Source organism: Hetaerina americana, unplaced genomic scaffold (assembly GCF_022747635.1).
Source record: "Hetaerina americana unplaced genomic scaffold, ioHetAmer1.1.p SCAF_2, whole genome shotgun sequence".
NCBI classification, from domain to species: domain Eukaryota; kingdom Metazoa; phylum Arthropoda; class Insecta; order Odonata; family Calopterygidae; genus Hetaerina; species Hetaerina americana.
The window spans coordinates 66,911,086-66,983,174 of record NW_027286763.1 but is presented as its reverse complement, the minus strand read 5'-3'; the positions used below and the strand labels follow the sequence as shown (position 1 = coordinate 66,983,174).

The 72,089-nt window shown below is 38.4% G+C and overlaps 2 protein-coding genes across 2 annotated transcripts; both read left to right on the top strand.

Annotated features, from left to right (window-relative positions):
- The first annotated feature begins 45,599 nt into the window (after positions 1-45,599).
- Positions 45,600-49,655, top strand: LOC139688132 (uncharacterized). The gene is made up of 2 exons (XM_071585560.1): positions 45,600-45,611; positions 48,267-49,655. Exons 1-2 carry the CDS (start codon positions 45,600-45,602, stop codon positions 49,653-49,655), a joined length of 1,401 nt encoding a protein of 466 aa, XP_071441661.1.
- A 12,095-nt stretch (positions 49,656-61,750) lies between these two features.
- Positions 61,751-63,901, top strand: LOC139688131 (uncharacterized). The gene is made up of 2 exons (XM_071585558.1): positions 61,751-61,765; positions 63,332-63,901. Exons 1-2 carry the CDS (start codon positions 61,751-61,753, stop codon positions 63,899-63,901), a joined length of 585 nt encoding a protein of 194 aa, XP_071441659.1.
- Positions 63,902-72,089: the final 8,188 nt, after the last annotated feature.

The window sequence follows — 72,089 nt, the reverse complement described above, 5'->3', positions numbered from 1 at the left end:
TCAAAGATCCACGTCTCGTCACCCGAAACAACGTTCTCTAAAAAATGTGGATCATTTTTGCAGTGATCCGCAAGTTGTGTCGTGATTTCCAAACGATTGAGTCTTTGATCATCACTGAGCACTTTCGGCACCAACTTTGCACAAATTTTTCGCATCTGTAATTGCTCCCTAATAATCTCGCGAACTGTTGTTTTTGGCACATTACACTGCTCTGCTATCATCCGAACACTAAGACGACGATCAGAGTTCAGTACATCGCGAACTTTTCGCACATTTTCGTCGGTGAGTGTCGTTGATGGGCGTCCAGGCCGTGGTTCGTCGTCGACCTCTTCTCTGCCCTCCACGAACATCTTGTGCCACCGAAAGATCATGTTTATGGACATGGCTGACTCCCCGTAAGCCTGGTTAATCATACCGACAGTTTCGGTAGACGATTTCCCAAGCTTTACCGCAAATTTGATGGAATAACGCTGCTCCAAAAACTTCGGCATCGCGTTCCGTGACGTGGGTCGAGCGTGGAGGTTCGCGTTAACAGAGCTCCTCACTACACCACAGCTCAGAGCCGACTGCCTTTTTCAGCGTCGCTTGCCAACATACCCCCCTCCAATCGCAGCCCGTCAGAGCGGTGCTGGACGCGCCTGGAGCGGCGGGAAAAAATCAGTACAATTATTTTCCGGTCGAACCCTGTAGAGGGTAGATAGAAAGAATGAAGACCAAAGAATGAGTTATTACATCATGTAATGTGGGGTTCAATGATTTTTTTCCCATTATAGTTAGGATTTTGAAGTACAGTGGTATATCACACCTGGGTTATAAACCTACGCTAAACTGGTAGACTTTTATTATTAATCATAAATCGATAACTTTCCGTTTACTTCTGCGTAACCTTCATTTTTCTCCGGCGCGCCCCAAAAGTTTCGGACTTGTGCAAGGTAAAGCGATATCTCATTTGACTCATTGCAGTCGTAATTTGTCCATTAAATATCAGATTCACTTTTCCTAATTTGTGCCTGGATCAAGTTTTTTTGCTGACTCGAGGTGATATCTGAAACCATGGAAAATCTTGTTGCATTATGTTTTCATTTCATACGAGTATTTTTGGAAATTGCTACCAAATTTTTTATTTTTACCTCCACAATGACTAAGAGGGTGTTTTAATTTCCATAATATTAATTGATTTTATTTTAATAAAACTCTAACCAAAATGATTTGCTGATGTGAATTGTCTTACTCAAAAAGGCCTAGGGAAATATACGTCAATGATTCTACAGGAGTGTCCTCAATCGGAGTCAAGTACATTCTCAATATAAGGTTTGGTTTGAAACGTACTGCAGGCTATTCTCTTCTATCCAAATCTCTCTGTACTTTCAAAATTTTGCCGCTGATATCTTACATAATGTTTCTCTTAATTCATTGTTTGGTTTCATGGCTCTTTCCATTGAGCTCTATAGTAAGCTATTCGGCCCCAGAAAATCTCCGGATGGTTGCAAGTAGTTCTCATCCACTTCATGCTAAAGTCTTACTTGTCTTCAATTCCAGTTGTTGTCGCCCTCTCTTAGAAAAACTTCCTAATTAGAAATTTACATATGCAGATTTGAGTTTTGTGTTTCTTTCATAGGTCAATATTTACAACACATTTAACCATATTTTCCTAATTATGACACTATCCCTGTTATCTTAACAAATAAAGAAAAAATGCTACCGTTATTCGAGCTTAATGTATTTATTCCAAATTTTCCATCGTAGAGAAAGGTTTTTCACATTTTGTCTTAATTTTGATGATTACTTTGACTCCGTATACGAAAATAAGTCACCTTCATTTTATTGTTAGGCCACTATCCGAGCTCTTTTTAAATCAATGCTTTGCTCAGTATTGGAATAAACTTGATTTTCAGTTGAAACTTTATTTTACAGGAAAGGATATGTCCAAGGTCGAGAATATGCGTTAAAAAAGTTCGATCTTAAGTCATATCTTCCGTGTCCCGGCAAAAATTTCGGAACAGCTGAGACAGTGACGTCATGTCTCTCTCCCGAATCCATACCGCGCTCCGCCTACTCCCTGCGAATAGGAGACAAATGTCAAAAGGCCACGGCTGTCATCAGCCAAAAATGTGAAACCGGCGCCTCTTTTGCAAATCCCCACCTAGGCAAGCGCCGAGGGATATCCGCCCAGAGAGCGAAAGTGGGAGGAAGGAGAGGATAGATATTAGTTGGGAGCGGAGGGAGGGGGCGTTCCCCGCCACACCTTACCCATTGCATGCAGGTGGGTCCCATTATCACTGGCGGTCGTGGGTGCTCCCCTTGAAATTTCACCGCCGAACCCGAGCTCGAGAGAGAACGAAAAAAAATGAAATGGTAAAATAATTTTCGAAGGGGATGGTGGGCAGGGCTTTGCGAGAGGGAATACCCCACCCCCTCACTCTTCCCACTACGCACAAACACACACCTAACTTCCCCCGCTCCAAAAAAAGAGGGAAAAGAAAGCTCTCGGTTCAACGACCACTCACTCTCAAAGGAGATCGGGTCGTTTGAAATGGCCATCGCTCGGGTTCCTCGCGCGCGCGCCCGCTCGTGGAGCCTGACCCAGTATGGCGAACCGCTTAGCCGGGGGTGAGGTGGGGAGGAAGAGACGGAAGGAGGGAGGGGGAGAAGAAGGGTTTGGCCTTGGTGAGAGTGGTCCCGCGTGGCTCCTGCAAACTGCCTCACCGGACGTATTTGTTGAATGGCGTGTGCGTGTGAGAAAAAGAGAGAAAGTGATTGCTTTTACCAGGGATAGGAGTTGGATATACGAACATTAATGCTACCATCATAAAAGAATTCAAATATAGATATTGAAGGAAAGTTTTCTAATCATTATTTCCCTCTAAGTGGTTGGTGGCGAGTTTTTTCAATGTTAGCCCACTCATGACGAAAAAAGACATGTTTATCACAAAGTTTATGCAATATAGATTCTAATTTGCATCAAAATTCAGCATCCAATGGCACTTGTTACCCGATCCAGCTTGTTTTGAAGGAAGGACCAATCAGTTTACTTCGGTAGCTGTCATTTTGAGTGTAGGATATGAAGCCCTTTGAAACCCTTTGAAGCTGCAATGTTCATAATGCGATCTCGAGAATGGAGATAATCCGGTAAACTCATATATTCCAAAATATTATCGACCCAGCTAAATAAATTAAAAGGCCTAAAGTATAACTTTATGATCACAGAGATAAATATTCCATCCATACTCTTTTCATTACAAAAATGTATTAAATCATCGTCATTTATCTGACATTGTGCAATGCATATTCACACACAATGTCAATAGATCATTCTTCTAACTATGATGAAGAAACTTTTGTTAACAGTTAGTCGCCCTACGACGTAAATGTCCAACGCCCTAGCATCTGTATCACAGAATTTTATAAATCGGTTATTGTAAGCAAATATTATTCGACTTTTACCCACTAAAATACAAAATGGGTTCAACATAGAAATTAAAACTTGTGTACACGTTATAAACCATCATCAGTATATTTAATGAGGTAGCGACGCCAAAACTTATTAGCAAATAATTTTGATACAAATGAATGATATATATACATATATATATATATATATATATATATATATATATATATATATATATATATATATATATATATATATATATATATAAGCCATTATATGTTACATTCGTGGACTTGGAGAAGGCCTTCGAAAACGTCGAATAGAACAAGATGTTCATGATACTAAAAGCGCTCGGATTGGACTACAACGACAGAAGAATTATCTATAACCCCTACAAGAGTCAGGTTACAACAATGCAAACGAAAAATGGAAGAAAAATAGAACCAAGATAAACAAAGGAGCAAGACAAGGATGCAACCTCTCGCCAGCAATATTCAACGTATACCTTGGAAGAGGCAATAAAAGAAACTCGAGAATGGGGTATCAAAGGAGTCAAGGTAAATGGAGAAGAAATAAACATGCTCCGGTTTTCAGATGACTTCGCAGTAGTGGCTGATTACAGATATCACAATTCGAGGAGTATAACTAGAGCAAGTGGGATCCTTCATCTACAAAGGCAGCAGCTTAACATGGGATGGAAGAAGCTCGATCGACATCAAGCGAAGAATAGTCCAAGCTAAGAACGCATTTATGGAGAATAGGCAATGACTATGTTCAAAGAGCCTAAGGCTGGAAATAAGGAAGCAATTCGTCCAGATTTTCGTGTGGAGCATGACGTTCTATGATTCCGAGACTTGGAACATTGGAAAAGTGGAAGAGCGAAGAATAGAAGCCTTTGATACATAGTGCTGGAGGATAACGTTGAAGATTAAATGGACAGACAAATTAATAGAAGAGTAGAAGAGGATGGGACCATATGGCGAACTCTACGGCAAAGAAGAATAAATGGACTGGGTACACATTGAGGCAAAATGGATTGATTAGGAATATAAAAGAAGGAAAAATAGAAGGGAAGATTCCACAAGGAAGACCAAGAGACATGTACATAGGGAAAGTTAAGAAGGACGTAAAACAGAGAGGGTATCAGGGATTTAGGGAATTGACATTAAATAGAGAAGAATGAAGGCTGCAGCAAACCAATCCGAGGATTGAAATACTGATGATGATGATATATATGTATAATTTATACAATGCTAAAACATATCATTGAATAAAATTTTTGCTGTTTTATATAACGGATGCAAACATTGGATCGCCATAATCAACGTCGGATGGTGACTAGGACGTCAATCAAGTAAAGAATATTTTCTGGTAGTGAATTCGTACGTGAGTAGGTGTGAAACACGAACAAGTCAAAACTTCTAGGTGAACCTCTATTTGATTGGACACCCACGTGCAATCGCCACTCAAAATCGTTGATCCACCCTCCCCATCATTTGTTCTGTACCTTTCGAGCATCGCCTGCCCAACGGTAATTGCTCTCGCCGCCATCGGTGGCCATCCCCAGCACCGCGCACCCCGCGTCCCGCTACAATCCAACCCTGTGTTGGGAAATCCCGAGAGCGCGAGGGAGAGTCACCTTCCGCTAGAACGCCTCCTCCCACCCCCCACTCGCAGAGACGGGAGGGAACGGGGATGGGGGGAGGACTCCAGACTGAGGGAGTTGCCCTCGAAAAAGAGAGAGAGAGAGGGTGGCACGGGGTGAGGATAGAAAGGAAGGGTGAGGCGAGCTATCTGGGTCTCGGGGTGGAATCACCAGCACCACCCCTCGGAGCATGGCTCCTTTAGAGAGATGATCGGGGGGCGGGGAACGGGGAGAGGGAGAAAGAGAAGAAAGTGTCGAGGGGATGCTATCCATCCCAAGGTACCTCGGATGAAAGTGAGGACGCCTCTGAATGGCTCAGATTTCTTGAGGCTGGCCGTGTGTGGATAAGTATATAACGTCGAGGTCCATCCCCCCGGCCCCACCAGTCGTGATCAGCCTCTCGCCGGCGCAAGGACGTGAACGAAGAAAGGCACCCTCTCGCATCCACTCAAACCACCGCTCGCTTCTAGGAGAGGAGGACACCTGTGGCCGTGCTCTGAACGGGACCTTGAAAAATGTCGGCGGCATTGAAAGTTGCGGTAAGTTTTTCGGGTTTTGGTCTTCACTCCGCGACGTGACCCGGGTTTTCGGTGTGGACGGGGGAGGGCGTGTTTGGCGAGGGTATTCGTGTGATTCGCCTCCGATCCGGAGGGAATGTGATCTCAACAGGGTCAAATATATGTCATTATTCTTCAAAAAAGCAAATTAATAATATATTTAAGGATTGTTTTTTTCGATTGCCTAAAAATCAGAAAGCAACTTGATCAAGGATACCTTAAGCCATTCATTAGCTAAAGTTGACCGACATCGTTGGTATTTGAAGTTATCCGTTGCGTTCCATATTAACAACAACGATGTGCTCAGATCATGTTATAAAATAATATTAAATAAATAAACACCTACATATCTATTCTTCCCTTTATTACTCTTGTATTATATATGGCATATCTCTATGCACTTGAATTGATTCAAATAATGCCCTTAGAACTTTTTATCATTAAATTACTTTGCATCAACCACATAGAGGCACTAATCTAGGAGCTATAAATAAATATGAGCAATTTGTTTTTATAAGAAAACTGGATGATCTCTCAGCAAAACCTATACTTCATAGAATGACACCTTGGCCATTTACGAGGGTCACCCGGAAAGTAGTACCCGTTCGTGAAATAAAGCCACAAAAGTGAATATTAACAAACATAAAAAATTTTATTTGAAAGAGGATACTTTAAACTACTTCTCAACATAATCTCCAAGCAAATTAAGGCATTTGTCATAACGTGTGACAAGTTTCTGTATTCCTGCTGCATAGTCCTTCGCCGCCAGCTCATTGAGATACGCGAGGGACCCATCTTGCACAAATTTTTGCATAATGCAGATGGTGTTTAACAATTTCATGAACAATTGTTCGAGAAACATTGGGAAAATGCTCACAGATGTCATCAATTGTGACGCGCCGATCGTTCCTCACGAATTCGTCAACTGAGCTCACCAGTTGGTCTGTAATGACAGACGGTCTCTCCGAACGCTCATCGTCGTGTGTGTTCCCCCTCCCCATGTTGAAGTTGCGACACCACCGCCGAACAGACGACTCGTCCATTACATTGTCTCCATACACCTCCTTTAATTGGCGATGAATATCACATGGGCGAACGTTTCTTGCATTGAGGAATTTAATCACTGCCCTCACTTCACAACTGGCGGCGTTCTCAATTTTTTTAAACATTGTAAACAATCACAGAAACAACACAGGCAATGCTAGCGTCACGCAACTTGGCTCAGAGAAGGCAGACAAGCCACTGAAGCTATCTGACCTCGTCCAGCGGCTACCCGCGTCGTCAGCACTTCATGCGGCACGAACGGGTACTACTTTCCGGATGACCCTCGTAAATTCCATAAAATAATTGAAAAACATTTTTATTAAAACAGATAATCGTCACGGCGCTATGCGCTCTGTGCAACGCTGACACCCAAGTTTCAAACGAGAAGGAGAAGCGGGACACGAAAGCAGAGCCAGCCACATCGCAAGTCATCCCGCTGCAGCTGAAGCGCCAAACCGCATCGCAGCTATCCTACCAGCCTGTGCACTCACAGGGGAGCAGTAAACAGTCCGCGCCCAGCAAACAGTACTCTCCCCAGCAGTTACAGTACATCTACCAGCACGCCGTCCTCCCCCAGCTCCAGAAGCAGGCGTTCCCCTCACCGCTGCTCTCCCAGCAGTACATCATTCCTCAGCAACAGCAGATCCAGTACCTTCCCGTCGCCCAACCCACCCAAACCGTACAGCATCAGCTGCAGCAGAAGGGAGCGGCCGCACCCATCGCAGGGCATGGGGAAGCCCAGCTGCAGGCCCAGCTCCCGCAGGCCCAGCTCCCACAGGCATTCCTAGGAGGCCAGTACTACTTCCAGCCATCGCAGTTCGCCACGGTCTTGGGACCCCAGTACCAACACCCTGGTGCAGTCGCCGCGCCGTATTACTTTGTCCCTCAGCACCAAGGGCAGCAATTCTATCAGCCCCAGGCGCACCACGCAGCGGCGGCGACGGCCAGTCCAGCCTTCTATTTCGGGGGTGGCGGGTTCCAGGGCAACTACCACCCCTTCCTGGGCAACCAGCAGTTTACTTACTTCCCTCAGAACCAACCCCAGCAGATCGTGAGCCACAACGCCAAGGGGATCTCTGGGGTCGAGGCCAAGGGCAAGGACGCCTACGTCCTCCCGCCTTACGATGGCGTCCTACAGCTTCAGCAGTACTCCACCCTCCCCGCGGAGAGCGTCAGGGCCGGTCCTGCTGGCGCTCAAACGCAACAGCTTCACACGCAACAGCTTCAAACGCAGCAGGTTCAGACGCAACAGCGGGAAGCCCAAGCATTGAGCGGGAAATACGGCGCGAAGACGAACCAATAGCATTGGAAGTGGTGAACGACAGATCGACTGAAAGCTACCATGGTAAGGATGGCCGAGGAGCCATGGGTGGAAATTAGACGATTACGCTCTCATTTTAGCCTCCTACCTAAAGGGCAGGCCTTTAGCACGGAATAGCATTGGCTACTGGCATATTAGCGAAAGGAAGCATGGTGACAAGAGGTTCTGCCAGCGAAAAACGTATACTTTCCCTCCACATAATAGTCATGATTAAGATTACAAATTCTGTGATAATCTTCACATACCTACTTTGATAGGGGAAGGTTTATTAAATGTTTCAGAATCAGAAAACACCATTGAAAATTTTCGGCGATAACCATATAATAATGGATCCCGAAAGCGTTAAGGAATACTTTTATGAACTAATATAATTAACATATGTACCTATGTGTACATATGTAACATGTGCATATTAGCATATGTATGCAAGTTATTTAACACTAAGTATATTACTTTATGCTTAATTTAAAGGAATATACATAAAAATGCAAAAAATGATAATGCACTTTTTTAAAAATTTTAAAGTCAAAAAATGTATGAACAGTGTTAGATCAGTAAAAGGTGGGCACGGATCCTTGAAAGATTTTCTGGGCTCAGCGGCTGAGAACAGGCGCTGACCTAATTTCCCCGAAAACTTTCTCCGGATGAACGCCCTTGCGAACATAATAAGGTGCAATGGCACATCATCCCCATCAAAGAAAAAGAGAACGAAATTTCACTCTCGTAAATTGCACTCTTGCGTCCTCAAGGCGTTTCCGGACTTCAAATATCTGTTACAGCTCATAGAGGTTATGATACATTCCTCATTAAAAATATCAGTAACGGTTAAAATTAAATTATATATTAGATTTATTATAGATTAGATTATATATTAGCTTTATTATTAGATTAATTATAACTAAAAGAGAAGTCATAGACGAATCTAACTGGATGTACCCGTCTGTCTTCATTTTAGATTTTTATCGCTGGACGAAGAATTGGTGCCTGTTAATTGAAACAAATGGAAGAGAGATGGGAGCGGTGGAACCTCGCCCACCCCTAAATCCGCAGTATTCCGTCTCTACCATAATTAAGAGACATCGAGGTGGCTCGGAATGTGATGAGCGTCGGACAAGAATGGGGAATTCTGTTCATGTACATAATTATCTAAATGCTCACTCAATATTGTTGTTTTTAATATTGTTATGTAAATAAACTCTTTAACTTTTAGTTAATATTATTAACTGGGTGTGATTATTTATGGAGAAGGACAGTTCCCGTGGTCAATATCTCTCATCATGTGAAGACCTGTGCTCGTCAAACCCTGATATATAGTAAGTTGCCTTAAATTTTCATAAAGGCATTTTCAAAATGTGCCACTTGCAACGCAAATAGCTTCTAACGCTCAAGTTTTCTTTCCCTGGTAGATCTGCCAATTCCTTAATATTCTCATGTCCTGCATTGACTGATCGAAGGTAGGTTGAACGTGCAACTGTGCAAGTTTAGACGATACGGACAAATAAGCTATCTGAGAGTCGAAAAATTCTAGATGATTTAAGAATGTCGGGAGTCTTCCCCGCTAGGAAGCTCACCAAAAAAGCATGGATGATATGTTCGTATCTCTTCATAATATTTTAAATCCAAATATTTCAGCTTTCAAAATGTTGGCGAGAGCAAAATTACCAGTGAATAAATACATAAAACTTGAATTGAAAGAACAGAAAAGTGTAATATGTGGCTATCATAGTACAAAACCGTTTGATAATCATTCGTAAGTCTCTCACTATAGTAGTTTGATTCCACAAGGCGCTTTTTCAATGAGGAGTCACCACTCATCCGGTAAGATCGCTTAACAGCTGTGATAAGCAAACCCGAAGGGGTTCGATGGAAGTAAACTTCTTTTTGTTGAGAACTGCTCGGCCCTCCGAAGGAAATCGTGCGGACAGTCACAAAACTGTAAGTTTTTTCCTCTGGACCAAAAGGGAGGAGAACATAAGAAGCTTAAAGTACCGGAAACTAATCGTTTGGCGATACTTGGGCCAAATAGATCAACCGGGTTTAAAAAATGACCCAGAGAACAAAAAATAACGGTGCTTAACGCCGTATACGAGATCATACGCGATAAGACTTGTTAAAGTTAAAGTAGAGCTCATCTGTTAATTGTTTCCGGTGGGGGAAGGTTTCAAGCTTCCGGTGAGGTAGTCGTAGCAAATCAAGCGAATAAAGTTCCGGGAAGGCAAGAAAGTGATGGCAAGCAGCAGACTGGATTAGAAAGAGGGTTCAAGAATCACATAACTCCAAACAATTCCTCGCATAAGGTTGTTAGTCATTTAAATTCAAGCGATCGAAGATAATGTTCAAGACAAGGGGTAAGCAGTAGCTCCGAAAAAATGGACGGTGGTATCCTTTCGTTTATTGCGAAGAAATCTGAGGCTCTTAAATCAAGACTCGAAGGACTTTTTCGACTATAAAAGAATATATCCATGTTCTAACCCTTACATTTAGGGAGCATACAGTAATTTCTACGCGGTAAATGACAAATGATCGAATAAAATATGCCGAGATTATTTTATCTGTGAATACGCTTGGTGCAAACTATTAACTGGCTGCGAACATCAAATATGAAATCGTTTAGGCATACAAAGTATATCGGATTAAAAAAATTGTTTAACTCTTATATTTATTATGCATACATTTTCCTTCATTTACACCAAGAATTAAAAATATATTATTCTTATGCAATGGAGACACTATTGAATACTAAATCGGAACAAAAAATCCATTCTCCTCAATATATAAATGATCATTTTGCTTCAATAATGATGTGAAATATTTGTTTAAATTCTCAATTGCGACAAGATGCATAATCGTATTTTTTGTTGTTCACGATTGAAGTGTCTCTAAGCCATTCTTAAATGCTATATCGTATATATTGTAGGAATCAGTTGGTATTTAAAAATCATTTACTTTTTGCTTTGGGTTTATTACATGCATTTTTCAGCTGATGAAATTTAATTCAAAAAAACTCAGATGAAAATATTGTATTCAAAACTTATTTAATTTAAATAAGTTACAACAAAAACATATAAAATCTAAAAAAATAAATTATGGAATATTAGAAAAAATTAAGTGAGATTAAACATGTGAAATCAAATTTATTGTTGGTTAGGCCTCATTTAGAATATGCTGCCAGTATATGGGATCCTCACGAAGTTGGATTAATTGCCGAATTGAATCACGTACAGCGTAGGGGAGCTAGATTTGTGAAACGTTGTTATGATAAACTTAGGAGCGTGTCAAAATATCAGAGATGCTAGGCTGGGAATCACTCATGGAGCGAAGGTTAAATTACAGATTGAAGCTCTTGCATAAATTGGAAGAGTGTCTCTTTAGCAATGATGTTGAAAATGTGATATTATCCCCATCGTACTACGGTAGGAGTGACCATGCCAATAAAATTACAGAGATTAAGTGTAGAACAGATAGATTTAAGATGCCATTGTTTCACGAACGATAGGGGATCGTAATAGCTTTGTTCGACAGCGGTAGGGTCATGTTCGGGTGCTGCCACATACCTAGGTGGTGGCTATGTATATAAACAAATTTAAAAAATTAAAAAACAATCAGCGACAGCTTTGCTGGAAGTTCACGCCATTTGTGAATAATAAAACCACTCCGTAAATTGAAATAAATTCCATACAGCGAATAATATGTATCAATTTTTAAGGGAAAGAATACTAATTGGTAAGGTACGTTGAATTGTATTTCAAATATTATATAATAACATAAAATTCTATATACTAAAGCTTGCAGGAAAACTGTTGGGGTATAAATAATTAAACTGTGCAAAACATACCTTTGATCGTCATCAGAAGTCTAAGCTAGGAGTTTTAAACACATGTTTTGAGCAAAAAATATATGAATGGCTAATAAAAAGATGCTGAATCAAATTAAAATGAATCAACTTCCCTATTCCGCATTTACACCGTCACAGCTAAAACTAATGAGTACAGGTTGTAAAAACCAGTATGTCAAAGCAACCTTGCTCATTAAACTTTCACACCAGCCTGTTTGAAAAGAAACTCAGCAAATTAAGGATTTATTTCTACTATTTTCTTCCCTTGCGATGTGTGAGGGAAGAAAGTGATTCTCTCTATTTTAAAAGGGAAAAAAATTAAAAAGGGAAGAACGTTTATGTTTATAGAGCACCATATATAACAGCTTAGTGTAGTGAGAACCCAGAGAGCAAGTAGTATTACACCCGTTAACACAAATCTTCCGAATCATTTACCTTTCTCTAGGCAGTCGATTTTTAATGCGATCACTTCAATCTAAAAATACATAGTACCTTAGTAATTCATCAGATTGCATTATTTCCTTGATACATAAGTAGTTATATTATTTCGATTCCACAATATTACTCGTGACGCAGTCTTTAATCTTTCTTCTTCTTATTTCCATAATTAAATTAATTGAAGTACCTAACTGCTTGTTTAATTTTTGTTCAAATACGTTCACATTATTTTTCGCCAATATGGAATCTTTTTGTGCCGCTCTTTCCTCTAGTAAAAAAGTACATTTGAACTATTTAACAAAAAAATGAGAGTAAATACTGATTTAATTACCAGAATATCAATAATTACCTTGTATCAGTGGATTGTACCTCACCACCTGGCCATTTGCCAAATGGCATTGTGATAAATAAGTAAATAGATAAATACATTGATATAATGCATAAAATATGTACAATAGTGCTCAATTGTTTCACTTCTAAAAGTAGTCCTGGGAATTGGCGCACTGAGAATAGTAATTAAAGAATGATTCACGATTCTCAGCACGTAATTTACAATAGGTCTCTTCATTATTTTATGACTCATCTCTCTTACCCGTTTAGTTGCTTCTCAATCACATTTGAAAAACATATGACCGTATTGCTCGTATAACTTAAAAATATCTACACACTATCATAGTGTTTTCTTTCTTCGTCTAACAACTCCATTATAAACAATGTATGCGATGAACTTAGCGCATTTAATCTAAAAAGATAATTTTAGTTGATGCCATAGCATTTGTAAATGTTTCTAGGTACTATTTATCCTTAATCCTCTTATGAACGTCCATTTTTAACGATGTAAAGCCTATCACCGTTAATATTTTGCTCTATTATTAAAAAAGCATTAAAATGTTTCTAGCTTAGGAAGCAACCTGCTCGCACGTTTAAATATATGCTTAAATCTCGAAGTTTGTTTCATTCACTTCTCAAATAGCAGAAAAAAACGTGATAGTAATTACGCCTCACCGCCGCGACGCGTCGTTAGCCTGCTGTTACAAAGTCGCGGTGAATATGCGACTCTCACGCCTGGGATACAAGTTTAGTGCAAATATTGGGTCAAAGAATCTCTAGGGATTCAACTTGATTTGACCTAATTCTCGAATCCTATCGGTATAAATACTTGTTTGTTTTGCATTCCACCTTTTCTTTCCACGACAGCCATTTAAAATTAAATTAAAAAAACTAAATTCGTCAGTAATTTTGCACTTTTTTACCTAGAAGGAGTAGATAATCCAAGACTAAGTGAAGGAAATAGCTTAGAAATATTAAATAATATGGTTTTACCCAATTTCATTTAATAACTAACCAATCATACCGGTTAGTCAGGTGAATAATGCCCATGACTGTTAAGCCAAAGTTCGCTGATTTGAGTCACGCCATGGGTAAGGATGCTATAGACCCTATGGTAACCTGATGTCAAACCAAGAATAGCTTATCAAGATCACTGGTATACAGGGACTATCAAAGACGTTCGAATAGCAGAAAACGAACAACGTTATGAAAAGAGAAAAACTATACAAAAAATTATTCGCAGTTTCTATTTGTGGGGAAAGCAAATTTAAAAAGATAAGCGATTAAAAAAATAAACCAGCTATTAGCAGATTTTTTTCGAAATATTGTATTAATATTTTACTAATTAATAAATAAATCCCTTTCACTGAAAAAAAGTCACCTTGAATCATAATTTTCCAATATACGAGCTTGGAGCAATGTGAGCTGAAAAACATATTTATGTATGCTTACAACGTTTTAAAGCCACGAAACCAAGTGTGGGCTTATAGTGAAATGTTGGCATGCTGACAATATTCAAACTCCAATAAGCATTCGCGGGAAGAGTGGTTGAGAAAGGATTTAATGGGATTAGTATTACGAGGGTCATCCGGAAAGTAGTACCCGTTCGTGAAATAAAGACACAAAAGTAAATATTAACAAACATAAAAAAATTTATTTGAAAGAGGATACTTTAAACTACTTCTCAACATAATCTCCAAGCAAATTAAGGCATTTGTCATAACGTGTGACAAGTTTCTGTATTCCTGCTGCATAGTCCTTCGCCGCCAGCTCATTGAGATACAGGGTAACTCCTTCTTTAAGTTCTTCATCGCTGTCAAATCTTTTTCCTGCCAAAAAGTCTTTAAGCTTTGTAAAGAGATGAAAATCTGAAGGGGCCAAGTCCGGGCTATACGGTGGATGGTCGAAAGTTTCCCATTTGAATTGCTGCAAAAGTTTTTGTGTTATCCCAGCGGCATGAGGCCTGGCATTGTCATGAACGAGAATGACACCAGTAGACAATAGACCTCGCCGCCGATTTTGTATTGCCCGCCGTAATTTCTTTAATGTTTCACAATACGCATTGGCATTAATAGTGTCTCCACGGGCCATAAAATCAATAAGCAATACACCTCGTCGATCCCAGAAAATGGTTGCCATGAGTTTCCTGGTGGACAGAACTGTCTTGAATTTTTTTGGTTTGTTTGGTGAATGAGCATGATGCCACTCCATTGACTGTCGTTTACTCTCAGGTGATGCATAACAAACCCATGTTTCGTCACCAGTAATTATGCGAGTCAAGAAAGAGTCTCCTTCATCAGAATAACGTCCCAAAAACGTCAGTGCTGCAGCCATACGCTTGGTTTTGTGCTCATCTGTAAGCTTGCGAGGGACCCATCTTGCACAAATTTTTGCATAATGCAGATGGTGTTTAACAATTTCATGAACAATTGTTCGAGAAACATTGGGAAAATGCTCACAGATGTCATCAATTGTGACGCGCCGATCGTTCCTCACGAATTCGTCAACTGAGCTCACCAGTTGGTCTGTAATGACAGACGGTCTCCCCGAACGCTCATCGTCGTGTGTGTTCCCCCTCCCCATGTTGAAGTTGCGACACCACCGCCGAACAGACGACTCGTCCATTACATTGTCTCCATACACCTCCTTTAATTGGCGATGAATATCACATGGGCGAACGTTTCTTGCATTGAGGAATTTAATCACTGCCCTCACTTCACAACTGGCGGCGTTCTCAATTTTTTTAAACATTGTAAACAATCACAGAAACAACACAGGCAATGCTAGCGTCACGCAACTTGGCTCAGAGAAGGCAGACAAGCCACTGAAGCTATCTGACCTCGTCCAGCGGCTACTCGCGTCGTCAGCACTTCATGCGGCACGAACGGGTACTACTTTCCGGATGACCCTCGTACATCTCCGGCTGTCGCAAGGTTTATGTAACCCCAAGGGAACTACAAATGAAGTAACTGAGATAAAGTTGGTCTAAAAGCGTCCAAAACTGAAGAGAGGTATTTAAAATTAGCAGAAGGTATTTCGGGGGTATAACTGCACTTATTGTACTATTGGATAGGTTGTTGCAAAGATATGAGGATAGATTTTACGGATTGCATGTCAGAAAACCAAATGGTACGGTTGAGGATATTTTCATGTTTGCACGATATTTGAAGATTTGAGAATGATTTAGCATCATTTCGCTCAATGGGTAGTCAGTGCATCCATAAAGAACAGGAGTCACATAGAAAATTAATCTTTTGACAGAATCGCAGGCATTATTGATTCATAGGTCAATTACGGAGAGAGAACACACCATTTAATATGAGAGGGACGGTAACAGGTGTAAAGTATACATATTATTGTTTATTGATAAGATTAACCTGAGTTAAAGCATTAAATTGGTAAACAGTTACTAAAATCATGAAAATCAACATGTGACGAGGACACATTGGAGGTGAGAGAGACACAAGTGAAAGCGTCGAGCAAAGAAATTGCGAGCATTGGTAACATCGAAATGGAATGTGTAGACATATTTAAATACCTAGGCGTTACCCTCACTCACGATCTCTCCTGGGTGAAACACATACGTGGAATATGTGGAAAAGCTAACAAAAAATTAGGATTTATTAGAAGATTACTGGAAAAATGTGATGAAAAATCAAGGAGAAATATTATTTGTAGCTGATTTGGCCTCATTTACAATATGCAGCAATTATATGGGATCCTCATGAAGTTGGATTAATTGCCGAATTGGATAGCGTACAGCGTTGGGGAGCTAGATTTGTGAAACGTTGTAACGATAAACTTAGTAGCGTATCCAAAATATTAGAGCAGCTAGTCTGGGAATCACTCAGGGATCGAAGATTAAATTATAGGTTGAAGCTCTTGCATGAATTGCGTCTCTTTAGTAGTGATGTTGAAAATGTGATATTACCCCCATCGCACGACGGTAGGAGAGGCCATGCCAATAAAATTAGAGAGATTAAGGTAAGAACAGATAGATTTAAGATGCCATTGTTTCACGAACGATAGGGGATCGTAATAACATTGCCCGACCGCGGTAGTGTCATGTTTGGGTAAAAATTAGTCTGGTGAGTATTCACCCCCTGCCCCTCACCATAGCGGTGGCTTGTAGGATACATAAATAAAATAAATAAAAAAATGCCGAGAGAAAAGTAGTTTAAGGAAAATGCAAGAGGATGGAACGGTAGAGGGTCGAGAGAATATTGGTGTCAAAGTTCGTGGGATGAAACGTTGGAATAGGAAACGGCAAAAGGAGTGAAAAGGCGTGTCTTCTGTGTGTGCGATTGATGGCTCGAGGGGTTTTAATTGAACTGTGAACACGGTGGCGTGAAATACCTGAAGACTGGGGACTGATCTAGTTCATGAAATATAATTAACGCTAGGCTTAAGATAGAGCGCAGTCGCAAAATCCATTATTGATTTATGCAGGGCTGCATTGGAGACTAAACAAAGAAATCACCATCATAACATAATAAGCTCGTTTTGGGAACATTAAAACTTTAAAGGATACGAAAGTGAACGGTGGAGAAAATGGAAATGTGTGATAAATAAACATTCCACTGGGCCTCTGTCTTTCAAGAATGAAATAAAACCCTCCTTAGTGTATGGGCTAGGGTCATGGCATGAATGTATATGATCAGGCATCAGAGTCGCCTGGTGGGACGTTAATTTAATCCTAGATATTACGAAGGAATTCTCTCTCGATATAAATAATAAGTTAAGATTTTAAATTAGTATTCTAGAGCCATGAATTATTCCATAGAAAGCCTACGTTTCCGGTTATAGGAATTGGTGAAAAGGACTGAAGATAATGGAGATGAGAAGGTACACTTATTTGACAATAGAACATTGAGTTGGAGTGTTGCCGGAATGAAGATTCTGAATACGGAATCATTTTTCAGCTTAAATTAAGGCAGATATTTAGGACGGCGGTGAGAATAGTGACGTCGTTTACTAAAAAGGAGAGTGAGAGTTAAATTTTTTTGTTGTGGAGGTGTATTTTACTTGGGATCATGGGTGCGGACGAAAGATAACTCCTTCAGATGAGTCAAAAAAGTCGTCTACGGTTTGGGACGGGAGGGAGAAAAGATCTTCGGCTCTCGTTTCGGGAAAAACCCGTCACTGCTAAGGGAAAGTTGAAAAAGACACGCGAAGTCAAGTTTAATGAGGTATGTACTCAAATGTGGGATACACTCAAATTCACATGCAACGGAGGTAAAAGTGGCCATCGCAAAGATATTAGATTAGAAAAACTTGGTTTTTTGATATTTTTCGAGGCGGAATATGAGGGGTTTTGAAAGGCTTTTAGGGAAGGGTTTCAAAATGGTTAATGACGGATAGGAGGTTCGGGGAAGAAAGACATAATTTTGACAGAAGACGGGAATGTGTTTACCAGATGGTTATGCTGAATGAATAGGTATGAATGTTATGAGGGATATGCCAAAGTGTAGAATAATTACGTTAAGAAAGGAGCAGAACAGAAATGTGTACTTGTGAGGAATTATGGCCACTGCCTTACACGTTGAAATTATGTTATAGAGATAAGTAATCGTTTACCAGTAGCACCAAGTATATAGTATGCTGTCTAGGGCTAAACCACATTGCTTGGGGTCCGTGAGAGGGCATATAGAGTAAGATATCCAACCTCCACTATCAGCCCGAAGGTTGTTGATGTGATATTTGAGGGTAGAGTTCACCAATACTAAGCCCAACGGCGTGTGAGATTCACACATCAAGGTAGGAGGGTCAGCTTTTTTTCCATGTTATAACTATGGTTTCCAATGAATATCCGGTACCCAAAAAATCACACAGCTTAGGGTGCCGAGGGGTAATCACAATAGAGTGTCCAGAGGAAGGTGTGGGAGGGTGAAGAAGGGCATTGAACCCAGGCCCTTCAGTTGGCAGACCAAAGCTCTACCCAATGAGCTACCACGTCCCGGAGTAGGAAAAAAGGGAAGAAAAATAAAAATGAAAACAGTGGTTAAGTAATGAACAGGTCAATGAAAAAGGTAGTTTTGCCTTAAATCTAGGAGCCAAAAAGGCTCTTTGATGAGGGAAGTTGATAATTAATTGTAAGCGCTAACGCAAGAAGAAGTATGATGACGGTAAAACTTACGGTAATATGGTTCTAAGTCAAGGCGCAGCGCAGATACATTTATTAAAAGGCGCATTTTTCATATTTCGGTAAATTTCTTTTGATTATTTATGGTTGAAAGGTTTTGAAACACGGGTTATTTAAAAAAAATGAATGATAGAATGTCCCATTGTGTTACAAATGGCATTAAGACATCCCCAGGAGCTGCAAAAATAAAGCGTATAAGTGATTTTAGTAACTGAATCTATAAAGAGAATATTTAGGAACTTAATAACAATGAACGATCACAAATTTCATCTATTTACGGCTAATAAACCTTAATTTCCAATTCAAATACAATTCAAATTGTTCAAAAGCATTAATAAACACTGAAATATGATCAAGTAATAGACATAGGAAGGCGAGAATTCTTCGAGTTTTACTTAAGTATTTTCAAAAGATACGCCTTAATAAGCTTTTCTAGAGTCTTAACTGTTTATGCTATAAATCTGCAAGCAGATATCTTGACGGGTTCGCATTTCATGGTTATGTGGAGTTACCAGTGAGCGGCCCACCAATAAACATATTCCTTTCCCTGGATTTTTATTCACCACGATTCTTAGTTTTCTCAAAAATTGGTAATGGTGCCTTTTTTATTGCCCTGATTGACCTTCCGCGTTTGTACACGCATTGAGATTTTAGGACTTCCCTATATTGGTCACGACCACCCCGTTTCATTTCACATGCCGAGGTTTTGTACCAACTCGTATTCTTCCTCCTTCTTTCTTCTACTTATCGTATCTGCATGAACTGCTTCTTCCCTTCTGTACTCCCCTTTGTGAACCGCCTTCTGCTAAATGTTATTTGGCACGAAATTTCCTAAGTTAACTTCCAGCCTCGACCTCTCAATTAGCTATTGTTGCGCGTGAAAAGCGTTTGCAACGCATGGTCAATGTCACCATCACAGCGTGAATAAGCTGGTTTTAACATTTTACCTATTTAGTTAAGGTAGACTATGAACAGTCCTTGTCAAGTCAACATTTGTGTAACAGGGAAGTTTACTTCACCCTGTAGCCTTAGTTGTAACGAACCAGCAGCATATAGTAAATCTCCTACGCAAGTGTCTTAATACGAGGGCGATTCGAAAAGTAAGGTCCCCTATTTTCTTTTCATGAAAAATCAAATTTATTCTCAACTTTGCGTGCCTCGTAGGAAAGGCTGAGCATTTAGCTATTTTTCTACATAGTTGCATTGACGATCAATCAATTTTTGCATCCTTGTAAGCAGCTTTTTAATACCGGAGTCGTGCCTTTCTCCTGCCGCGTCGCGAAGCCAACTGACGACTGCTTCTCCAATATAAATTCATCGCCATTTAGTGGAAATGTACGGTGAGCAGTGTATGGACATCAAAAACGTGCGCAAGTGGTGCAGGGAGTTTTCTGATGGCCGGGAAAACGTCCACGATGAGCAGCGGTCGGGGCGGCCAAGTTTGCCGGAATCAACGGTGGCTCCAATTGACGAGATGGTGCGCAATAACCGGAGAATTACCCTTCATTAGATATAGAAAGGCCTTAATGAAGAAAGTGGCTCCTTCTCCGAGCATAATATGGTGTCGGAGGTCTTCGGTTACAACAAGGTGTCTCACCAAAGGAGTGTGTTTACATGATGACAATACACATCCACACCAACATGCACGTGTCACATCAAATAACCACCCTACTAAATGAATTCGGCTGGGATATCATCGAACACCCTCCTTACAGCCCGGACGTTGCCCTCAGCGACTACCACTTCTTTCCCGCTCTCAAAAAAACCCCTTGGAGAACCGAAATTCAAGTCAGACGAGGAAGTGCAAGAAGCCGTCGTCAGTTGGCTTCTTAACGCGGCGGGAGAAAGGCACGACGCCTGTTTATAAAAAGCTGCTTACAAGGATGCAAAAAGTGATTGATCGTCAATGCAACTATGTAGAAAAATAGCTAAATGCTCAGCCTTTCCTACCATACACACACAGTTGAGAATAAATTTGATTTTTAATTAAAAAAAGGAGACCTTACTTTTCGAATCGCCCTCGTATAAAAGGTGGGCTTGGACTTAAGGACTAGAAAGAACGAGAAAGAAGTGGAAAAAGGAACATGCAGATCGGACGACTGTCTTTGAAAACAGGTAGTTCTTTAGTGTTTCTTTTCCTTGTTCTGTGGTTCCTCCTTTATCTTTTAAATTTTCTTTTCTTTCAGTCTGCTATAACTCTTGAATACTTCGTGTGACGGGAATGCCGCTCATACTAACACCATTGCTATAACATTACATCAATTAACGTTTCAGTAATGATTAATGAAAACTTTTTACGACCAAGCTACTCTGGATTGAAACAGAAGGCCTTCAATTTTATTAACTTCAAATAAATTCCACAAAAGTGCTATTACTTCGATTCCAGATGCTTTGATTTTTGTGAGCATTTTGGATTGAAGCTATTGCACTAAATTAATAACTAACCATATAACAAGCATCAAAGAAAATATACTCATACATTGAAAATATAACTAAACGTTCCAGCACTTGAACAGTATAACTCCATAAAACAGAAATCAATGAAGATATATCGAACGCTTAGCTCAACGAATGGGACTTTAAAATTGTGGACAAATTTTCCATGGTATAACTGTGTTTGGGAGAACGCATACGATAACAGATTTAGAATATGAACTTATTATTCGACTAAGCATGGAGGTAATTGTGCAAATCCTTGAAAACGGATTGATAACAAATCAAGCAATTTTTGACGGATTAAATGGCTATCGTAATATTGAAAGCCAGAAACCTTGATTTGTTTATCACTATCTACGAAGAACGTATATGGCATTGAGCCGGCTCTCTCAATAGTGTATTCCGCTTAAGTATTATCATTATCAAAGGTATTTTAGGGTTATTTACAAAAACGTTTCTTGAAGTCTGCAAAATATTCTTCCAAGCCATAAAAAGAGTTCATTCATTGTTGAAAGTGGGACAACTTTTCAATGTTTTTGAGACATGAGGAAGACGATGGGGGACAAAAATGGGGCACTAAAATAGGCGCTTTCAATGGAGAAGAAAGGAAAACCTTGATCTCATTGTCCGACTGTACAGCGTTCTTATGTGTGTGTAATTTCGGCAAACTCAACACGAAATCCGCATCTGCTAGTGAAATCCCGAAGTTTTTTTCATCATTGAGCATAATGAGTACCCGAATATTTCCCTTCTGACGCATAACCTTATGAAATGAAAAACGAATTCTTTCAATTCGAGAGATATCCACCGTTCCATGACGCGTGCGCAATGATTTCGAAACGCTTTCGAGAACAGTGCGACCGTGGAAATGCACGTAGCCACCTCGTTTAACTTCTTAGGGTGGAATTTTCGCATGAAGGTCGTTCGCACGCGCGCAATTCTCGGGGAATAGTGGCGCTCCCAGTTGTAACCTTAAACTCGAAACGAGCCGGACAAACATTCGTTCAAACTTTATCAAGAGTGGAAGAATTAATGAAAATAATATTCGTTAATGAATATGGGTTTTCATACGTTGGTGAGATTGTTGTTAGATATGGGTAAGGAGGAGACAGTGAGGTCACGTGATAACACTACGGAGATTGAGTTCTTAGATTAAATTTTAAATGCCCACCAACACAACTACAACTCTCAACACAAAGGTCGGTTTCACAGATGAGGATAGAGCTCCGAATTTTAAGCTGTGGGGTGTATGTATGGGCATGTGCGTGAGTGGCATTTCCACTCATGTTTTCTACCCTATATTTATATATTTATTCTACTTCCTCTAAGATTGGCACTCAGAAACCAACAATCCTTCGTTTTATGGAGGTTAGAAGCATCTATACTCTAATTTGAAACCAATATCCTCCGGTAAGCAGTTAAATATTTTCCTCACACCATACTACGAAATATTATTTTTTTAAATTCGTTAAGCGTATATTTTTGATCAAAAATTAACTTCGAAAAAGAAGATAGGGGAGAGAATATCATTTTCCAATTTTCAAGTAACCTTATTACACAGAGAAGCATTCCAGATAAACATGCGCTTCAAACTTTAGTGGGTAAAGACGTTTATGTGTCAAATATTTTAGTTCCGCAACTTTTTGCGTGTTTCCAGCATCAAAATATATTTAAAATGAAACTTATGATGCCGATTTATCTACCTTTCCATGTTGTTAATTCACTGAAAAAGTTGTTCGAGTATTAACCCATTATTTCTTTCTCCAAAGCAAGGAAATAAATTATATACACTCCCCTAGCGTTCACATGGGTTACTCAAAGGCCTTTTAGCTACTTATCTTTTTGTTCAGCGGACGAAACAGAGCGTTTCATTCTCCCACGAGTCCAACCATAAAATTAAGCTCACGAAACTCTATCCTCAAATTTATTTCTCCATTTTAGGCGTTCATAAAAAATGAGAGAACATGCAATCTGCTCTATTCTTGTCAGAGTTAAAAATAAGCATGTTCGCTTAATTTTAGCTTGCTAAATTGCAATGAGATCAAAATAATAGTTAATATCGTTCATTTTTAAAAATCCACTAACAGCAAAACTCAGCATGCAATACTAGATCATAACCCTCTGCTTTTGAATCAGTCACCAAAACCCAGCCCCGAAAAACCACTGATATTGAATTCTCTGCCGCATATCTTGACGTAATATAATGGCCGTTGACTTTAAGCCTTGGCAAGAATTTCTGAATGATATAGACGTTTTTCTTTAAAAATAGTTTATCGTATTCAATAAAATACAGATGTGCCATCTAAAAAAACATGAAAAATATCCGTAAAGAAATAGAAAATATGGCAAGCATAGTACAACGATCTTCCGATGGCTGAAAAAATGTGCTAGAGTCACCCTCATGCAAAAGGCCTTGCAGAATATATCATTGGAAAGGCCTTGAATTTCATAAATGATGAAACCTCTCACACATTAAAATATTTTTTCCAACTATCACGCCCGGTGGAAGCCGAGTGGGTGATCTATTGACTGCCTAAAAAGAGACAGGTTCGATTCCCAGCGAGTTATGAAACCCTAAGCTTCACCCGAATTGATTTTTCGGGTATCAGGTTTCCTGATTTAAAGAATGCGGAACAGGGAAACCTTCATACCCTGATTTGTGAGTTTCATACGTCAATGGGATTAGCACGAGGTGACCCTCACCTATCTTACCAACCTTCGGTTTAAGTACTGTAGTTTGGTTTTCTTATCAAATTTTGGTACTCAAGATATTATCATTACAGGCATCAATTTAAACTCTCAACCTACTCTCTATTGTCTCCGTTTTACTAAAGACTTGCTGCATATCAATACGGTTGAGACACTGCAAAATGTATTTTTAAGAAGTGTAGATGTGCAAGATAAATTTTCACGAAGCACATCTTTCAACTGCTCTTAGTTGGGTAATAACTTTGTCCATTTTTTTATGCGTCTGCCATACTTATATGCTTATTTTTTCACTTCTATCAGAGTTTTACTCACAAACATAAAATAGATAGATTCACATACATATTTATGAAGCCTTTCGTTACTAGTATTTGGAAGTAAGTAAGCAATTCATCAACAGTTCACGCTTGATTGTTAGTATTGTTTTCACCCAATATGGCACTCGTATATTTATTGATTGCTATCATTATGAAATAAACAATATGCTTTCCACGATACTCTTTTTTTTCTATTACTCAAAGACCATTGGACGTTGCCGTACGCGGAACCAGACTTCCTGATATGAGGCGAAGACTCCGCTTTCGAACCCTACATGTACTCGTATTATGCAACCACACTTTCCTTCGTCAGACTACGGTCCTGTAATATCGCAGGCGGACGTAAATCCACCAGGAATATTCACGACAGCTTTCAGTGCATAGAGATTAAAAGCGAAATGCATGTTAATTGAACTTCAAAATATAAAGTGCGCCTTTTCAAATTCAATATGCTGGTCGGGTGCTCTACAAATGTTGTATTCAACAATTTAATTCGTTTGGATACGATAACTATTCCATACATACACACACACACACACACACATATATATACATATATACATACATACATACATATATATATATATATATATATATATATATATATATATATATATATACACATATAAATAAGTGTACTGAGCTCAGGAAAAAAAAATTATTATACTTTTACATATCTTAAGCTAATATTCCTCAAAATAGGACCCTTGTGAGTCGATACACTTGTTCCAGCGGCGTTCCCATTCCTGGAACGCTCCTGCGAAGGCATCATCGGGAACCTCTCGAAGACACGTCGTCACGGCCTCTTTGACGGCGTCCAAAGTCCCGTATCGCGTTCCTTTCAAACTCCTCTTTATCTTCGGGAACAGAAAGAAGTCCGGTGGTGCCAAGTCCGGGCTGTAGGGCATTTTTGCATTGATCCGCAAGTTGTGTCGCGATTTCCAAACGATTGAGTCTTTGATCATCACTGAGCACTTTCGGCACCAACTTTGCACAAATTTTTCGCATCTGTAATTGCTCCCTAATAATCTCGTGCACTATTGTTTTTGGCACATTACACTGCTCTGCTATCATCCGAACACTAAGACGACGATCAGAGTTCAGTACGTCGCGAACTTTTCGCACATTTTCGTCGGTGAGTGTCGTTGATGGGCGTCCAGGCCGTGGTTCGTCGTCGACCTCTTCTCTGCCCTCCACGAACATCTTGTGCCACCGAAAGATCATGTTTATGGACATGGCTGACTCCCCGTAAGCCTGGTTAATCATACCGACAGTTTCGGTAGACGATTTCCCAAGCTTTACCGCAAATTTGATGGAATAACGCTGCTCCAAAAACTTCGGCATCGCGTTCCGTGACGTGGGTCGAGCGTGGAGGTTCGCGTTAACAGAGCTCCTCACTACACCACAGCTCAGAGCCGACTGCCTTTTTCAGCGTCGCTTGCCAACATACCCCCCTTCAATCGCAGCCCGTCAGAGCGGTGCTGGGCGCGCCTGGAGCGGCGGGAAAAAATCAGTACACTTATTTTCCGTACGAACCCTGTATATATATATATATATATATATATATATATATATATATATATATATATATATATATATATATATATATATATGTATAAAGCACATGTATTGTTAATTGAAATGAGCTTATTTATCACTGAAACAATATTTAACGAATGCCATCAAGGCATAAATAAAGTAAGAAAGTTTTTGATTCTAGCATGAAGTCAATATGTACACACTTATAATTTTAGACGATTCCGAATGTCCTGAGTTTTGTAAGCATGCATGATGCACTAGGTACCTTTAAAGACGTAGATGAGGAATGCCAATAGATATGTCTGAAACAGTGTAACGGTTTCTATGCAAAGGATGTTAAGCAATATAAAGGAAAGAATGATAGTAGAAATACCATCAATATACTTTAATCCATATCTCCATAATTCTGCAGCCTATTTACATGTATGATCACAGTAAATCGATGCCTTTCAAAATCTGGTCGGGTCTCTGAATGAAGTCCCCTAAACAGGCATCTACGATGGATTAATATTATTATGCACTCTCGGTGCATGCAATAAATCACTGCATTAATGCTTATGGAAAAGTTTTTCCATAAGCATTAATGCAGAGTTTATTTTATATATTCCAAGCATTAAATCAGCGTAGATATTATCGACGTTATGTCATTACCCCTTAATATTTAATTTATTCATTTTACTTATTCAATGTAATTTATACGCTTGTTTCTTTATTTCCCCATAATTACCCCATCGATATTAATTCCATCAAGATATAATGCAGGTCATGCAACCATGCATTGCTTCACAGCATGAAAAATTATGAATAGCACAATAAGAAACCTTTAGTAAATTTTCCTTAAAAATTAGGAACGATTAACTGGCAAAGTAAATATTTCTCTGACTATTTTTGGAATCCCTTCAATAAGACGTGTTTGAAATTATGTATATATATATATATATATATATATATATATACTATATATATATATATATATATATATATATATATATATATATATATATATATATATATATATGATTGAATGAAATAGTCCTCACTATACTAGATTGACGCATCAAAATTTAGTCACCTATTAATGTTTCCCTTGAAAATTTGATGCATCAAAGAGTTTTTTTTATTTTTAACCAAAAAATATGGATTTAGTTTTCATGAAAAAAATTAAAATTTTTATTAATCGACCGAAACTGGAAAAAAGGTAAGGAGTGAATACAGGGATAAGGCTACGTAACACATACAGAAATAGAACAAATAAAAGAATTCTTCTAAGTTTATCACAAACAGGAATAGCAGCTTCATACAGGCTACGTATGTGCTACAGATAATAGCCTTGTTAAGTATGTCTGTAAGACCTGAGAGTGCCTGTAAGAGATAATAATTTCATAAGATAATTAGAGATTCAGGCATTTTAGGCCAAGAAATTCACTTACCAACGCATCTTGTAGTAAAGAAGCAAGGAAAATGTTTGGAGAAGTATTTGTATGGAGTGTCTTGATATATGAATGCGAGACTTGGGCCCTGGAAAAATTCCTGATGTAAATTCAATTAAAACGAAAATGTGAATCCAGAAGTGAATAATAGGAAGAATTTGAAAAAAAACTGGAGATCAAGTTATTAAGAATATGCGTGGAAAAGAGTGAGACCCTTCATACGATTTGAATAAGGAAAGTAAAGATTATTTAAATACACAAGGTCTGTTCAAAAAAAGGTGTGACTGTTTGAATAAGTATTTGATTCGATTAGTTACCCTTAATCATGCTTATCGCCTTCAAAATACAGCCTTTGGCTTCCCATACAACTTTCCCAACGTTTTGTCCAGCTTTCGAATTCCACCTGGAACGCTTCTTTACGGATGGCCTTTAAGCCTGCGGTACGATTTTGTTGGATGTCTTCCATAGTTTCAAACCGACGTACTTCCAAGATGGATCTCAACTTAGAAAACAGGAAAAAATCCGCCGGAGTAAGAACCGGAGAGTAGGGTGGCTGGGCCAAAAACTCGGTAACAATCCATGATGCGTTGTCTTGATGAAAGCACCAAGTCTTATTTTTCTATTTTTACGGTCTCTTCTGTAACATAGAGTGTCTTAACCTTCTCACAACCTCTATATAATGATTCAAATTCACTGTTTGTTCCTTTGTGACATATTCATAATGAATAATCTCTTCCCAATCGAATAAAACGATCAACCTTCACATTTGATTGCGACATCGGAGCATTTTTGGATTTGGGGAAGATGGCTCCTTCCACCCTCACCCCTTCCACATACAATGTGACCGACTCATGCATTCTTTGCCGAATGCCTCTTGAATCATTGTATAAGTTTAAATTGCACTTTTCCCGACATTAAAACAAAATTCATTAACCACTCGCCACTTCTCTAACACTTTCATTCTTACCGACCCAATAATTTGTACAGCAAGCTCAGACAGGAAACCCTGTTGTATGGAGACAAGTCGAGATAGAGCCACGAGCAAGGCGGTAATTTACTTCTCATAGGCGCCGCTAGCAGGCGACATCTCACTGATTAACTTATCCGTCAAGCAGTTCGCGCGCAAAAAGACCAATCTCATGTTTTTTGTACAGAACTTGTATAATTAGGCATAATGCCCATTAAAAAGACATTTGAAGGGAAGTTGTAGGAAAAAAACCCTAAGGTCGACCAAAAATATGTTATTTACGAAGTATGGTTAGTAAATGAAATGCATATCGAATGCTGGTCTGGAAATGTTTGGCGATAGATAAGAAGGGAATGTCTGCAACGCCAAGACCTAGCCATTACATGAGAGGGTGATATTCATTTTTAATTCCTTAAAAAATATAACATTAGAAAATTATATATAATGCATTCTGAATTTAATTAATTTGAAAGCGATGTCATTAAAAATTCAATTCACTTTAAGTAACATGGAATCCTGTTTTTAACCATGCCGATAATGAGTTCCACGACAATATACTCTTAATTAAGTGTATCTACGGTACTGCATATCTAGAAAAAAATGAGCAATGAAAAAATTTTGCAAGCTCAAAATGATAAATATTAAATTAGACAACGTATGATGCAAAAATTACACTCAACCATGTTTACAAAGATAATGATAAATAATCGCGTCAACAAAGTAATTCAGGAGAAAAAATGTAATTTTTCCTGCAAGTAATATTTTTGGTTTCACTTTGTCACTTTACACAGGCTTTCACTGTCACAAATTTTAGGGTAATAAGTCCAGTATCCAGTACCTCTTTGCTAAATTCCATTTTATTAAATTTCTTCAATCAACTGAAAATATTTCTATATTGGGAACTATGTTCGTTGCATTCATTTAATAATGTTTAATTCATCGTTCTTTTTTTATTTGGAACCATCGAAGATCTTCCGAGAAAGTGGACTTCGGAATAAAGGAGTGATGAGCTATCGTAGATATGAAATAATATATATTTCAAGGTCTCGCTTCTTCAAAAATAGCACTCCCTCTACAATCGCTGGGACAGAAATACTTCTATGCAATTCCCTGCAGTTTTTCTTCCATTTTTTCCACCATGCACTTATAAAGAAAAGTCGAATAAAGTACCCAACTATGTCGCTAACACCATCCTACCACCTGCTCCTGCCTTATCCGTATCCCTATGATTCCATAGTAGCTCCGAGCGTGATTCCATAAAATGCCTTCACACGGAACAGCTTCACGAAACGACCAGAAGGATATTTTCTTGCTACCCAATCCGAGTGGATGCAGCCGTACCAGAAATATAAAGTGGAATAAAGGGAATTCACTACCATAGACTCATGCGGAAGACAGATTGGATGGTATCAGGTCTAGTTTCTCTCCCGTTGATTTCCTACTCTGACCATGATTTGCAGGTTTGACAGGAGAAGGGAACTCGATCGTTGGCGAGACGACTCGAATGTTCCTCTGGAACAGTCCCCCCAGGCGAACGAAATGCGTTGACTGTAGTCCGTCTAACACGTGAGAAGGACATTCAGTTGATCGTTAGGCGGAAATATACTTTCCCGTTATAGTATGTATTTTTTACTGATTGCAAGTTCGAGCCAAGACGAGATACGCCAAGAGGAATTAACAGATGATAATGAGAGCAATAAAAAGTATATAAATGATATAAACCCTAGAGGCTACACTCCACATATGGGCTACTTTAAACAGTTGGTATTTTATCTAAACTAACAATTATAACGTATGTTCCGGGTAAAAGTAAAGAACTATGCTTATTAACTCTAAAACCTGTCAAGGTCGGTTCGGTTACCAACATACGAATGACAAAGGAACCACATTTGAAAAGCATATAGCCACTGACCGGCTACAACCTCTGGATACAAGTAAAAAAAGAAGGATTAATGGTAGATAAGGTTATTTGGGTGGTCATTTTGCTAGAATCTCACGCCGACTGCCGTAACTCACTCCCGAAGACGCTAGACCTTAACGTGGTACCAATCCCTACTATGATGCCAATAAAATTCTCCAAGTGAATCATTGAACTGAAAGATATTGCTAGCGCCATTTTATATCAATTATTTAATTGTAATTGTACTTTGCTCTCTGATTTCTTTGGATACAATAACTATATAATTCAGCCATTAATAAAACAAAGCGTATTTAAAATAGGTAAAAGCAGCAAAGGGGTTTCAAGTTCGTTATGTGAGGGCCATTAGGAACCTACACTAAGATTGCCTGCAAAACCAACCTAATTGAAAAATGCAAAACACAGGATGAAATGCTGAAACTAATGGCAAAATTCCAACTTGGCATTGTAGTGTTGGGAGAGACGCAAGTGAACTGATGCTTATCCCGCATCGGTTTATTTTTGTGACGGGTCGAAGTATGAAACCCCTCTACCATGATCTATTTTTATATTTTTTCCCTCTTTCTGGTATTCCGATCTTCTACTCTCCTCTCCATATCTATCTTCATCGAGACTCTATATCGCGATTTACCTCTTAAGCGTTTTTTCTCGAAGTTTCAAACTGGTACATTTTCTTAATTGGTCCATTCCCCTTCATAATTCTAAAGCGCCAAAACCATTTCAGCCTATTCTTTCTTGCATCTTCTGGATCCTTAAGCCAACATTTCTTAGCCTTGTCTCATCTTCCTTCTCATTTGATAGAAAAATCTCATTTATGCTACATAGAACCTACTCTCATCTTTCTTCCTCATCCTAGAAGTTTCACCTTCATCATTTAGCATCAGTGCGAGGTAAGATAGATTTTTACTCTTGAACGAGTACTCGCATCTAATGGGTGTTCTGTAGTTCCTGATGGATTATCTTTCTCCTCGGTAAACATTTCTCCTCATCTGAATGTTATTTTATTATATATTAAGCCTTTGTTTGAAAGAATGCTTTCAGATACTTGAACTTTTCTCCATCTACTCACATTTTCACTCAACTAAACCTTCTGATTCTTTATTCTTTCTCGTACACATTACTGCAATCTTTTCTTGGCTGATCACAAGACCTTAATCTTTTACCACTTTGGTTTAGAAGATGAGCAGTTCTCTACCGAATTTCAGTTGCCAACTACCCAGCGTACGTCATCTGCACATATAATTACCGTCATGTCATTTTTCCCTTTCGCACAGCCTACATTTTCATGAATAAAATTCATTACTGTGATGAAGATAAATGGTAATAAGACTCCTCCTTCTCTGAGATCTGTCATTATTTCAAAGAATCCTGTCATCCCTACTTTACACTGCTTCTGAAATTAAGTTAGATGCTCTAATTTATTGCTAACAAATCGTTTTCTACGACCTCATTCTACACTTCACCATTCTATTCAGCAGCCTCCCATTGGCATCGAAGTCCTTTGGTAACTTCTGACTTCACTTGGATTATCACTTCTCTGCCTCTCTCTCCTACCTCTTTGCTTCTCTCTTGGTCATTAGGAAACATCCTTTGCTGCGATCACTTATCCTCTTGAAATATTAGGTTAATAGGGTTATTGCATTGTAAAACCAACTGAATATACGGGGAATTCAATTTACACATTCCTTCTTTAAATACAAGCAAACATCAAACACAAGGTCGAACAACCAAATGTCAAGCCACCAGTTTAACTTTAACCCACCTTTGAAGACATGCAGCATTACGGGTCGAATTAAGGATGGATGTGGACGTAGACCAAGTTACTGATACCGGAAAACGAAAATAAAAATCTCTTTTTAATTTTATTTTGGGTGGTCAGACAACAGTTTATTAATCACAGTTTATTCCAATGTGAAACTATAAGTGGTTCCGAGTAAACTTACGTATTTCGTTTCATTACATAAATTCATTTGAAGAAAAACTCCAACTCAGTCCCTGGATTTTCCGCCAAAGATGCCACTAAATCAAAGAGACTGCGGGAAATGCTGCAATAATAACTTTAGCAGAGTCACTCAAATACCAGAAATTTTGCATAGAGAAAAAGGCTAGGATTAATTATTGAACTTCTAAGATTGGGATAAGAGCCCACGCTAACAGAAGGACCTGGGTTCAAAGCCAACTTAGACGAATCATTTTTGCGCTGCGAAATTTCTCGTAATTTTACGAATGTCAACGACAGGAATAAGTGGATAGATTTTTGAAGAAGTCGAGAAGCTAACTAATGCTGCACATTACTCAAAGGTGCATGAAGACTTTCCTTACGATTATAATTTTTAATTTTCTCTCTAAATGTTTCGTCAAAATATCAAACTATAGCGAAATCAAGGAAGCGCACATTTTACAAGTAGGGCGTCTTTCGCCACTCTAATGTCATCATCAGCTCTCAGTGCCCACATTGTCACTTTAAACACGCATATAACTAACTTTCATCAAATCAAACCTCAGTCAATCAAGCCAAAATCACAGTGGTATACCCATTTTAAATAGTTGATTGTAGCGCTCACGTGGCCGTTGCTGCAGTTACTCTCGTAACCGTAATGAAATACTGTTACAACATTTTAAATTAATGCTAATTGTCCGTTCGTATCAAACGTTGAGCCTTGTGAGAGAAACCCTCGAGCATATTTTCCCTGGGAAAATGAAAATGGCAAGAGAAAAATATGGAAGCCTGCTCAGAAAATTTTGCAATATCTACAATAGGAAAGAGAACACGAGCGAGAGCATTAGACGAATGCCGACACTTTATGAATTCTGAGCAGCCCCGTTAGATAAATTCACCTAAGCAAGAGAAGGAGAAAGATGGAGTGGGATGTAACAATGGGGACTGCATCTGAGACGATCTCTTCCAACAACAATAAAAGCGCCCGCAACTGCAGTCCCCCATTGTCTCTGACAACTGTCGGCCGCGCCCTTTTGAATCACCAACCATCAAAATCCGAAATTAATGATACCTTAATTATTTTCCGTTACCGTCACGGGCGTGCACCAATACTCCATGTGTAAACCTTCGTAACGTAAGAGCAAGGGTATAATTTCCAAAAGTCTTTTAGGAAAATCAAGGAAAATTAAATTTTTTTAAATTCGAAATTCGGGTTTGTGGACTATGGTTTACATAGTCTTTTTTTATCGAATAGGAAGATCAAGGCCCCTCAATATTCATTGCATAAGTGTAATTAATTCTTGATGCGCTTCCCAATGAATTTTTTCCTATATACTAATGAAGTTTCTTGCAACCAGTAATATTTTCTAATTTTTGGCCATAATTAATCGTTAGGATGTCTTCATTTTCTGCACCGACCACTATTATAGATGTCGATTCAAATGTCTTAAAGCTAACGATTTCATTTTATGAGATATTATCTGATTCATCTTCCAAAAATTTTTTCTGAATATATTAAGTTTAACATTTCCCATTTAAATGCTGCTCAGAAAGTTGCTTAGCAGTGATATTTAAGCTCTAGTTACAGGTATTACAAAAAGAACAATTCCAAAGAAACTTTTTCATCTCTTTCTCAACATTCAGTATGATATATTCCCGTTAGCGGGAAGTTCTTTTACAGCTCCTGACTCCTTTTCTATTATGACTTCTCTGTCTTTTTCATTTATGTCTGTTATGTACTTATCTCTTCGACTTCTGGCAAAATCCTTTGCTGTAATCACTTCCTCTCTCGAAATATTGATATGTATCCTGTATGCATTACTAGTTAGGTAAGATGGGTTTATTGGATTGCAAAACCAGCCGACTTCGGTAAATCCAATTTTTTGCGGACAATCCGCCATCGGAGCACAAGAAAAAATAAAACACAAGGTGAAATGAACAAGTCACCAATTCCTCCTCCCCCTCTTACCACACGCCCTTTCGGAGGCAGAATCATGGGTCGAATTACGGATAAATGTGGACCGAGTTTCTAATCCCGTAAACGGAATCATAAATACCTTTGTACCGATTCAGACTAGATCTGAACGGAACTGGTGGTTAATTCTATTTTGGATGCTCAGACGATCGTTGACTAACCTCAATTCGTCCAAATTCTCATTTTTGCGTACATTTGCGCGAAAATGCATATGCACATGTAAAGGTATAATAATATCCTCCTAGATAAGATGTACCAGAGGGGGAGGGGAATAAAAAACTGAGCAGTGTAGGTGCTTTCTTAAGATCTAATCTTTCTTTTATTTTAGCAAATGTGACACTTGATAAATCGACGTTTACAAAAACCCTTACAGAAGTAGATTTTCGAATTTATCCATATTAATTCAAATATAGCGCACCGTTTTATATTATTTCCTAACACTACGAAATAGGTAATACTATTAAGATAGAAGTAAATGAGAAAGTAAGATTGAGTGAAGGTAGGAGTTTTATTGGGAATATATAGGCCATGCAAAAAAATTCAATTGGACTAAATACCTTTCAAACTCTTCGAATATATTTAGGCGGAATTTATTATTCCTGGGATTACTCACAGAGAGGCCCTCTGCTTATTAATAAATTGACTTCACATCAAATCTTGGGCATCTGTGCGTAGAAGACGATCCGTGGGAAATACAAAGTGACTGTTCCCGTATTGTTAACGGAAAAGACATAAACATGAACCCTGAACATAAATTGTAAGTTTGTTTAATTTACAGAAATTGAAAATTTAATAAACCACTAAGATTATCAGGTGCCCGGAACATTTTATAAAAAAATCAGTAAGTTTGAGAGTCGAAAGTGTCAGCTATGTAGTTTCCAATTACAAACTCATATTTTTATATTTATAATTGTCCTTCGACGTCTGAATTTGGTCATTCATTATGCGTCGACAGCTATTTCATTGTCTTTTAAATATCAAATACTAGTGCTCTCATCCAGTTAAATGACAGAAATATTCACAAGTTAAATAGAGGTGATACCCATTTACACGACCGTATTTATCTGGAAAGAGTGATTTCCTGGGTACCAGGATTTTTTAGAAAACTAAAGATGGCATATGGAAGGATTGTGACTCCTTTATCTTGGGTGAGGATGAAAACGTCACCCACCTTGGCTTGATGTGCCTTATCCCTTTGCCCTTCTCAGCAAAACGTCGAATATATGACGATAGTTATTCATTCTAAGATAATTTTTGCACTTAACACAAGATCTGTCCCAAAATAGTAAGACTGAGTCTATTAGATACATTTATTACCAAAATTGATACATTAACTCAAAAGTCTTCGAAGCAGCACCCTTGTGCGACCTTATCCCGCTGTCAGCGGGTTTTCCACGCCTCGTACGCCTTCTGGAAGGCGGCGCCCGGAATGCTACTATGCCCCCTCGTCATCGCCTGTTGCAAAGCCTCCAACGAGCCGTCGTGGTGACATCCCTCCAGCATTTATTTTAGGCGGGGGGAGAGGAAAAAGTCTGGTGGGGCAAAATGTAAAAAAAGTGGATCCTCACTCACATGGTCGAGAAGATCTTGGCAGATTCGCGTGCGAGTTTCCTTTTGTTCGTCCGAGAGCACTCGCGACACCAACTTCGCACACACCTTTCTCATGCCCATGTTTTCGGTCACAAGTCAATACACATCATTTATAGGGATATTGAGTTCATCAGAAACCATGCAAACACTTATTATACGATCCCTGTCCAAAAAAGCCTCCACTCTTGCAAGATTTTCATCGCTTTTTGATTTCCTAGGGCGTCCTGAACATTCGGCGTCTTCAACTTCTTCTCTAACCTCCCAAAACAATTTGTGCTGTTCAAATGCACCCGATCTACCCATGGCGTTATCATAATAAGCTGCCTTGAGTATGTCATGAGTCTCTTTCCCTGTTTTTCCCAGTTTAACGCAAAATTTGATGATGTAGCGCTGTCTCAAGATGGTAACTTCTAATTTTGCCGTTTACGTTTTTGAGATATTGGGTAACTAAAAACTAAGTAAAATAAATCCAAGCATTTTTCTACCTATCGTGTCCAAAAATATTTGCTTAAATTTTCCTTTTTCTATTTGAAACACTTTGATATACATTTTTTCACATTTCAAGCAAGAAAAATGGCTTCTGAGATAAACATTCCTGGACTATGTTTAAATTTAGTTTTCTATTTCTCAACGAAAAATTTCATTTCTAAAAACAGTTTTTAATATCCACTCTCCAATGTATTAAAAACTGGAACCATGAGCCTCGATGGCTTAAAATTAGAGCTGATACTCAAAATATATTAAGGTTTCTCTGGAATCTTTCCTACGGAGGCAACTGACAATTTGTATGGCTCCATTCTCTGTCTGATCGACCTTCGTATTCCTGCGAAACTTTGGGAAAGCCTCCTGGGAAAGAATTTCATTGTGTTCTATTTTTTATCAGTACCATTGCTGTTTAATTTTCCAAAACAATGATATTTTTGACCCAGCTTCAGCGTCAACACACCTTTCCTTCCCATTCAGTCTCCGCATCAAAACATATTCTCATTCCACTCTCAAGTAATCTGAGCGTCTAAAGAATAATTAGTCTTACGTATATCTACATCTACATCTACTTAATACCCCTCAAGCCGCCGCAAGGGCGCATATCCATGCATGTTACGCCTATGTCGTGTGTTTCGTTGGCAAATTCCTTCCCGCATGTCCAAGGACTGAAATACGTCTAACTAAATACATATTAAAACACTCCCTAACCGTCTTTTACTGTGCTTTCAAGGAAAACCACCCCTTCCCTTTTCAAGTAAAACCACCTCTTCCACTCCTATCCCTCTCCGCGGGGATGAAGCCTCACGCGGCCCACTGTTTTTCTACCTTTGGCGTCAGGGGTGGGAACCATAAGTTGTAGAGTTGTAGAAATTACCTTTTCTTGCTTTCCATATCTGCATAGCCTGTCTTGGATTAATAATTTTCTATCGTTTAAATGGTTGAGTCTCATTTTTATTACCTCCTTTTTAATATACCAGAGAAGTTCCATAGAAGAGCAAAATTTACATTTGTTTTAAACTAAGTTTCCCACTAACACGTGTGCACCAACATGCACGTCTTAACGGGGATTTAAAGTGAATATTTTTATACGATTATCGTATCTTCCTAGCCGTTTAAATATGTCTCCTCTCTCTTATCCCTTAACCTTTCTTCCTGGTGCACTTGCACTACCTGCCACACACCTTTTTGGGCGAACGCGGGGTATTTCATCTACATCTACTCAATATCCCGCAAGCCACCGCAACGGAGTGTGGCGGATGGTGTTAGGACACCATCCGTAAAGCAACAGACGGAAGACCGACCGATTGGTTTTGTTCTAATAAAAGCACCCCTTCCATCACTGGTCGAGGCACGAGTTTCATGTATTAGCTCTAGAATTACCACAGTTATCCATGTAAGTGTGTAAATGTAGGTGAAGCAATCAACCTCAATTATTCTCCGTACTCCATTTTGGCAATGACTTTCTTCTACACAACACTGCTATCTAATAATACTGTACCCTCTAACAAGAAGGGGATAAGAGAGCAAGTTAGTGCGTCGTTCGATTAAAGTTGGCGTCCAGGAGCCCGAGTACCACCAAGGTTTCTTGAAAAACGAGGTTATGGTACAGAAATTATAAGGTGATACCTTGCCCATGTCAGTACCCTCTGTATTATGCGTCCAGTGTACGGCTTAGAGCAAGAAAATTTTTATTGCTGACACAGTATACCTGACTTAGGAATTATCAGGAAAAATAATATAACACTAGACTAATATAATCAATAAAATGAAAGCCATTGGTGTTCACTCCTAAAGGACAATAAACATCATACCTCAACATAGCATAATACAGTTCGTCCGGAAAATAAGTGTACTGACTCCTGGGCTGGGCGCGCCGCGCCAGGCGCGCCCAGCACCGCTCTGACGGGCTGCGATTGGAGGGGGGTATGTTGGCAAGCGACGCTGAAAAAGGCAGTCGGCTCTGAGCTGTGGTGTAGTGAGGAGCTCTGTTAACGCGAACCTCCACGCTCGACCCACGTCACGAAACGCGATGCCGATGCAAATATTTTACAATCACATGGTATTCCTTGAACCTAAATGACTGCATTTGAGTCATGCAGTACTCCAATGAAAGACGGTAGTCAATTGGATATGTTATGATCCATTCAAAAACGAAAATATCCCTATTAAGGGCATGTGCAAATTATAGAAATCAGTTTCCACCTGCCAATACATCGTCCTTTCAACAATTCATTGGGAGTTAAATGAGGTCGTAGATTTATCCTTTTAATGATATTATCAGCATCTTGGGGATTATTTTTCATTATTGATTACTAATATTGGTACATTTAATAGTTTTTATTTCAGTTAAATTATTGAAGGTTTAAATTGCACAATCAGAAAATTATCGTTAGTTTTTTAAATGTGAATATTCCCGTAATATTTCTCCCCAAATAAGTGATTTCGCGCCAAAATATACAATAATTTTGTTTCTGTGAAGAGTCGTGTTCATTTTTCCGTTGATTCGTTTATATTTTCTAGTTTAAGGAAGCATAGCCCGGTGCATTCAAAGAAACAATTTGATAGTTAGAGTGAACTAGTGAATTCATATGAAATAGTAGGACTTAATAGGATGGAGACGACTGTAAACGTAGATCATTTGCGCCATTAGTGATAGGTGGGTAATTCGGTGGGGGTAGGATATTCTGAGGATGGAGGCAGATGGGTGGAGGGAAACCCAGCGTCAGTAGTGGCTAATTCTTAAAGATAAGCTTTAAGAGACCCATAGTTTAATGTCCCCGTCCTGAAGTACTTTCCACATAGCACAGATATACAGGGTTCGTCCGGAAAATAAGTGTACTGATTTTTTCCCGCCGCTCAAGGCGCGCCCAGAACCGCTCTGACGGGCTGCGATTGGAGGGGGGTATGTTGGCAAGCAACGCTGAAAAAGGCAGTCGGCTCTGAGCTGTGGTGTAGTGAGGAGCTCTGTTAACGCGAACCTCCACGCTCGACCCACGTCACGGAACGCGATGCCGAAGTTTTTGGAGCAGCGTTATTCCATCAAATTTGCGGTAAAGCTTGGGAAATCGTCTACCGAAACTGTCGGTATGATTAACCAGGCTTACGGGGAGCCAGCCATGTCCAGAAACATGATCTTCCGGTGGCACAAGGTGTTCGTGGAGGGCAGAGAAGAGGTCGACGACGAGTCTTCGAGAGGTTCCCGATGATGCCTTCGCGGGAGCGTTCCAGGAATAGGAATGCCGCTGGAACAAGTGTATCGACTCACAAGGGTCCTATTTTGAGGAATATTAGCTTAAGATATGTAAAAGTGTAATACATTTTTTTTCCTGAGCTCAGTACACTTATTTTCCGGACGAACCCTGTACATAGCCAGAAGCAACATATTTTGAAATATGCTTTCCTCTCAAGAAATTCATGATATTAAAACCCAGATGAACGTATTTTTGGAACCCTTTACAACCCCCATCCCTTTCCATTGTCACTTGCAGCCTATGTAACGCACCGTCGGGGGGTCCGTTGGGTGGTCTTGCAGTTGCAGGTAAACAACGAACTCGTAGCAGACGCGCGATATGACCGTAACAGTCGATCCACCGCGAAATAATTACTGTAAAGCATCAGAGGGTAGTAACTGCGATTTCCCCGAGGAAATAAAATCGCTCGTGGGTGAAGTTCAAAGTCTCCACACTCCGAATGTCGGCCTAGTGATCTCATTTCCTCGTCGAAGTTGGGTGCGGTATCCGAAAGCGATCGAACCATATCTCCTCCCGCTGCGGGTTGCCCGTCCGTCTATTCAGTATTCCAATTTTCTTCCCCAGACGTTGACCCTTAGGAAACCTGATAGCAACACATTACTAATGTAAGGTATGAGAGTTTGGAAAAACACTGCAGTAGGGAGGGATAGGTGCACTGTATAACGCTGAACGGAGTGGAGAGAGGTTACGTTGAAAAGTATTTCTCAATCATTATTTTATGTATTTTAATTTATACTCTTTGACACCTTAATTTACTCTTTCACAAAAGAGTAATTATCTCGGCTATGACAGGGTATGAAAGAATACTTGAAGAAAGGAAAAAAAAGAAGTTAAGCGGTGATTTCAGGGTAATTGCTGAAAGAGATTATAGGAGAAGTTTGACTTAGTGATAATGGACGGGTTTACTTAGTTTGAAGCGAATAATGCTAATCAGGGTAAAAGGTAAGTAGGCTTAGGAGATCGGGCGAGCCGATCTCGGGGACAACATAGCATTATTATTGGTGAATTCACGCGGCGGTCAGAAGGAACAGCGAGCAAACACCAGGCCCACGAGGGTTTTGGGATCAGGGAAGCTCGGAGCCTCGGACGAAGGGATCGTCAATGAGGTGATATCCCATTCGCGGGGCTTTTGACGACACTCAACGGCATTGGCAAGAGACGGGCACCAGTCTGTGACTACCTCGACGACCCCCTGGGGATTCCCCTGACCGCCCACTTCCCCTATCCGTCTCGGGAAGCGTTCACCGAGGACCCATCGTACTCCGGAATGGGCGATGCAAATGATGAAGAAGAAAGCGTGGAGGAAGAGGTGTCCGGATCGAATGAGAGAGGGTAATGGAGAGAGGGGTGGTTCTAGGGCGAAGGAAATGGGCGGTCGGTGGAGGTCGTCGTATGGGGAGGGGCGGGGACGGTCGGGAAATAATCATATCCTTCTTTCCCCATGGCGTAGAAGACTCGTTTCAGCTGAGGGGGATGAACTGCGCAGCGGGGAGAAGGGGTTAGCTTCAGCGAAGGGTTTGCTACTAGTTCGCTCTGGTCCGTGCTCCCCGGCTGGAAAGGGAAAGCGAAGGAAGGGAATGATTAAACGCTCTTGGGGACAGGGCTCTTTTAAGGAGCGTTGGTGGGTGGTAGTACTCGCAGGTAGGAGGGGAGAAAATGAAAGTGCGGGGAAGGGCGTAGGGGGGGTAGCAAGGTGACCAAGTGAAGGGGACATTCTCGGACGTTGTCGTTATTACGAAAATGCATCACGAGCGAAAGATTTCCGCTGTGGGAATGGCAACCAATTCGAAGAGCTCGTTCAAAGGTTGGCAATCACGTTTAATACACTGCTAAAGGAGATTTCTCTACAGTCGTCATATGATTGTATACTTCATTGCATACATATTTCACGTACAGTTGTATTTCAGTGGAACAAAGTAAGTCGATGAATTATATTGAAAAATAAAATCCTTCGATTCGCAAATTGCAAATAATTCATGATTTACTTAGAACATTAAAATTCTGCTTGAAAATATTACGAATCTCGTTAACTGTCTGGATAAAATGTATGCGGTTTATTTCCTTAATTTAAATACTCTAACGAAATATTTTAATTACTATTCCATATATTTATGATAGGTAAGACCTAGTTGAAGAGTACGGGGCCCAGATAGAATGAAAGTTTTATTTAAAATTGAACAACAAACATTAATACATTCAGGTTTCTACATCTACACAATTCCCCAAATGCCCATGTATAAACTCGATATACTCGTGCAAACAAAAATTAATGAAGAAAAAATTAATAAAATTTAAGTTAAAAAAGGAAAAAGAATCTTAGTCAACTTTTGTATGCGACCTATGGCGCAATAAATAATGACCGAAAGAATTACATAGGTCTCTTTCACTCGTAAATCTGAAGGTCGTGGGTACTGATACTGCAGCGGTAACGGATTATCTGTCGGCACTTAACGGTATTTATTGAAACGTGAATACGATTCGAAATGTACACTATAACATGAAAACTTTCTGCCCAATTACTTTGCCTAAGTTATTTCTAAGAGGAATTCTTATTCATTTAAATCATAATTATAATTTACATCCAAGTGAAAGAGTTAACAAACAACCATGGTCAATAAGAGCCGCTCTAATATGAAACATGACCTTGGAGTGGACAAACATCTCAGGACAAAGCCTACTCAATGACTAACTTCGGAATCTCTTCGGTATTGCAATATTGTTTTTGTCAGCGGATGTTGTTTCATCATTTTTAAACGCGATGCTCTATATTAAACTGAGCATGAACAAAACCATTGCCTCACAAAAGATGACCAATATAATGTGGATAAATCACATAAAGATAAATGATTCCAAGAGTTTTGTACACGTACTGATTAATGTATGAGTGAAGGGATTGGAATGCAAGCGGACTTGAAGAAGAGTTTATTGTAGTGTGGGATATCAGGCTTTGTCCTGCCAGACGAGGCTAAGAAATGTAGAGGCGTACACATTGTGCCCACTCACAACCTACCTTAAACGGTACATTACCAAATTAAATATTTGATATTGGGATGTGGATGATAACAATAAAATAATAGTAATTACTAATTTATGGTGAAGAAAGACCAAAAAGAATAAAATCAACAATTTCTACAACCATCTCGAATAGAGTGCATCAAACAAGGCATAGAGGAGATGCTTCATATTAACGATGTATTTGTTGTAATTTTAATGCTCATGGAATTTCCCTCGCTTGCTTAAAATATCATTCCACAACATGTAACGCATAAAAATTCACACAGCATGCTCGGGAAGATTAAATTAGAGCATCCTCCCCGTTACTTTTCCGTCAAACAAGAATCTGCTCTTTCACTCGTTGAAACTAAACTCGTATCAAAAATATCGGATCAGCTGGACTTATTGAGTGAAAATGTAAATTGTATCTCACCTGAAGCCAGAAAACGACGAAGAACGTTTTCTTCGTGAATCACGATTTCAAGACGGTGTGCGAAAACCTTTCGCCATGGGAATTGAGGAGTAAAGGGCGATCCAGCCTTCGAAGCGAACGAAAGGCAGTGGATCACGTGGAAAGAGGAAAACGAACGCGCGAGGGGAAAAGGTTAAACACAATGACTGCCTGAGATCGGAAAATGAAGGGGGGAAGGGGTGAAGGGAGACTAAGGAACAGATAAGCAGATAGGTCGGAACGGACGGGCACTCTACGGCGGGGAGTAGAGAGTAATCAGACCGCGTTGAGAAACAATCGAAAGTCGCGGAGTTTTGACGAAACGTCCCGAGAAATTATTCTTTGTGACTATGAAGTGGAGAAGGGGGGCGGTGGGAGGAATTTTAGGGAGAGAGAGAATGTGTGAGCATATATGTGTGTGCGTGGGTGGATGCGTGTGGAGACAAGGGAAGAGATGATGGGAGGAGTGGGTGAGGACAGGTTGGTGGGGGAGGGAGAGGAGGAGTGTCGGAGGAAAAATATTGTCAGGATCGTGGAAACTCGCCTATGTGAGAAAAAAAAACTAATGAAACGCTCGTCGGAATGCTCTGCTGACGGGGACAGAAAAAAGAAATCGTGTCGAGTAGCGGGCTCTGCATGGGTGAAAGCGGATGAGATTCGGAAAAGAAGCAAACGGAAAGGCGACGGGGGAAGGAAGTCCAGGTTCCGGTTGATCCCAACGCCGGGGCGTGTGGGATAGTTCGCTCGGGGTCGAAAATCTTGTCTCGGGGTCAAGTGGACCTAAGGAGGGCTCGGGAAGTATACACGTCCGAAAATCTTTTCGGGCACTCGATACCTGTTCCGTTTTGCATGGGTGGGCGGCGGTGGCAGGGAAAAGGAGGGATGCGAGACGAGAAGGGTAGGTAATAACAACGGCGAGGCGCTAGGGCGTGGTGGTCGTGCTGCTCGGCCAAGGCGACGACGAAAGGGGGTGGAGAGGGAGAGCTGTGAGGGGTGGGGGGAGGAGAAGTGAGGACGGGGTAATTTCTGCCGCGAAAACGGAACACAAGACCAAAAACACGAAATTTGCATGGTTAATGCTCTCTCGGTGGAGACGTGCGTAGTTGCCGAAGGGTTTGGGTCGAAGTTGACGTTGGGTTCCGTGAGAACAAGTCGGGAGTTACTTTTATGTTCTTTTTTTTCGTATTTTCCATTTCGGCGCATACCACGTCATAATCAAGAAGGAGAATTTCTTGAAACTCTTGCGAAGTCCTCGCACCCACTTCAACTTCGAGCGCTACGCAATTAGCTCAGCGAATACACCTAATTGCCAAATTTGTATTTGAAAGCGTAGCGCAACGATTTTTTAGTTACTATATGGATTATGATACAATTCATGACTAGATTTTTTTACTCCTAATTATAAGTCAATTAAGAACTACTCTTGCAGAACTTTAAATGTTTTTATCTGGTCAATAGAAATTATAGACTAAAAAAAGAGAAATGTAAGAAATTATAGATAAAAAAAGATCTGGTCAATAGAAATTATAGACTAAAAAAAGAGAGATGTAAGAAATTATAGATAAAAAAAGAATGATGAATGCCGTCAGATACTGAGTTAAGGATCGTTATTTCCTTGTTAGATAGATAAACAATAAAATCGAAACCAAGTGCCCCAAAAAAATTTCTTAAAAACAAAAATGCAAATATTTAGTCAAACCCAAATTTCTTGCATGATGTTTACAGACAATAAAAGGCATATGTGCATGATTACTTTTGTGCGTGTGCTTATATATATATATATATATATATATATATATATTCAAATGAATGTGCAAACCAACATTTCTGCATTTATGGCTTGTGCCCTAACACTCCTGCCACACGCCCTTATGGCGGCTCGGTACAGATCCATTTCCCCGGACAACATAAACCAATATGCGTGTATGTATATTGAAGAGCGCGTTTAGATAACTCTAATATTTTAATAAGAATCCAATTAGTGAATGAGACACGCCTAAAACTCATCTTCTCTACTCGAATAATATCGTCACAGTACCTGATAGGGAAATCAAATATTAATGATGATTAGCCTATGCAAATTTTCCTGAAATTGACTCCCGTGAAATACCATGGTTATAGCATGACGTAAATCGAAAAGAATAACCTAATAATTGCGTGCTATAATGATTTTGGGCCTCTTCCAACCACACCAAAAGAAAGCACGTTTTCCAATTAATATGCCTTAATTGCCCCTAAGCCATCGAAATTATCCCCCATCCCGGAAAATAGATGGCTTATTATCCTTGGAAAATCAAAAGTAAAAGTCGTTGAAATTGGCGACAAAGTATCCGGATTGGAGTCACGGCACCTCGAGGTGAGAGTAATATAATCTGCATTAGCCTGAAAGGAAAGCGAAGCGATTTAGCGAAGTGCTCCCTGCATCACGGGAGGTGATCGCGTCTCGGGCGTATCCGTGCCCCTTTGAGCCCCTTCGTGAAGGCTGTATCGGTGCACGGGCAAGGGAGGAGAAGGGGTGGCGGATAGTCAGGAAGGCTGTGAAGGATAGGTGGGCGGAGAGGGCGGGGTGGGTGGGGGACTTTAAGAGGCGAAGCGAGAGGCGGGGAGGGTGTGGAGAGGAGTGGGGGTGTGGGAACACGGGTGGGGGCGGATGGGAAGGAGCGTAGGCTTATACAATCCCCCACTCCCGTTTCCTGCCATTTTCTTTCCTCCCTACATCTACCCCCTCCCACGGAGGGACCCATAGGGAAGTATCTATATATATATAAAGGGAGAGAGTTATTATGCCCCTAGCTCCAATTCCCATTTGAAATTCAAGCTCTCCGCACGGGGATAGGAGGTGCGCTCGCTGAATGGTTTAACGCTCTTGACACCGCTCCACATACCCACTGGTTACCATGGCAAACACGGTGAGTGACCTGCCACCCGCAGTACTTTTCGATACCCTGTGATTGATTAGTTTTCCACGACAGGCGCCCCTGCACCAAAGGAGAGATTTATGGTTTTTAGAACACGTTGCTAAAACGTGAGGGTTTTGTGCAGTGCTCATTTTGTGGATATCATCGCCTATTTATTTCATGCCACGGATTTAGGATCTCTATCGCATTGTGCCGGAGTAGAGAGGGAATTTGTGCATTTCCTTCATTTTCAGATGGTATTTGAATAGTTCTCAATTTTTGCGTGAAAGGTTTATTCTTAGATTTCCCAAGCTAAAATAACAACTTCTTATTTGATTTTAAATTTTAGGAAAAATTTTATCAAAAAATAGTGATATCCATGCAGATGGGAATAAGGATCTTTATTAATTTTAATAAAAGAATTCAATAATTTTCCACAAGTTTCAATCACTTCAAAGTTGCGTTTGAACTCATGAGAGGTGAATTAAAAGCCAATTGGGAAATTAAAAGCGTGCTTGCATCAATAATACTCATTTTTTTCAATTTCCAGGGTCAAGTTCTGGTCTTTTTAGGGTTCCAATTTTAGTTTAGATAAGCAATTCAAGTTACAGTATGAGAGTGCATTTTGGCGTACTTACTTCGATCCATCACCAATATGGAATTTCAACGCTAATTCCATATTTACTTATGTTTAAATTTTAAGTATTGGTATGCAAATTATTTGTACGCATTCAAGAAACTTGATAACATTCGAATAGAAATTATAGATTCGAACGTCTTTTGTAAAAGCGATATCAGATCATCAGAGATATTATTAGGTTTGAAACATATCTTGCACCAAGGAGTATTAAAAAATCGAAATAACTGCCCAAAGATTTTTATGAGATAATTTTATGATTACAACAAGCAATAAACAAAATATTGTGGCGAATTATATTTCTTATGCTTGTGAATTTCTTCATGCCAATGTAGGATTTCCGGAAATACGTCTAATTTAGCACCCTTTAATCTTTAACGAATTGTTTAACCTTAAAGTGTGACAAAAAAATTTATTACGAAAAGGCAAAAAATTGAATGTTAGACACAAATTTCACGAATGTGAATTAACGTCCCTTCTGGTAACTTTCGCTTTCCACCCCCTTCCAATTTCACGCATCAGTGGGAAAGAATTCGTTTTGTAATTCGAAAGGAGGTGAGCGGAAAGTGAATGGGTCATGTCCTTCTCCGCGATTCCCTCGACCTAAGCCACCACCCTTATGCTCAATTCCTACATTTTAAGGTCATTATCATTATCACATTATCATGCTATTATCACTAAAATCATGCGGCATACAAGTTGAAGAATATCGGCCCGATATAAATATCAGTAAAATAAATGTATGTCCCTTTTTACGTTTTCCACCTCCACTTCCGTCAAAATAATCCTTTTCTTTTAGTACGGATGAGTTTTTCAAAGTGTCACCGAAACAAATATTTCAACTACAATTAATCACTAACAGTAAAATAATATTGGCTAAAAAGCAATTAATATTGGAAATTTTAATTCTTATTAAATAATAATACCATGGTTAAAATATCGTAAATGTTAATGGTTCAAAATTACATGTGTTTTAAATCATACATGTTAACGTAAAAAAATGATAAACAAATTCATATTAGTAACTCAGGTGTAAATAATTTGTTAACAGGTATCCATAGGTAATTCTGCTATGAGCGAGGTCAGAGTCTGCTGAATGTTAAAAATAAAAATATCTAAGAAATACGAGAAAATAATAGAAAATAAGATAAACTTAGCATTACTAATTTTATTATTAAAATCAGATGACCATACTCGTAGAAAATATTGTTCCCCACTTTAGAAGCCCAACTCAATTGAAAAATGACCATTGGTTTTTGACAAACACTTGAGAGGTAAAAATAATTGAAGTTTCACGGACAGAAGAAATATTGAAAATTTAGAAATAAAGATCAAAGATAGTTTATCAAATTTAACATAGACTCTTTAAGAAAGGCTATCATGGAGGCAAGTTGAATAAATACCCTATGTTTACAGGTAAACCACAGTCTTTTAGGGGTGAAGGTAGAGTAATTCGGGGTTACTGGCTATACCGTGGAAGTCCCCGAAGAATCGAATTGATCTCTGGCTGCGAAAGGATCAATGCCAAAAATTCTCTGAATTCATAAGGGTAACCTTAGCATTATTAGCATTGAAATAATCTGACGGGAAATGTAATAAGACAGTCAATGACAAAATTTCAAGGCCTGTAGGATCATACGATGTGTACATAAAACATAAAGATCATTTACGACCATCTTGATTGTGAGGCATAATTTATGGATTTCTCCATTTTGATTACTCGCAAAAATAGAGAATATTGTGTAGAAATTCAAAACAAAATATTAAACATTTGGAAATTAAATTAACTCTCTTACCTAGCAAGTTAAAAAAAAATTAAACTTGGAAAGGTTGAATGCAATCTCATAAAAATTGAGGATATTTTTGTGAATTCTTTTCCCAAGCATCCATTTTTTAATTATTTATTTCATTCTAATTGCAAGAGATAATAATTTACTATAATGAGATGAGTATTATTATAAATAATGATGCATTTTCATATGTATTCTTCGTATTTATAAACATAATTATTGATTTCTTCTTTCAAACAGTCGAGAGCCTTCGCATGGTCACTTCTAGTATGTTTCCTGCTGCAATATGCAAGCGCAGCAAAGGCTGTCCAGAAAATTCGACTAGAGGATATTGAGGATGACAACAACAGGGGAGCCCAGGAAGCGAAGAATGCGGCAGTTACGGCGGCAGCCAAACAGCCCGTAGTTCAACAGGAGGGTGGCTTTATACCCCAGCAGTACTATTTACAACCTCAAGGAATCCCAAGCTATCACCCTCAAATTCAAGGAGCCGCTCCGCAGCCCCAGTACTACCTGGGCCAGCGTGAGCAGATTGCTCTCTTCGAAGCCCTGGGGCAGCAGCAGGCTCAATTTGGAGGGGCGCCCTTCGCCCACGGTATCTATGGACCTGCACAAGGTCAAGGAATTCCCGTTCAGTACAGCATCGGCGTTTTGGGACAAGGGGCGGAAGGAATACCGTCCCAAGTCGCCCAGCCTGCGGCCTATTCACTACCGGCCGCACCAGCTATTCCACCGCAGCACAGAGCTGCGGCTGTTAAGATTCCAGCCCAATCAACGCCAGCACCACAGATCCAATACCATCAAATCCAAGCTCAGCCTGCCCTGGAAAAATCACCCGCCCCGCAAAACAGTTTACAGCAACAGTTGCAACAACAACTTCAACAGCAGTTGATAACCCATTCTTTCCTACCACAGCAGCAACAGGCAGCCCAAGCAGTGGCACAGGCTCAGTTGCCGCCTAAACAACAGCAGCGAGTGTACTCGGCAGCGCAGGTTGCCCCACAGGTCCCTCAGTACTCTCCTCAGCAACAGTTTTATCAGATACCGCAGTATCTCCAGCAGGTCTCTCCACAGCCCCAGTACCCCCAGCAAATCGTTCAGCAGGCCCGAATCCCCCAACAATACCTTGCTCAACAACAGTCGTTGCAGTTCGCCCACCAGCTGCCCCAACAGCCCCAATACATCCCACAGATCTCTCCCGAGCAGCTTCAACAGCTCTTCCAGCAGCAGTACCCACAGCACGCGGCTCAGGCTCAGGCCTTACAGGAGAATCCCAAGACGGTGCAAATCCAGCAGGCACCGAAGTTAGCCCAGAGGCGACCAGCCGTCCAGCGCTACGTTCCGGAGCCCAAGCAACAGCTAGCTTCATCGGAGCCATTCAAACCGTCGCGCCCCATTTTCCAGCAGCCATTCCTCTACCCCGAGGTGGAAGCTCCTCAGAGGGTCGCCCTTCAAGCCCTGCCCGAGGGGGGGCAAGTCATCTACGGCTTCGGTGGGGTGCAAAACCAGTTCGACTCAGGGAAGTTATCAGCGGTCGATTTGAAGAGGGTGAGGGTTAGAGGTAGCAGGCTGCCGGCTAGGGGACAGGCGGGGCCGGCCTTCGAGAAAGGAAGTTACACGCCCTCCTAAGGGAGAGGGAGAGACAGATTTCGCTATCCCGAGGGAACTTTCATTTTTCTCCCAGGCCGGAACAAGAGAACGAAAGCTGCCCCGCGGAGGAGGGGGAGAAGTGAGGGAGGAGCGGGAAGGAGAGCAGCCTACGGAATGATGGCCGGGCGGAGACTTTCCATTAGATTCATTGAAACGAAGGGAGCATCTATTTCTTATGCTCCGAGGTCATTGCCACATCCTCTCATTCTTTTTCGGCAAATCATTTAGCAAAAATATTCGCCATTCATGTGTGTGTTTGAGATACATATTGTTGCTAATTTTAATATATTTTATATATTTTGTAACTAAATATGCTTTGTATTAATGTGAAAAATATCCCATCCTTTCGTCCAAAAGCAGATGAAGAAGAACGTTTTTTTTTTCAACTTCATAATTGATCAAAACGATTTTATTTTTTAATTCCCCGCCCTCACACGACAGGTTTTATGATTTTGTCTTTGTCAAGGCAATCGCATTTAAATTGCGCGATTATGTTAAAAACTAATATTGTTTACGTAGCCTATTCATAAATATCATCACAGATATATGCACACATTATTAATCATTGAAATAATATTGAATGCCAGTGTTTTTTTCAGTTAGCATTCGTCAGAAACGATCATGTTAGCTATTTTATTAATATTCCCTTATGAAATACAGCTCCAATCGCCTTTCTTGACAGTTTCATCTTTTACATGCAGAGTTAACTAGTAAGAATATTGATTGCTCACCTTCTTTCTTTCAGCAGATTAACATAACATGCTTATGAGGACAGTTATCCCTTCAAAATGTAGATACAACGATCGAAATTCTTAAATACATGGAGCATTCGATTCATTCACCAACAATTGGAGGTTACAATTCACTTTAATTACTATGAACTTTGATTTTTAAAGTACCTATTATGTTAACACCAGAAAAACGTTCACGAGATCAAATAGACGATATTCGTTTTATTTCAAAGGCATTAAAAAATTATTTACTAAAAAAGTCTCTGATAACCCTGAAACTGTTTTTTGACTTCGGATTAGAATATAATTACTCCGTGACTCGTTTTATATTTTCTTGAAAAGGTTCTCGTTCCGGATTTTCTATACGCTTCTACAATTTTAATAGTTTTAAGGCCGATATTGCCTATTATGCCAATTGGAAATCGAACCTATTCAGGATATAAGGTGCAAATATTGATGAAATTTACACACTTCAATGCTCAATTGTGTGAGTTGTACGATAATTCGTATCATATTTAACTTTCCAAATCCACAGATGTATTCAAAACAGAAGTTCTCTCATTTCATTTTCTTGAATTGCTTATATCAATTTTTGCCCCCCGACATGCGCCTTCAATGACAGAAACTATTCTCAAAGGCCTCCAGTTCGACATCTATTCAATTTTACCAAATTCGGGAATGGAGCAGTTAAATTTTTTAAATCAAAAACCAAAAAGCATATTCTGGCGGTTATAAATTAATGAGAAAAGCATAATATACTATATATCAGCATTTTAATCTCATACCGATAAGCCTTTTGATATTCATCATGTGAAATAGAAAAATATAATCCCATTATAAATTAGTCGATTAATAATTATGAATTATGGAAAATCTATATTAATAACTTCTTCTACTGATATTAGTCAGAAGATCGTATTCATTATTTTTCGCACAGTGAATAGGCGATGTGACAGCTCTTGAATGAATTTAAAATGGGATCGAAATGGAAACGTAACTAAAGAAGAAGCATTAGTTAAATTTAATGTATTTTCTAAAACAAACTTTATCAGAATTATTTAAACACCTGTTAGTGTAACAAGTTTAGTACCATCATTTCTCACAAAATTTGCACATTCTTTGCTTGGAAAGTAATTTTGTGCGCATGGAACAGCTGTAGTTATTTGATAGGAATGATAGGCATATAGCTAAATGCAGAGAAAGCAAGGACTGACGTTGCCGTAAATAAATTTTAAGGTAGGGCTTAGATTAATTATCCTCTTCAATAGAAAGTACTCTGAGCTAAAGCTTTAGCCATACGACAACCGCGTAGTAACCGGAGTGAAAGCAAAGATTTACTACATATCCTGTAGCCCTTTGGGAAGGATTAAATACAATATCCTACCCTAAATATTCCGAATAAGTCCTACATAGACCAAGGTAAGAATATTAATCACTCAACAGCCATTTAGGCACATACTTTCTTCTAGACACATCGAAAGATTTAACCGGTGGTTTTGAAATACAAGTCGATCAAGACAACTAGAAAAAGAGGATGCCTAATATGATTTAACATTTATTAAGTTAAGGATAGAAACTATTTTCAGTTCGGTTTTAAAGTTGAGAATATATCATTCAGGGATATCTATATTTTTACACTCAATGAAATATGATTTGGAAACATGCTACATTAATTAGAAGCATTAATGACGAACAGAATGAAGTCAAAGGCCACTTTTCACATTCTTATTTCTTGGTTACACCTGTGCCTACAGGTTTACCTGTACATTTAGATCAACGGCATTTGTCAGTAGTAACATAATAGTACTCTTTACTCGTCTCCTGAAAGACGAAAAAGAACTTGAACTCTTATAAGTGCCCCAGCTTGATCTATAAAATAGATTTAAACCTCATTTCCTCCCTGTAACTAAAACTTCCATATCTTATTAAATTTTTCTAGGATTAAAGTGAATTCAATTTTTCGAGCATTCTGATATATACATAAAATATAAAATACCACAGTAGCATCTCAAAATTTTGCATATTGAGATATGACAAGTGTCATTCATTTAATGAAACCTTGAGCGTTAAATTATGTTTCATAACTCCACGGGATTTTATCACTGCATTGGTATTTTTTAGAACCCACTATATCCAAAATAAGGAATAGGTTAATACCTTGTCAGAAGGATGTATAATCTTATCACGGTATTTACTCCTTTAGTTAAGGATAGGTATACTTTTAATATTCCCTTTTACTATTTTATTCAATAACTCTTCAGTTACTATGCAATTTAGTAGTCAGAATTTTACGTTTTTCTACAAAAAGTAAATACCGAGGGTAATGAGCGTAGGAGGTAGGCATTATAGCCCTCCAATCTGCCCTTTCATAATCTCGTTCCCATTTCCCGATTAAGCAATGCTCAGTCATTCGAAACACTGTTCCAGAAGTCTCAAGAAAGAATGCATAATGACTCATTAAAGAGTAAAACAGAAACTTTGCATATCCACATCATTGATAAAGTTAGTAGAAGCCATTCATGCATGTAAAAGAGCAGGAACAGTAGGTCCTGTTTCTTGACTTGCCTGTCGATTGAAAGGCGCCTGGTTAATGAACTGTGCCAAGACATATTTTCATGGCGTAAGTAGGTATACTTTTCTAAAAATATATTTAGAATTACTCTTAATAATCTTTAAATCATGAATTGATGAGAGAAACTAAAATGCTAATGCGGTTTGGAGGGCTGCTTTGAAGAACAAGGTCGCCAATTCCCTTCACCCTCGGCAAAAACATCTCCAGACGACATAAAGTCACGACTCAGTGAAGCAGATCTGGAAAAGACGCCTTCACTTGTATATCCTTCCAGTTGATACCTTAAAAGCTGGAATTTTGAATAATAATATATGAAAAGCATGTACCTGCATGAAAAATTATTTCCTATAAAAACGATCAGCTTTATGGTGCATGAGAGAAAATGACAATATGCTCTATAATAGCAACTGAAACTTCAAAGGGATATAATTTTCAAATGTACGATATTACGAATAAGCATCGAATACATTCACATCAATTTCAAGGCAAGTAGGATTTTAAACAGGCGAAGGTAAAGATAGTAGTAGATTAGAATGCTGAATAAAATCTGGAAACTAGAAAATCTCCAACAAATATGGCAATAGATTTGCAAAATTCTTGAGATTTTTTATTCTAGGATGTAAAAATTATTTAAATATTGCCGAGCGTGAATAATACTCGAATAGTTACGGACTTTAACCACGTAGGTCGCGTTTTAATTTGAATCGGTACACATGTGGGAATCGTTAGCGGTTATAGGTATGAAAGTGCAATCCATCTCAATTTAAAATTTTTAGAATTGAGTCTAAAAAGTTATCGGAGGTAATTATTTCAATTTGTATGATAATTTAGTAGGTGCAATTTGCTAAACATGGTCGCGCTTACGCCTGATACAAAACAATAAGAACCAAGCGTAAATGTACCTTCTTCATTCAAATTTACTATTTCCTCCTAAAATATCTGCTATGTTATCTCTAATTGAAGTTAAGCTGCAAGGTTAAAGTGCAAGAATTCAGCAAAATGAATTCCCATTTAAGAGGAAATTTTATATTCTTTAGTACATAAACAGTAACAAAATTTTACTTTTAACAATAAGTTCAGATTAAAAAAGATTAACCCATGTGATGCCGGAAAAAAGGGAAAGTGAGAGGATAACGGTTTTCAAATCAAACTTGGAATAATATATAAAAGATCGAAATACATTATAGAGCGATAAAAATTTTAATACATAATAGAATTTGTTATTTTTTCACCGCATTCAAGCTTTGCTTTCAAAGAAGTTGAAAATAAAACTTAAGAAGTTATATCCTCCCAGAAAGACCTAAAGAAATGCACTTATCGTTTTGTCAACATTACTTTGAGGTTGACGTTGATTTATACGATGAAAAACATTAAATTCAAAATATCCTACTCACTCTAGAAATAAGAAAACATTGTTAATTTTACAAAATGTTGGAAAATTTATAAGTCACGCAGAGTTCGTTTCATAGGCTAGAATCATTGATTGACGTTTACACATCTCTTATAAAAATAATTTAAAACTAAAAAATGACTACGTAAAGAGTACCTGCTGATGTTCGGTGCTATTTTAAATTATTTTTTTGGCCTCATATTTGACCCAATGCTTATGTAACTCAGCGCATGTAAATGATCAACGCCTATTAAGGCAATCTTAACCTTAGAGAAAGGACGAGCAATTTTGAAATGATTTTTATATGAATGTTTCTTCAAAAATGATTTATTTCCATTCATTGAACAAGAAAGAAATTTTAATTATATTATATATCCCCGTTCGCTTCTGTTATACATTTACGTGTACATTTTCCTCGCATAAATACCCTTCTTTAGCCAAATAAGCAGCCCTATAAATTTATAAGCAAACTTCACTGATTGCAATCGTTAGAAAGTTATCTCCATGAGATTATATGGCATATCCTCACTTTTTTGAATGACAAGATATGTGCCGAATCCATACAAAAATTATTTAGAGACCTAGCATAATTGTAACAATTGAAATCTATTTTCCCTCCCACAACCTGGTCTGAAAGATAATGAAGAGAACTTTTTTAAATTTTCGCAGCAGGCCTGCGATGTATGAATAAACGGAACGAAATAGATCGCTCTCAGTCAAAAATCGGGCTCTCTTTAAACTAATGATGGCTTCAACGGCTACGGTGTTGTTCCAATTTAAGATTGGTGAAATTGTTAGTGTTTGGTGGTGGAACGTACTTCCAGAGCACGATCTGCTTCCTTCACCTACTGTCTCATCAATCACACGAAAACGATGGCTACGTCCAGATAACCGTTAGTGGTTCGTGAGATCATAAACCTAGAAAACTACTCAGCGTTCATCTACCTGATTAGTAAATTTATTGAGGTTTTTTAACTGACCACCATCGGAGTTAATGCGCACACATAAAGATTTTTAATACAGCAAGGTTAGACGGGAGAGAGTTGCAGCGTCGTGAGAGTAAACTATTTTCACTTAGAGACGAGAAATATAGGGAAAGCTTTTTCCATAATTACGCCCTGTAACCGGTCGGATTATGCTAATGAAGAATTCCTTTAACATCGCATTAGGTGGTTGAAAAATTCTAACGATTAATCAGGAATTAGTCACTGAATGAACGTTTTTAAGTCAATATTTGAGAAATTAAAATATGAACCAATTAAAATTAATTAGGACAATTTCTGAACAGTCAATTACCAATGAGATTCAATTCCAATAATGAGTGAAATATATGTTTGTTTACCTTAAGGTGAGTAGAATGTACGAATGAAAGCACAAAAACATCCTCTTTTATATTACTATCTTCAGCAATGCGCCTTCAGATACGTTGTATTTCAGTTAAAACAAATCCTCTTAGGCACACTTGAATGTTTTTGAACATGAAATAATATAAAGTGGCAATAAAAGAAGCACATATGGCAGTAGTGCCAAAAGAAGCTATGGTACAATGTATTTTGAGAGAAAATACTTAAGGTTATTGATAATAGTCGACATGGCTACCTTTACGATCAAATAATTCCTACAGCCAATTATACTACGAAAGAGTATTCAAGGAAGATTAAAGTTTGGCACTTTTAAAGGTATTGTTACCAACACTGGAATATAGGTCGAGGAAGCGCAAATGATGATGATAAATTATTCCTTAGCGGCGGATTGATTTCCCATAGAGGTTTTTGAAACTGATCACAGTTCATGAATAGTCTAAAGACCAAAGATTTTTAAAATTATATAAAATATTCATTAAATTAAGCATAGTTGTGGGGGGGATATGTAAAATTTTCTCTAGTTGTAATTTCTCCGTATATTTTTCGGATGAAAATGTTAATGGGTTTTATTTAAATATTTATTGAACTGGCTCCCTATTATTCTCATTATTTTTACAGAAAAAAATAAACATTATTCTCGCGCAGGCTGGGAGATACAAAGGAATATGTATTCTAAGCGTAAATATAGGCAGAGGTATTTTGAGAGCGTACTGTACTCACCGGCTGGAGAATTGCACAGCACCAGGTGGCTGCAATGATAACGGATTCCACCTAAAAAGAACAAATTGACGGTCAATGAAATAAACCAACCATGCTAATTGTCAATAAAATTACGCCCACTCAGTCCCATTTAAAGTATTCAACCATTAAAATTTTAAATTCTGATGAAATCCATGACCAACGAGTCGTTCTCCCGCGGCGCTCGACCACTATCCGTCTGCTCGGCTCGTAGATCTCCGCCGTAATCAAGAGCATCTAAGTCGAGTCGGAACAATAGATTTTCCCATCCTCCGCATTCCCTGACGCGCAGAAGATCGAGCAGACGTTGAAGAAACTATCCGAAAAAATGCTCTCACGATGCACACAGGGAAAAACTGGAAAGCAGGCAAGGTCCATTAAAATAGCACATTCCTCCGTGTGGGGGGAGGAAAGAGAGGGGTTACGAAACTATGCCCATTCCGTTAGGAAGCCGACAGACCAAATGAGTGAGGAATGATGAGATTTCGGAATTGAGGAAGTATGACTGCTTGCTCTTGGTCAACGCTTCGTTGATTCTCCGTATTGCGAGTCGCCCCTGTTTGTTTCCAAAGCGTTCGCGAATCAACGAAAGGGGGTGGGAACGAATCATGCGAGGAGTAGCCTCACCCAACTGAACGAGGAGATGAAAACTTCGGGGTGAAAGACTTGCTCTCTCTTGCTTTTTTATTACAATCTCCGCACTTACGGCTGGAGTTCGGGGTCAAGAAGGTTAAGGTAAGCAGGCCATAGATGTCGCAATGTCGTGCTTGAGAAGCGTAAAATAGTAGGGAGTTTATATTTACTTCGTATCATGGGGGTCACGATATTGCCAGTTGTGCCTCTCATAGTATGAATATTGTGACATGAGTTGTTTCTTTACGCTTGGTCTCTGAATTTTTATTCACTATGTAGAACAGAGTACAGATTCAATGAATTGATTTTTTTTACTAGCAATAAGCACGGTAGGCAGAATGCATTTACAAAACTGACCCCATGGGTGGTAGGTGGGTGTTAGTCACATAATGCGTGAAAAATTAACCGTGCACCCTGGAACACCCTGGTGTCCTAAAAAAGAGAAAGAGCCAACTTCAGTCCAAAAATGGCCTTATTACATGGCCAAACGAAAATATACGCCCACCTATCAAGCATAATTAAAGCTTGAACGAATTTTTAAAGATGAATGTCACGCCTCTAAAATAATAAAGGAAAAAATCACTAGGAACATCCTCTCCTGAACATGAATGACTTCCTATTGTTCACCTTCGATACATCATTTCTGTTCTTATGCCATCCAGCATAGTAACATTAAGAACTCCTGTTCTAACTCTTTTCATCCTCTCTTCTGAATAATATTCCATCATCAGCATCAAACTATAACCGTCATTCACTCGCATATCCCCGTACTTGTATGGCCATTCTCCTTCCTTCAAATATAAGAGACGAAACCATGGAACAGAGCAAAATATTTTAAGATGTGAACCACAAATATCTGCCTTACTTAGAGAAGGGTGATGTTCAATGATCTCCTTTTCTAAAACACTTATCGTACTTACAATTCCTACAAAGAAATTGTCGTTATTTCCTGTTTCACCCACAGCCTCTCTCACATTATCAACATACGTTTCTATGGCGTTCCATCTGCTGTACAGAGTGTACGCCAGCAGTACTATTGTATTCATCTTCGTCCAATGCAATTTAATGTAATTTCGATATGAGTAATTTATATAACCAAACCTTTTAGTCCTCTGGGCAAAAAAAATATCCTTTCAGGGCTATTCCAATATATTATTTTGGCTAAACCAAACGCCTGGCTAAGGGCGGATTTCGAAAATTCCGCCTCCATAATTTGGTAATTAAAAAAAGGTCCAAGGCTTCATTTAAGCATCGTTGCAATTCTTCAAAAGTAGCATCATTTACTATTCACAATGATGTCCCTACTCGAAAATGTATCCCGCTTGAAGTGCAAAATAGTTTCCTTGGCCGGGACTTGAACCACAGATCTTCAAATTGCCCCGCCAATATATATATATATATATATATATATATATATATATATATATATATATATATATATATTATATATATATACACACACATACATACATATACATATATATAATGTATATAATATACATTATATATATCAGACGATTTAAATGCTATATTAGTTAATATACAACATATAACGTGGAATATCTTATTAAATAGCACCAATTTACACGCATGATTTCGATATTGATTCGAGTGTACATAAATCTATAGTGTAATACTTTCCCTGTTTTTTAAATTGAAAAATTTTTAATTCATATACTATTTTTGCTAGTGAGGATTCTTAAAAATGCTCTCTTATGATCTTAAATTTAACTGATTCAACTATTATATTTTCTTCATGTTAGCTTACATGGAAGCATACATCACATTGTCATAAGTTTACCCAACACAAAGTCATATTTTTTATTGAAATTTTTTTGGAAGTTTGTAAAATAAATTGCGACACAATTACCAGATTTTAAGATAGTAAAAGGAAATTGATAGACTTATTTTTTCGGATATGAAAAAATATGTGTTTCACTAATGGAGTGAAAATGGTTGCCAAATAATATGGCCAACATTCCAGAGGTCTCTCCTCAAAGTGCTACTTTTGGCCGTGATTTCTTTCTCAGAGAGGTACGGTGAAAATATGCTGGCATCACCCAGCGTTTGTTGCGATACCGAAGTAGCTGCAGCGAATTAAAAATTTGAGTGACGCACAAACCTATTTCATGGATTCTGTATTCTACTCTTCAACTTACTCATGATATAGAAAAATAATAGGGCAGATTGATAGTTACGGCAACTCGCGTTTGGATATCAACTACAAAGAAAAAGAAGTATGGAAATTAGATTGCCTAGCATTATCCTCTCTCTCACTATCTTCGGTATCCCGATGTCTCTCAGCATCTCCTGCATCCACTTGTCCTCCCTTCTTCTAAAATGAAGTCAGCCACTTAGGCCAATTCGAATTAATCGGAAAATTCATTCAAATTTAATGCTATTGATTTATTGCACCATATCACAATTATCAAAAATTAACAAATCAAATACGAAGAACTTGCATATAAAATTGTTAACGAAGCAGTAATTATTTTAATAACGTGAGTGAGGGAGTTCATATCTCGTTCACCCATAATCCAGGCATAATCTTTAATAACGCATACGCAATCGCATTATGGTGAAAAGATAATTTGTCGATTCGTTGACCTAAGCGATTTGCAGCATGGTAATTTTTGCAGGCAAAATCAAATGCATTTTCTGACTCATATAGATATACTTTCTTGTACTGTAACTCTAAATATAAACATCATCCCACTTCCTCTATTTTACATTTTGGTTTTCAGCAGGCATTTAATCTACAGGTTGCATGTACATGTAAAGGTACTCCTAAATTTGTCTGACTTTTTAATAATACTTGCATTATCTTTAGCGCGTGAAAAATTAAACTTATGCCCAGTCTAACTGCTGCTTAACGTTTTTCCGGGATATAAATTACATTTACTCTATGAATTCAAGCGAAATTAATTCTTATTAGAAGATACTGGACAGAACAATATCCTTAGCTCTATAGTTAATAGCTGCTTCAATTGAAATTAAGGGGTTTTTTCTTTTGGAAAAAAATCTCTTTCGCATTCGTTAAGCTTGGAAATGATATTGTTCATGGCATTGAAGCTATCCTTTAGGAAGGCGTATTAAAAGGTAAAGTTTTCTTCGTACCAGACGATCTTTTGATTCACTCGTTGAAAGTATTTAGTGTCTAGTTACTAATATTGAAATGCAAAATGGCAAAATACCAACTGCGATAGATTCGGCAATATGAGCATCGGTTCATCTTAAAGCTATTTCTGGTAGGCATGTTTATATCTATGCCGGAAAGTCGTACTGCGTAAACTAACTAGCAAATCTTTGTAGTAAATCCTATTGAATTTACTTCCAATGTTTTCCAGCACTTACCATCAAAATAAACCGAATGTAAGACAGGAAAAAGCGTGATCCACCCATTCTTCTCAGAACACCCCTAGGGATTTGAAATTAATACGAAAAAGTACTGATTTCCACATAATCAGTTATTTCCCGAACATGAAACTGGGTAATTAAGTCGCATGAAAGAGGGCACTATGAAATGGAAACTGGTGAATCATAGATGGGCCGATGAAATCATGAAAGCAATTTTCTACCGAGAAATTTTATTTCGACAGAGATGTTTCCTCATAACAAAAACCTTTGATAGCTATTTAATTCTATTCCGATAGGATATCAGGTAAATTTTATCAGCCTGGTGTAGCCTAGCCTAGCCTATCAGCCCAGTATGGTAAGTGAAAATATTAAAAGTAAATAAAAGCTCAATTGGGGGGTTGTTGCAATTCTATAGGTCATCGCATTATGAAATTTACCTCCCAATGAAAAAATGATACACTTTTTACCAATGGTTCATGTGACATAATATATAACAGCAATAGTCGAATTATCAGTCAACAGAGAATCATTACATAAAATAATCTACTCATTTCCACAAAAATAGTAATAACTTAATGCAATTATTGCCTCCAGTTTTTTAACAAATATTACGGACCTTATTTCCCATCTCAATTCACCTGATTACAACAAAACCTTACGCTAAGAACTCAGAAAGATATCGCATTCATGAGATAGACTTTGAATAACGTTATTTCAGTAGATGTCCAATGAGTTAGGTACCTTATCCTTTTACAAACATAAAAATCGGTATTTTGTCGACCCAGTGAAACTCGCACGTCGATTTTTTTTCTAGGAAAAGGATCATGACGAAATAGCAATCGAGCAAGGAAGAAGTAGGAAGTGAAACGCACAAAATATCCGCCACTCAAGAGGGACGTGACACCGGGTAACGGAGCTCGAGATGCCGCCACCCCCGCCGAGATGAAATTCCGTCTCCGACGACGGCCTACGTGTCAATTAATTCCACAGAGATGAAAGAATGTTCACGACTCCGCGAGGGCAAAATTGACACGCCCTCTCCGAAATTGCCACCGTTGGTCATCCCACCATAGGCAAGGGAAGCGGTCAAGAGGGTCACGGGGCAAAGTAATTCGACGTTGCGTGGAAATCCAGGGAAAGGTATGAGTAGAAGTTGCGGAAGATGCTCCTCGTCCGAATTTTGTATATATATCCCGCAACACGGACCATCCAGCATCACATTCAGCCCAGCTGATCTTCAGAGATTCAGGAACTCTCAGACCAAGGAAGAACCACGAGACATCGCCAACATGAAGTCTTTTCTGGTAAGAGTTTTTATTTTCCCATATCTTTTTGGAAAAGTCGGTTCCTGAGCCGCCGCAAAATGTCCTACTCGTATACATCACTCTTAAAGTCAAAGAGACCTGCAGATCTTGAAACCCAGAAAAATAGTACTTTACTCTGAGCGTCTTACAGGATGCATGAATTCATACCTACATGCTGACTTAGAGAGGAAGACTTAAGGGGCTAAAATGCCATCGCATATTGATATAGTATCGTATCTAGGTTCATACAGCCTCACGGAACTAACTGCGTTGTAACTAGAATCCTTTGAATTTTGTCTAAAGATATGACAACAAAAAAGGGAAGGGTTTTAAAAGCGACCAGTACAAAAATTATATTGCCTAATTATAAAATTTGGTTCTATTTGAAAAATTTCGTTTTTATTGATCAAATAAATTCAACTTATAGACATTGGCTCAATGAAATATAAATACAAATCATAATACATTTGAGGTTGAGTTTTGCTAGAAATTCTTCATTGCAACTTACATTGTTTAGAAAATATTAGAAACCTTACGTTTTTTAATGCTTTGGGAGAGAAAAGCCTATTTAATTAGGAAAAGTTACTTCAAATATTGAAATGCCTATGTGCAGCCTTGTACTCAGTAAGATTAGTCGGCGTACTTTCTGACGCCGAACATTAATCAGCAAAATGTAATTGAGTTACATTGAAAGTGTGATTCAAATGCTCATAGTTAACCAATACTTGCATGCAAGAAGGAATTCATTAGCATATTCTATATTTCCCAACATTAACCTTTAACCTTTTAGGAGACCGGACATTAGAATACTTCAAATATTCATTGAAATATTCCACTATGGTCAATTAAATGATACATGAAATTATCTCACTGTGCATAAATTTAAATTAAATGAAATTTCCCGCAGTGAAAGCCTTCACCAATACGTTATTTAAAGAATGGTAAAACATCCGACCAGTGGAAAAATTAAACTTTGTTCTTAAGTAAAAAATCAAAACGAGAAAAGTAATTGATTATCCTACAAAATATAGTTTAATTAGGGAGCCGAAAAATTACGTCAAGAAAAGTGTACAAAAAGTTTAGAGAGCCAGGCGACGTACAAAGAAAAGTTAGTGCATAATGCAATATTATACATTCAGATAATTTAAGAGCAAACGTAATGGAGTCATCCAAGCAAACCACGTGCTAGAGTCTTGCTTTTCTGACAGGTTGACCGAAATACCTTCCTTTGAGAGTAAAAAATACAGTGGGAAACAGGACAAACTTCAACCCAAGAATTTGACTTTGTCAGAACAGAAAAAAATATTTGTAGTGTCAAAATAACGTAAAAAATAACTGAACTAGCTTTTATAATGCATAAAACCATTAAGTTATGACTTTTAACAATTAAAACATTGACAAAAAAGTATGAAGATTTGCATCAACTACGAATTTGCAAATCGATATATGCATGTTAACGTGGTGTACTGATCATGTAAAAATGAAACGTCAAATATATCATAAACTAATACATTTCGCAGGAGTGTATAACGTTTGAATCATTTATCCTCATCATCTTTCCCGCAGTGTGCCATCGCCGCTACCCTCCTCATAGTTTCTCCGTCCGCCGCTTCTAACGACGAGGCGCCAAAGACCAAGAGAGGCGTGGTGGGCGTAGGGGGAGCTGACTGGCTCATCCACCCCCCACCTTTCCCCGCTTTCCCCGTCCCAAACTCCTTCGACGCCTCCGCCGGACCCTGGGCGTCGTCTGCTTCCCTCGCCGCACTTCCTCTCGCCGCCGCAGCTGCCGCAGCGGCTGCCGCGGGCCCCTGGGCCCCCCGCCCCATCACAGCCCTCTCCCCAGCCCATGCCACCACAGCTCTCGACCTGGTGGCCCTCCGCAAGCGCATCGAACTCGCCGTCGCCCAGCAGAAGTACGCGGCTGCAGCGGCCGCCGCCGCATCCGCCCGGGAAATCGCGGCAGTGAGCGCCGCCAAAGAAGCCGTGAGGGAGGCCGCTGAGCAGAGAAACCACGCGGCCAAGGCTGCCGCCGCGGCTGCGGCTACGTTCTCCCAGCAGTCAGCGCATTCGCCAGTTCCCCTGAGCTCCAGGAACGCAGGGCCCCATTCCAAGCCATCATACGGACCGTGGCAGTAGAGAGGCGCGTCGAGAAACGATCGACCATGACAACAACCATTTTGTTAACTAGATGATGTATTCTGAGGGATGCTAAAATAAATTTAACCAATACAAACAAAATAATGCATGAATTTTATTCAATCAGCTTTTTTCCTCATCTCATACCCGAGATTTAACTTTAATGCTTCGTCTGGCACTCACAAACCCTAGGGTTATTTTTAATTAATGGCGATGATTCTAAACATGAAATTTATTAATTTTGTCTTGTTTGTAAGACTGACACACACACATGAGTCAACTCCAAGGAACAATAATATATATAGTATCCTTACGATAGGAACGGCAGTGAACAATCCATCACTGACGTTGCCGATGTAGGGCTCACCTCCGCCAATGCATTCAACAATAAAGTTATAAAGCATTACTAAAATATAAAAGCATACGGCTAAACATATTCTACCAAACTTGAAAATAGTTGCATTTCACAACATTCCCTTTCGCACACCCCTGTCGAAGCATAACAGACAGGATTTGACGCTAATCGATTGGCTTTGCCCTAGGAATGTAATGTCTAAAATAACGAAAGAGTCCCCAAATCACTCATAATTTCACCAATTTACCTATTAGTGATTACAGTTATTTGCCAACTATTATTCTAGTTGTTTCTCAACACAGTAAGTTACGTTTATATACTGCCGTCGGCAGAGATCATTCCAATTTTAGTTAATAGTTGTAAGAGAGGACGTGGTAGCTTAGTGGGTTGAGTGTAGGGCTACTGACCGGGTTCAATTCCTCCGGACGCCTCTGGGCAACCTCAGCTTTAACCAAGATGAGTGATTTTGCGGGCACCAGAACTTCCAGGGAAACAATTGGCGGCAAAGGGAAAGAAACTGGCTTCCCTACTCTGACGTATGAGTTTCACACGCCATTGGGCTTGAATCTTGGTGACCTCTATCATTGCCAGTCAAACGACCTTTAGGCTGATAAATTAGGTTTGGTTCATAGTAGGACGTTGACTGAGAGTGATGGAAAGGCGTAAAAAAAATCATTTCCAACCAAACTAATGGAAAAATCAATTTTCTCTAACAAGTTACTTATTTCTACTCTGGGATTTATAAATGGACTGACCATTTCCCCAGTCTTACGAGGGTAGTCTGAAACGTTTCCGACCTAACAAATGTACAAGACATTTTTTCTCAAATTTTATGAGGTCGGAAACTTTTCAGACCAGCCTCGTACAATAACTGTGCACAATATACATCATATTTACCATCCCATTCAATTACGAGACACACCGAAAGATATATGAGTCGTCGTTTTCTCAAGGAGGAATGAGACAATCTACCCGAAAAGTTGATTTTTTTGCCAAAATAATTTAAAATTGAAATGATTGAGTAAATGCATATATTTAAAAGAATTAAAATATTAATTTTTTAAACTCATCAAAATTATTATACACCAATCTATTGCTGCAAATGCCAACACGGAAGACAATATACAGTCACACCTCTCAGGATTTTCAAGTTAGGATAACTTGACTGCCCTAATATTTCTCGAGATTATTGCTTGATAAAGAGTGTATCCGTTCGAGTGTAATTAAAACATGTGCAGGTACGTGTAAAATGGCATTATTTTTTGCACCAATTTCATCTATGATACCAAATTATAATAAGTCGTCAACGAAAAACAATCATTCGCGTGAAAGGGGATTAAGAGGAAGTGGGTTTCCATACTGGAAAAAATAAAGCCCTGAGGCTTTATACATCTAGAATATCAAATTCCATGGGAGAAAATGAAAAGAAAAGTGTTTCCTCGGAAATAATTAACTCTTGTGCCTTTCACACAACCTCTTGAGAACTACTCCTAGAGATCACCAATAAAGACTTCACTTCCCACCCAAACATTTTTCACCTTTTCATAGTGCTTAAGGGGTAGAAACTCTTAGGCTCATCACCATGACGAGCTATTTCATTCCATAATTTCATCGTAAAGTTCGAAAAGATATGAGACGGAGATTGCCATTCCGCGAGTCCTGGACTGCCCACAATGCATATTGCAAAAATTTTAATGGAGGAAACGCTTTAATACCAAGAGATGGAGGTGAGCGGCTTGTGCAGTTGCCAATAGCACAAATAGCTGTCTTCAAAGCGCATCGGCGAATATGAAAATCAATCGATACAATCAGCTGAAAAATGACATACCCAAGGAAGAATTATTCCGGTGATAAATCTAATAAATCAACAGACTTATTAGTTGAAATTTCCTTTTCGGCTCCATTTTAGGAGTTTTGCATAGCGAATATTTCTGAAGACCATAGAATTGGAAACATTCCAATAAAGAAGAAGCTTTGGAATTTAATTTCAGAAATTAAATAAACATGTACCAATAATATGGAGTTATGGTAAATCTAAAAAAATGGGAGAAGTTTCAATAAGTAAAAGTAGCACCAATCCTGATATTTTTAAGAGCCATTTTCCATATCACTCCTTTTTCAACTGCCTACTCAACCCTTAATCGCGATAGACGAAGTTTTTAGGGAACTATTATGTGCCAGCGATTATTTCTGTACCAATTAAAAAGCATTCCATTAAATTTCTTCCACAACATGATGTATATCAAGTCACTCTTGGTGCTGATACATGACTATTTGATTTAAAAAGACACATGTATTGATAGAGAAAGAGAAATAGCGAGGGAGAAGTGAAAACTGACGATTTGACGTGAGTTGGTCTGATAGGGAACATGCTCAATCACCACCTAGTATTTCCACTGTCGGGACAGGGTAAGATGAAGGTCGGAAAAATTTATTCCCCCTGCTAATAGATGCTTTTGAAAGTATACCTGGTTGTGGCGAACTTTCATTTACGGTCCCCAATAAATATTGCACGCTCGAACACTCAACCTCTGCCGGGCACTAAATCACTCTCATTCCACTTGAAGGTGTCTAAGCCATTATCCGTGTAAAGGGCGATTTTTTATTTATGGCAAAATTCGGTTCCAAGATTATCATTGGAGGCCTATAGATCAGTATTAAATCTTCTTCGTCTCATTTTTTCAGCAAATTCAACAACAGGATGTGTACACTAACGGGTGCATTAGTGTTAACCGTCGATAAATATTTCTTTAAGCAAGGCCTTATGTTCAACACTAGTTTTACTTATTATGTATTAGCTCCATGGGTTTCGGTCTCTCTTTCATCTGTTGCGATCTATATAGTAATCATTCATACATTTCCTTTGTCGCTCTTTTCCCTGCCATGCCTATTATGTGATATCACCTACACCTCTTTACGTGAAACCTAGCCATCAAATTCTCCGATTTGAAATCATGAATCAACTATGATGACTTCCTCACGCTATTTCCACTTAATTCCCCATTCACTTCCATCCTCCAGTTTTTAGGCTAAAAAATCCCCGAGTATTTTCTCTTCAAAATGCCAAGTCTTTCCCTGGTCTTTTTAGTTTGTACGTCCATGTTTCACAGCTGTATTCCACAACTTGTCTAAACTCTATCTTGCACATTTTTATTTTGTATTTTCTGTGTGCTTGTTTGGCTTAGTAGTTTCTCAAAGGCATGAAGATATATGTTATCTATAGATATTTCCCACTTAATTTCATCGGAGATTGTATTATTTACGCTTAATGTTCACCCCAGTTATTTCAACGCACCAAGATATTCAAATTCTCAATTATATTCTTTTAACACTTCCACATATTTATTTTGATCCTAATAGAACAATTCATTTCCTTTATCATTTAAAATTTAATACTTCTTATTGGTCATATTTTACAACTCTTCACATTTTTCTTTCACTTCTTTTCAGTTCTTCCTTAAATTAATATGCCATTGGCATAAGCTAATCTTTGATTTTTTATTTGAAATTAAGGTACCAATAGAATATAGGCTGAGTCACTGAGACTGCTAATAACATATTATACAATAGTGTTGATAGTGCGTAACCCCGTTTACATCTATTTCAATTTTGAGTGTCTATACTCTCCCTATATATTTTCACCCTGGCGTTTGAGCCCTCCATTGTAACATCGGTCAGCATCACCAACTTCTTATAATTCATAAGTTTAGGCAGGTTAACCCTTTGTCCGTGGGCTTTCATCGAAAATCACTTTAGCATCAACAAATAAAGGGTGTAGGATACAATTATTCTTATATGTTTCCTTAAAAAGTTATCTTAACATAAAAAAGTGATCTATTGTTGATCTGTGATATCTGAAATCACACATATAATCACCAATGATCTCTGCATATTCAGCGATTCAATTATAAAATAGGTTTGAGTATCTTATAAGTTAAATTTAAAATGTTATGCACATGATTATTGCATATTCGTTCGTCAGCTTATTCATGCATTGGAAATATAATACCTTATTTTCAATTATCAGTCCCTTCTTCTTCCCACATTTTCTGCTCATTTAGTTTCTACCATAACAATACACTTCCTGTTTTTAGTACGTCTGCCGTAATATAACTCTATGGAGTTTTGACATTCTTTATTTTCTGAATTATTAGCTTTCATTTCTAGCTGGCTTGAGCCTTCTCATTTCCTCTTGTTATTACTACGCTTCCGTCCGAAATTCATCGTGGTAGTTCTTTATATATATATATATATATATATATATATATATATATATATATATATATATATATATATATATATATATATATATTTTGAGAGTATTGTATTTTTTCCCTTTTAATTAATACTTTTTAATTTGGTGAGTATTCTTCCAAGCTGATTCAAACAGACAGCTCTGGGTATGCATTTTGGCACAGGTGCTTTCATAAATTCATTGATGGTTTTTCTGCTGTTTTATAAAATATTTCTTTGATTGATTTATTTAATAGTTCTATCTTCTTTTTTCTGATTCTACACTCCTTTAAGTTTGCTCAAGTTTCTCCCAGGAATCATTCCGTTATGGCATCATTCTCACGCTCTCCCCCTTTCAGTCATTTAGGATGGCTATTCATTTATTTCCCTTGTTTGAATCCCAGGGGTTTTTCCAGCTTCTTTCAACCATAGTAACCATACATATTCAACCATAGTAGTTGCATTTTGGCTAACCATTAAAATAATATTTCTTTAAGCAAGTCCTTAGGTTTAACATTGGTTTTACTGACTATATATATATATATATATATATATATATATATATATATATATATATATATATATGTATATATATTTTCATATATATATATATATATATATATATAATATATATATATATACATATATATATATGTATATATGTATGTATATATGTGTATATATATATGTATATGTGTATATGTATATATGTATATATATACATACATATATATATAAATATGTATATACATATATGTATATATACATACAGTCAGTATATGCTCAATGAGTTTTGATCTCCCGAACAAGCGTAAGGAAATCAGAATAACTAAATTGTTCCCTGCCAATGGGTAAATTTGCATTAAAATCTGATAAGTATTCGACTTGAACTTTGCATAGAGAAATGAGAATAGCCTTCACAATGGGTACAAAAAAACGAAATTTGATATTTCTACTTCACCCGTCCGTATGCCTTTCACTATTTTTTTATATTCCCCTTATTTTCTTATATTTCCTTCAACTCATCATTCAAACCCGTTCTCCTTAATTTGCCCCCTTTCGCTTTAGCAACCTCTAATTTGAAAGGTGTTTCGGACGGATGTATAGTCTTTGGACTTTTTTGAAAAAATGAGCCCTCCATAAAAAATCGCTCAATATAGGTCAAAGGCTCGAGAATCACAAAGACATTTAAAAAATTTGCTGGACGTCAAGAGCATATGGATGATAAATCTAACGAGAATCTAATATTTCGTTAATCTGGCCACAATTATTCCTGTTGTGTTTCTTTCACTGCTTAATGAATAATTATTTAAATTTTAACAATTATATTTTATGTGTCAAAATTGAAAGTAAAAGTAAGGAAATAAACGCTAAATAGGCGGTTGGGTTATTTAATTATCTTTATATGCATTTGAAACTAAACAGGCCAACTAAAATACAAAACACTAAAAACACTAGCTGTAAACGAAACGGCAATAAAAAAATTCATCCCATATTTGCGGAGGCAGAGGGATGCTGAAAACTGTAATAGAGGGGAGAATGTTAGGCATACAAGGAAAAGGCAGGAACAGGATAGGAATGTTGGACGGGATGAAGGGAGGAAGGAAGTACACAGAGATGAACAGGGACCTGATGTAGAGTAGGATGCTGGATTTCGTGTTTTGTTACGAGTCTCAAAATATTTATTTGGTAATTGTGTCCATCCAAAACATACCTTAACCGGTAGATTACTTAATAATAATATTTTAAAATGAGTAATTGTATTCGAGCATTGCAAGACTCTCTACTAATTAATTTTATAATTTTACTTTCGTTCGAAGAGTTAATAACGTACAGAAATTTCAAAGTTTACAAATCAGTCGCCTTAACAGAGATCATTTTTTTACTATGAAATTTCTGCATTTTAATGTGCATTAACGGATGACCCCATTAAAAGTTACTGTTGCGAAATATCCCGTAGTTATTTGAAGTAGATAATGTTATCAGCAAGATTTTCATTCCATGGGTTTGAAAATAAGTGTATTTTAGGTAGCTCAACGTCATTTATACTTTTTTCATCGCTCTTAACACGGAAAAACACTTTCTAAACAATATAATTGCTTTGATTTACTTACTGAAACCGAAATTTTTTCTGTGTGTACCCAGTCTTTTAAACGTACAGAAAACTGAACAAAACTGCAAAATGATGATTTGTCAGGTTCACTCTGCTAAATCAATGAACTATTACTACTCCCATAACGAAGATCTGATATTTTAGATTAGATTTCAACCGGTTATAATCTCTGAAACACGAAATCACGAAATGATATTAATCATTCGAGGGGGACAGAGACCTACAGTTATTATGTCAAGTTTGAGACCTAGAGTCATCATAGATCTATTATTATTATGTTGTAAATCAAACACGATTTTAAATTAAAAAGATTATAACAGTAAAATCTGTCTACTTTTATCAACATGAAGAGGCTGGGACCCCTAACCACTTACTAAACTACTCGCTTTGTCAACTTGTTCACAAGAGTAGGAACAAATTTGAACTTCATGGATTCATTAATCTAGACAGAAAACATCGGAGTTATATAATATTACATAACAAATGAGGAACTTATTGCCCATTGAAGACATCCTATTCCCTTTAAAATGAGCGATAAATATCCGAATATGATAAATAATGCACCTGTGACAAGATAATTTCTAAATGATGGATTTGTATTATTTTTTAATACAGGTATATTATTAAAAAGAAATAATTTGGACTTATTTTGGAATTATAATGACCTGATGAGAACGTTGAGATTCAGGACTAACTGAGTTGTTCGACCAGTTCTAAGAGAAAGAATGATTTATTAAAATCTAAATTATAATTTTAGATTGTTTTTCTTTGAGGCCAATATAAGGCCACAAATAAATGTTATCCAGTGCTGATAACGAAGAAAATGTCACCCATGCAAAGTCTGTGCAAAAAAGGATGAGATTGATCTTTCTACGCAAGAACTGCTAAATGGATCACAATCTGTAAGGTCTCGCCTTCTAGCGTCTTCGGTGAGAAGTAAAACACCGCCTTCCTCGTGGCCCTATCTCGACGTGTCTCTGTACAGCAGCGATTCTTGCCTGAGCTTGCCCATGCTTGCCTTGCAAATTCTTGTGTCGGTGAAAATAATGATACCAAAGACGCAGCGCGTGAGTATTGAATAATTTTTTAACCTCGGGAAATGTACAACTGAAACTGATGGAATGATTCAATAGGCATTCAGATTTAAAAAATTCCACTTCAGCAGAAACCAATTACCACGACTTTACATGTAAATTAGTACGTCTACCAGGATATTGGTCAAAACAGAAAGTGCAGTATGAAGTAAAAAGATTAAATTGGAAAAAAATATTGTAATTTCGCAATTTCGCTGTATAAGTCAAACTAGAATAAACATAAGTTATGCCAACTTTTCTAAACAAGATTAATTAAGGGTGAAAAAGACACAGGTTCAGTCAAAATTGAAATGACAGCAAAGAACAAAATAGAATTAGAATAAGTAGCCATTGGTATAAGAGTGCATTGCAGTACCGCAGATGAAAAAAGAAAGTTTAAATTATGAGGACCAG